Consider the following 72,089-nt stretch of genomic DNA (forward strand, 5'->3'; position numbering starts at 1 on the left):
ATTGATATCGGAGAGGCTGAGCCCACAGTCACACTTGTATTTTTTTCAAGTTATTTTAATCAATTTATTTTTGTTCTTAGTTATTATATATTCCTGGATCAAATTAATTCACGTGTCTATAAATCACATTACAAATTCAATTGTAATTAAAATGTACCGTTTTACGGATAAACAATATTGTGTCACTTTAATAAATGTTATGTCCAAATGAGAGGGATATATTGTTTGTGGAAACTCCTTTAAGGGACAGCTTTCTCTTCTGCTTGCTTCTTCAGGCCACGATATAATTGCTTGTGTCGAGTTCCCAAACATACACCAGGGTGGTTGGGGTACGAGTCAGACGAGACCAATGGTCTTTTTCCCCTTTTAAATCTTACGAAATTTGTTCATTTTTAACGTAACAAGTCATACTAGAATCTAAATCTAAAAACACTTATTCAGTTATAAAACCACGCTTGAGTAGCACTCGGATTTGACAAGAATCACATTTTTCGGTAGTACAAAGCGAGTTGAAGCGAGATGCTATCAAACGTTTAATATGTAGTTTTATAATTAGATTATTGAAAGAAAGTAAAAGAGGAAGATCACAAGTATGATAAAAGAACAATTTTGTAAAAAAGTTCAACTTGCCTCACAAATGGATTTACCACAAACGCGTTTTTCCCTTGTCCAAGTTGCATCGAAAAAGACCACTTTGTCATTTTACTAAGGTGTGACATGAGAAAGAAAAAAGTGCAAAAAGAGAACAAAAAAGCACCAACTCATGGTTGGAAAATGAAAGCTAGAGAGATATTTGCCAATACAAATGGATTAACTTCAAAAAGTGCTATGCACCATTTAACAAAAACTCATCCAATTTGACCCATTTTGCAAATTATGAGCGGAGATGAATTGAATACCTAACAATGCTAATGATCGGGACTAGTCTTTTTTTGTTGAAGTTGATTCTTCCCTACATTGCTTTTGTTGTACATGTCATGTCTGGGAGGGGCCATATTTTCCCCACATTTTGTCCTCATTATAATTTTGATGCAACGTTTCTTGCACACGTGGTGAGACTGTATTTATTTGGAGAATTTATTTTCCCATTTTTAAAAGAAGGCGATCAAAAATTACTTATTTACAGGTCACCAATTCTTATCTCAAATCTCCAACAAGCTAGCGTTTGGATATAGATTTCCAAATTTGTTTTGAAAAATCTGATCTGGGTGAAATTTGGTTTGAAGATGAAAATGTGTTTGGACATGATTTTTCAAAATATATTTCACTTTTTATTTGAAAAAACATGAAATATGACTTATACTCACAAGTTCTAAAAATTATTACAAATACCCAATAGTACCATTATCACAAACCATAGTCCTGAACATAAATAAGTTTGGTACAAAATTATCATTTTTATAATGAACTATATAAATAATTAATTACGGTGAAATCCCATTAGAGAATTACGGCTCCTAATTAAAAAGAAAAAGTTAACTGATATGAGTGTTCAGAGAGCCATTTAGCCTACAAATCATAAGCAAAAGTAAGATGCACAAAGGATTGAGCTGATAAGGGAGCATATTCATCAAATATTTAGTTGGTCGTAATAAATGTGGGCTCTTTTACAAACTATAAAAGTTTGGGATAATATTTAAAAATTTTAAAAAATATAACGGTCATGTTTTGGCCCAAAATAAGCAATTGAGGCGATTTTGAGATTTAAAATTTTGCCAAATTGTGAGCAAAATCTATGGCCAAATATGTGTTTGCCAAATAAATCCCAAATTTATTTTAACAAAACTCGTGGCGTATCGGGTCCCAAGTATACTCGTGCAAATTGTGAAAAAGGTGTACAAGTTTGTAACTTGCTTTTAAATTTGACAGGTTGTTGCGACGTGGAAAATTCTAAAGTTAGACCCTTACCCTTTTCCTTCCTTAATTTTGACAGTTTGTTTTCTAAAGCCATACCACTAAATTGAGAATAGAGAAATAGTGTATGCGGTTCACTTTTTCTTTTTCTTTCTAATAAATAATATATAATAATGAGGATTTCATTTGCATTATATCATTAAAGAGAGATGAATTAACTCCGCTAAACTGATACAAAACAATTTGAAAAAGAAAAATTGATATAAAGCAAGAAAATAAATTTTATCGTTTGAAATCATAGCTTTCGTCTAAATTGAATGTTCTAACTTTCTTTTTGAAACATGAATTAATTCTTTAGTAGCAAAAAAGTGGAAGTTGATTAGTTCGTTAGTCTGCAAGGTTTAAATTTTCCATATTTATATACAACCATTTCTGAGAAATTAATAAAGTAATATAGGTTCTTGCTAGCTCTACAAGTATAAATCTAGGAAGTAGATCTAACATGCCTTTTTGTCTTTCTTTCTTTCTTTCTTTTTATGGGATTGCCAATGCTTTGTTAGTTCACATATATGTGTACGAATTATAAATTCTGGAAAATGACATAGGCACATAGCCAAGTGCTTCACGACATCTGATTGTATCAGAATATAAATGAATGTTTGGACTAAACCATGTTTCTTATGTTTTCTACCAGTAAAAACATATGTTTTTATTAATCTTAGGGATGATTTTTTGGCCTTCCTTCTCCAAAACTAGCAAGAATTAATACAAAAAAAATGAATATCTTCACCTTATTATTGCTATTATCTATACAACATGCACCAAAAAATTAAACAATCTTAGGCAATATTGCATTTCATAAAGAATGACTCTTTTTCTCGTATGAACAATAATAATATAACCCGTATAATTTTACAATTATGATCTGGTAAAGGTACGTGTAACCCGAGGTTTTCTCGTACAAACAGAAATATTTTTTTTTCTTTTGTTCTATATGTTGCTTTTTAAAACCGTTTTTCTAGTGGACGAAAACGAAAAATAGAAAATATCAGTTCTTCCGTCACAAGGCAGGCGTCTGTCTATAAATATCGCTGTGCATCAGAATCAGAAATAGCCATTCCCACTTTCCATAGATCTTCAAGCTTCACAAACTAATTATTGCATTTACCTATTTTTCTGTTTTATCTTGTCCCAAAATTTTCTCATTTCCCTATATGTGTGCAGATCCAAATATTACTATTCATCACAAGAATCTATTCATCCCACATTCCATTACATCCTCAACAAACTTTTTACCTACTTTTTATTTACCAAATTTTGGATAATTTTTGCTATGAAATCAATGAATTTGATAACTATGAAGCCTTGTTGTCGAATTCTAATCGCAAGTAAGAGCAATTCCTTTCTGGGTCTTCCATTCAAGGAGGCCAGCACAAATTTGTCGAATTTTCGTTTGAATTTGAGGCAAAAATCTGATTTTGACAGCTACCCACGTCGAATTATCAATCGGACCCAGAAGCTATATTGTGTCCCAAATTTAAGTTGGGGTCAATCTAGGGTTTTCTCGAGCCCTATTGGTAGAGGTCTCCATGTTATTGCTAGTGTTGCATCTGACTTTAGGAATTATTCAACTTCTGTTGAAACTCGTGTTAATGACAAGAACTTTGAGAGGATTTATGTGCAAGGAGGTTTGAATGTGAAGCCATTGGTAGTGGAAAAGATTGATTTAGATGAACATGCTGCTGGAGCTGGTGGTGAACATGTGAAAAATGATGAGAGCTTGAAAGAGGAGGGCGAGGGGCAAGTGGAGGTTCGGGGCGGGGAGGAGTCAGAGGCGGTGAAAGAGGCATGGAAGTTGTTGGAGAATGCTGTGGTTACATATTGTGGGAGCCCTATAGGGACTCTTGCTGCTAATGATCCTAATGATAAGTTGCCATTGAATTATGATCAAGTCTTTATTAGGGATTTTATCCCATCTGCCCTTGCTTTTTTGCTCAAGGGGGATAAAGACATTGTTAAGAATTTCCTACTTCACACCCTGCAACTGCAGGTAATCTTTGCTTTTAAGTATTTCGCAATATCATTTGCTTTGAAAATTTATTGCTTGTGGTCTTATGATTGCCTTTTGTCTGTCTGAAAAATGAGCTGCTTCTACCAATTGGAATGTTAAATTTTTAATGATGGAAACATTTTGCAAATGGCTTCATTTGGAAAAATAGAATGCCTATTGGATAGGCTAGTTGTGGTAGCTTTAGATTCACATAATTGTGGTTGCTTAAAACGCCTTTGCCTACTTCCAAGAATAAAACACAAGAAAGGTCTCACCTGCACCAGTGGTATTTAATTAGTACTTAGAAATGATAATGCTTTCTGTTTTTTTGGAGAGAGGGTTGGGAGCCTGGCTGAACTTTTTTTTTTTTCCAAATACTCAATGCAATTGTGAGCTAGGGACCAGATAGGATTTGCTTTTCTGATATTTTTCTATGACTCCTTATTTGGTGGAGAATTGATCTTTTAGGAAGGAGTCTCATGATTATTTTTATGTCCTTCATTTGGTAGCGTCAGCATGAGATGATAACCTTTTTCTTGACTTCTTAGAGACAGGTCCTTTTTAAGCCTCCAAAGAAATTAGTTTCTTAGATTGTTGTTATTCAATCGCATGATTAACTACATACTTTCATAATGAGATCTTTCGATGATGCATTCATCTTTAGATTTAGTCAAAAACAAATGATTGAAGAAACTTTGTTTGGTTGCATTCATGTTTTTCCTTCTTACTTTCTGTGTGTATTAATAGATCTTGGTCTAGGTTATTGATTTACCGTAAAATAATTGACTGCTGTCGGTTTCTGTAATCTAGAGTTGGGAGAAAACTGTGGACTGTTACAGTCCAGGGCAAGGGTTGATGCCTGCAAGTTTTAAAGTTAGAACAGTGCCCCTTGATGATAACAAATATGAAGAAGTTCTAGACCCAGATTTTGGGGAGTCAGCTATTGGCCGCGTAGCACCTGTTGATTCAGGTAAGTGTTTATTTTTGTTTAATACTAAGTCCCTTAATGGCTGGTTATTCAGGGGAGAATTCAAACTTATTGTTTATTAACCAGTGATCGAACATTTGGGAACTGTTAATTACTTTTTGATCAGTTGAAGAAAAAGTAGCCTTAACAAGAGGAAAACTTTTCTCACATTTTCGCTTACCATAGAAAATACGTACAACTTTTTCCAATTAGACCAATATACTGTTCTGTTTGTACATATTTACAAAAATGGAAAGTGGATGCCAATATGGACTGGACCAAAATAGTAAATTGTTCGTTGAATGTAAGAAGAGAGTATTAATTCTTACCTTTCTTAAAAGAAAATGTAAGAAGATAGTATCTAGATTCTATTCACCATAGGTGTTTATCACTAGTGAAGAGGAAGTATTTCACGGTTATAGTAAATTGTTTTATTTCCTTTTAGACATCCTCTAGAAAAACTAAATGCTCAAAGAATATCAAGAGAGGAGTGTAAGGGAAGAAATGCATCAGTAAAGGGACCAGCTCAGAAGTTTTGTCACTTTATTTCACTTTATTTCCATCCAGTAAATGGACATTGAAAGATCTAAAATTGTGACTTTTTCAGGCTTGTGGTGGATTATCTTGTTGAGAGCTTATGGGAAGATCACCGGTGACTATGGATTACAAGAAAGAGTGGATGTACAGACTGGCATAAAGCTGATATTGAACCTGTGTCTGTCTGATGGTTTTGATATGTTCCCTTCTTTGCTAGTCACTGATGGTTCCTGCATGATAGATAGGCGTATGGGTATTCATGGACATCCGCTTGAGATTCAAGTAAGTTGAATTTGCTAAAATTTTCTTTGAAATTCTTCTTTGAATGTTACAAGTGGCAGTCAGTTCCTTTTTTTAGTTTAATATACATTTCAAGTTCATCTTGTGAGTCTTTCCTTAACCTGGTATGCTGACATTGGTGAATACTTTTATGATAGAAGCTGCTTACGGTAGGATATTACAGTGAATTAGATTGGTTATAGATGAGGTCTATGAACTTTTGGAGGGATACTTGGAACTTGATCTGTCCTTAATTTACATTGTAGAGAGGATGACATAAGCTTAATATTTTTACTTTATATTGAGAAGTGTAGGATTACTAGTGCAAAGGACCCTCCACCTGCAGCAATGAGGTTAGAGGTTTAGGGGAGTGGCTTTACCAAATCACAGATAATAATTTATTCTATATATTTGTGTTGCACATGTTAAGGAAGTGATCTGAGATGCTATCGTTGTTTCCTTCTGTGATTCTCTCTTTGATCTTTTCTGGGCTTGACATGTTTGATGTTGCAGGCTTTATTTTACTCAGCACTTAGGTGTTCCCGCGAGATGCTTTCTCTGGATGAAGGATCCAAGAATTTGGTGAATGCCATAAACAACCGACTTAGTGCATTGTCATTTCACATTAGAGAATATTATTGGGTTGATATGAAGAAGATCAATGAAATATACCGATATAAGACAGAGGAGTATTCCACTGACGCCACTAACAAATTTAACATCTACCCTGAACAAATCCCTCATTGGTTGATGGACTGGATCCCTGAGGAAGGTGGTTATCTTATTGGCAATTTACAGCCTGCCCACATGGACTTTAGATTCTTCACACTTGGAAATCTGTGGTCCATTGTGTCATCTTTGGGTACCCCAAAACAGAATGAGGCGATCCTGAATCTGATTGAAGCAAAATGGGACGATATTGTGGGTTCCATGCCCCTTAAAATATGTTACCCTGCTCTGGAGAATGAAGAGTGGCGTATAATCACTGGTAGTGACCCTAAGAACACGTGAGTTTTCCATTAATCTCTCTCTCTCTCTCTCTCTCTCTCTCTATATATATATATATATATATATATATATATATATGTGTGTGTGTGTGTGTGTGTGTGTGTGTGTGTGTTATCTACGGGTTACTAAGCTGTCCAGTTTGACTGTTGCAGACCTTGGTCATATCATAATGGGGGTTCTTGGCCAACTCTTCTCTGGCAGGTAAGGCCACATCCTGTACTTTTGGTCGATTGATGGTTTTCTCTTCCTTAATGATCCTTCTTTCTTCCCGACATCAGAATTTGAAATGATTTTATGTATTATATTCAATCAATTTGACAAGTTTCTTTGGATACAAGTTCCACTGACGTCACTTGGCTGCTTTCCCTGAAATACTGTGATTATAACCCCCCCTTCCCCCCCCCCAAAAAAAAGAAGGAACTGTGACTGTAGTGCACGAGTTTATCTCTTTCTGCATGTATTTATTTTGTCTTTGGGGTGCTAGGAGGCTGAGCAATTTTTCAACAACCGTTATACATGTTTTTTATCTTTTAGTTAAAATTGCGGTGTCCTGGATAAATTGGTAAGTAAAACAGTGATCTTAGTGTTTGTCCAGTAAATTGAACCACTGAATTATATAGAAAGCCCAAAATTTCCATAACACAGACTGAAGAACCAGATTATATTTATTGAAAGAAAAGAAAGACCCAGATTAAGAGTTTTCTATCCCTCCTTTTGATTTAATTAAAGATGATGTAGCCGCTGAATGCTGAATTTAAAATGACTGAAATCTATAACGATTATTCGTAAATGCATGTGGGACTAGTGCAGAATTCCATAATGCTTTACCCGTTAATTTTCTCCTTACGGTACGTTGGTTTTCTTGAATTGATGCTTAAGATGATAAACTAATGTTGGCTAAAAGCTATTCTAATAAAAGTCGCTACTTGCTCTCAGCTTTACTGTTTTATGATGTTGCTCTTTCTATTCTTTCAGTTCACGCTGGCATGTATCAAGATGAATAGGACTGATCTGGCTAAGAAGGCAGTTGATTTAGCTGAGAAAAGGCTTCGGGTGGATCAGTGGCCTGAATATTACGATACAAGGTACGGCAAGTTTACGGGAAAACAAGCCCGGCTTTACCAAACATGGACTATAGCTGGTTTTCTGACATCGAAAATGCTATTGGAAAATCCAGAGATGGCTTCATTGCTATTCTGGGAAGAAGATTATGATCTTCTTGAGATTTGTGTTTGTGCTCTTAAGAAATCTGGAAGGAAAAAGTGCTCACGCGGTGCTGCCAAGTCTCAGATCCTTGTATGAGTTAACCATCATTCTTTCAGAGGTTAACACATTCTACATGTACAGGAAATATAGTTAGGATTAGGGTATCACACCCCTTGGGTGCAGTTCTTCCCCGGACCCGGACCCTGCGTGAATGCGGGATACTTCGTGCACCGGTCTGCCCTTTTAAGGGTATGTCTAGAGGGTTTTTCAACCTCAAGACTTATACAGCAGGATGTTTTATTTTTTCACACAGCATTATGGAATTACCATTGATTTGTAAGCCAGTTTATTGTAATAGTTATCAACTTAGGAAATGAAACCAAATTTCCTTTAAGGCCTTCATAACAGGCATCTGCCGGAATTAATCTGTATATATACTATACAATGCAATGATGATTATGGGAGTGAATTATTATCTTTTGTCTTTATGAATGATATTTGGTCACTTTTTTTTTGCTTTATACGAGGGGTCTGGTCTTAACTCTTAATAGTAGCTTATTATTTATCTTTAGTATGTATGGTTATAATGTGGTTCGATGTTGGGAGTAAAACAAAGACGACTACATTGACGTCTAATGTAAATGGGTGGAAAAAGAAAAAAGAGAGTTTGCATTTTACAGCCCTGATTTGTTTTTGTGATTTGAATCATATCTTAATATTTTTAATAATTTACACTCTAATCTCTTTATTTCCTTACAAAATAATAAAATCATTCTTTATCTCAAGAAAATATGAAGAAATGAAAGATATGCTGCAAATGAAAAAGAGGTCAAGTGTTAAACAAGTAGCGTGCTAATTATAATTAATTTTCAAATTAGCATCCACCTCACTATCTTTCGACAAAAGTCACAAAATTAACTCTTGTCATTTTAAAATCACTGAACTTAGAATTGATTACTTAAAACTTAAAATCAATCTAATCCGAAAATCCATTAACTCTCATAGGAAGCCAAGTAGGCATGCCAAATAATCTAAAATATCGAGGTAAGAACTTATCTGTCAAATTTATTTTCTTAGCAACTAGTCATAAATTCATTAGCATTTGAAAAATTAACTCTGCTGATCACTAATTTGAATAAATAATCAAAACAAGAGAAGGAAAAAGAGGAAGGGAAAAAAAAAGGAGTTCTTGGGACCCGGTGAAGGAGAGAATACCAGTTGCGACTGGAACAAATGAATCTTCAAAACAAATCTCTATACATTTATGCATAATGAATCAAAGATTCCTACCTTCTTTAATATTAGGCACATTCATTAAACCGATTTGTTTAGTTTTAAGTTTATGTTTCAGTTTAAGCAATGAATGCAAGAAAACTAGTGTCCCAAACTCATTATACTCAAATTCCTCAAACTATCCGAAACTCTCTTCTCTGTGCTGGAATCTGCCCGCCCTATTCAAACTCACCATTTTTACCAAAGCCTCCTTCTATCTTAGCCACTGGCCTTCTCAAATTGTATTTTGAAAGGGGTCTCGTTAGAGAAGCACGTACACTGTTCGATGAAATGCCCGAAAGAGACGTTGTTGCTTGGACGACCATGATTTCTGGGTACACTTCATGTAATCACCATGCACGTGCTTGGGTGGTTTTCTGTGAGATGATGAGGTATACGGATGTGCGCCCCAATGAGTTCACCTTTTCTAGCACGTTGAAGGCTTGTAAAGGGATCAATTCGTCCTCTCGTGGAGCTTTGATTCATGGTTTGGTTCTTAAGCAAGGCATGAGTGTAAGTATTTATGTTGCGAATGCGCTCTTGGATGTCTATGCTACGTGTTGTGTTAATATGGATGAAGCATCTGCGGTTTTTCATGAAATTAGAGTGAAAAATGATGTGTCTTGGACTACCTTAATCGCGGGATATACTCATCGTGGTGACGGCAATATGGGGCTTAAAGTTTTTAGAAGAATGTTACTGGTACGTATTTAGATATTTTCTTGTAAAAGGCCAGTTAATGCGCATACGAAATGGTGTTTATTTGTTATCGCTTGAAAGCTAGACTGTATCATATTCAATGAAGTGCTACTTGCAGCAAGTCCTTTGTGACTCGAAAATGTAGTGGATCTAGTACTGCATGTAGTTTAATTTGAAAGCTACTTCAAGTTTGAATAAGCGATACTCAAAAACATGTAAATCATTGCTTGGACTGTATGTACGTTTTGTTGCATGATCAGTGAAAGCCTTACCTAGTTGCTTCAATAAAAATAAGTTGCTAACATAATACAAATGGAAATTTTGATTCTAACCTTTCATGCTTTTTTTTGTGTGTGTTTGGATGGACAGGAAGAGGGTGAATCAAACCCATTTAGCTTTTCAATCGCGGTTAGAGCTTGTGCCTCGGTCCATTCATGTATATACGGGAAGCAACTTCATGCTGCAATCATCAAGCATGGCTTGGACTTTAATCTACCCGTAATGAATTCTATTTTAGATATGTATTGTAGGTCTAGCAGCTTAACTGATGCAAAGCAATGCTTCCGTGAAATGACTCAAAGGGATTCAATTACGTGGAACACTTTGATTGCTGGGTACGAGAAGTCTGATCCATATGAGTCTATCAGCATATACTCGAGTATGGAGTCTGAAGGTCTTAGCCCCAACTGCTTCACATTTTCCAGCGTTGTAGCAGCTGTGGCCAATTTGGCAGTTTTGAGTTGTGGAGAGCAGATTCATGGAAGAATCATAAAGAGAGGCCTTGGCGGGAACTTGGAGTTGGACAATGCCTTAATAGATATGTATGCAAAGTCTGGAAACATTGCAAGTGCACGTAGAATTTTTGATGAAATGCCCAAGAAAAATCTGGTTTCATGGACCTCAATGATGATTGGTTATGGAAACCATGGTTACGGAAATGAAGCTGTTGACTTTTTTGAAGAGATGGTTAAATTTAGAGTCAGGCCAGATAGAATAGCTTTTGTGGCAGTTTTAAATGCATGTAGCCATGCTGGGCTTGTAGATAAAGGTTTAAGGTATTTTATCTCAATGGTTGGTGATTACAACATAGCTCCAGATCAGGAGATTTTTGGGTGTTTAGTAGATTTGCTAGGACGTGCTGGAAGAGTTGAGGAGGCTTTTAAGTTGATAGAGAGTATGCCATTTGATCCTGATGAATCTGTTTGGGGAGCATTCCTGGGAGCATGTAAAGCACACAATCTTCCAGATTTGGGCAAACTGGCCATGAAAAAGGTGTTGGCTTTTAAGCCGAAAATTGCAGGAACCTATGTGATTTTGTCAAATATCTATGCAGCTGACGGTAAATGGGGTGACTCTGCGAAAATGAGGAAGTTGATGAGAAGGGTGGCTACTAAGAAAGAGGCTGGGAGAAGTTCAGTAGAGATAAAGAATCAGAACTATAGTTTTGTTGCTGGAGATAAGATGGGTTCACATATGGACTGCGTTTATGAAGTTGTAAATATCCTGGTTGAACACATGAGCGGCGTACGATATATTCCTGATTTTGACTTCTTTATACATGATTTTGAAGATGAACTTGAAAAGTAACCGCACTGAGGTTCAACGGGACTTCATTGTTGTATCTGTTAATGTATTTATTCTTTGGGGGCAGTGGAATTCAGTTAGATGCAAAGTAAGATAGATTCGTTTTTCCCGGAAGGCACATCACATTTTGTGCAAGAAGAGATTTTTTAAGAAAGTTGAGGAAGGGAGGATAACCAATCCCCTTTGTTCAATAGTTAATACTCTGAGAGAAGGAACTAGCAAACGATTGTATACTCGTGTAATTTACATAAAATATCACCCCTTCTGTATTTTCAAGATAATGAACTGACTTTTGAGTCGAATGCATTGGCCTGATGCAATATATTGGAAGTTTAGAAAAAGCACGATCTTGATTATACCCAACTTGGAGTCTAGTGGATTTTCAGTCTTCTAAAATGCTCTTGGAACCAGCGAGGGCACATTGTTATCATGGGAAGAACCCTGTGATCTTCTTGAAATTCATTTCTGTGCTCTTTACCTTGTCTGGAAGGAAAAATAGCTCAGTACCAAACATGACTAGAGTGGATATGATACAAGACATTTTCGTGGGAAAGTAAGCTCGATTGCACAAGTAAATCCAGTAGATCTTCTGACTTATAAAAGGCTCTTGGAAGATCCAGCGATGAGTACATTGTTATTGTGGGAAGAACAATATGATCCTTTAGAGGCTTGTCTTCGCTCTCTTTGAGATTTCTGGAAGGAAAAATTGCTCAAGTGGTTGCTAAGTCTCAGATTCGTTTACTAAATGACCGTTCTTTAGGAGGTGAAACACATTCTACTTACATGTCAAACTGGTTAAGATTGGTTAAATATTTGTCTGGAGGGTATTGTCGAATTTCTATTGTTTGAGCTAGTCAGTTGCAATAGCTCATTGACTTGGGGGAAAATGTTGTAACGTCATGCACGACATAATTTCAAGCACCAGTGAACGTAGTAATAAAATGTGGCTGATCCCAGATTGGTGCCCACTGGTGACAGTCATTGTGAAATCAGAGGCTGCGCTGAAACAACAAATGCAGAACAGATGATTCTATGCTAGATAGCTAGTGCTCAAGCGGAGTTAACAGAGATTTGGTTGATTAAGCAGGCAGATACGTACTATTTGACCGCCATTCTCCAAATTAATAGAATACATCATATCACTACAAAAATGGAGCAAATATCAAAATTACAAGCCTACGGCCATGGAAAACCTTCGTGTTGCTTTGCCGATGAGATGCTACTTTATCTAGAACACAAGTTGTGGTTCTGAGTTTAAGAATATCATGGTACATGGCAGTATTACAAGATTGCTGGTACATTGGGTCCATATTTCTCCACCAAGAGCCCCAACCCATTTGCTTCCCCCATATAGCATAAATTTCTTCGCTGATTCATCAACCACTACAAAAATTCTTCAACGTACTGCAAGAATAGCACAGAGATGTCACCCTAATTCTGTATGCTGAATATATGAACTGCCTCTGGTTGTCTCTCCCATCGTGTCTAAGGAAATATTCCTTTTGTCAATCAACTGTAAAGATACCAGGAAAACAAAAAGGGTCAATTCTTTTCTGTTACTGACAACCTTAAATTGTTAGTTGCACCAAAAATTGCACCGCAAGAACTATATGAGTGGAAGGCGGAAAAGTTACTCCTGGTTCAAGAACTTGAGTAACCAAAAAGAACTTGCGTTATTATATAAAACAGACTACTTACCCCAACTCTTCTGTGAAGGAAGTGCTAGTAAATTATGCTAGCATTGATTATCCAAAATTGATATAGACATGTATATAGTAATGTTGTATAGGTTTAAAACCAATATAACAGTAGCATCCAAAATCTTATTCACCTATTCAGCTTCAATAGATGTTCAAGAACGAGGTAGATGCTGATTAAATACGTAGAGAAGCTCCTCCTAGAGCCTGTAATGGCTAAGCTCCCAATGCGCTCAGGGTGGCAGCCTTTGGAACCTACATCTGAATTGGTGCCAAATCTGAGTTCGAGTGCATAATTAGATACTTCAGACTTAATTCAACTACTGCAATGCAAGCAGTTGTGACTACAACATAGCAACAATGTACAAATACCTGGTAGACTGAGTGACCAAAAATTTCAATTTTGACTACGAGCTCCTTCTGTGCTACAGATCAAAATGCAGTCAACAAAGATGTTCAAGGAGCACAATCTGAAATATGTGAAGGAGATCTTGATAAGAGATGACAAGAACTCGAGCAGAGTGAAAAACTTAAGAAGCTTTAAATCCAAAAGTAGCATCAGAGCACTTGCCTTACTGTCCATATCCATGCTAAAAGTCAGTTTGCCCAGAATGTAGATTGAAATGCAATGCATGTATTCCCATTTGGGAGACGATGGCCTAATTGGAGCCTCACACAGTTCATACATGAACGGCAGCCAGTTAATGTTGCAAAGGAAGATTTAGGCATTCAAGTTGAACAACCTCCATAGTTCCTTATGGCCCAACAACCGAGTATTAGTTACCAAAATTCCTTACAGGAACAAGACCCATCCTTAAAATAGTGAAAGCGATGCCGATCCCTAACCACAATTTCGCGATTAAAAGCTTTTGATATTAGCTTTGCTGCCGTATGACAATCATTACATATTCGTAAGTTCTTTATAATTCTTATTGGAGTTGAAGGAGTGATAGAAATGAGCCCATAAGCAATTGCTAGCTTTTCACTATGTCTAAACAGGGTACTTTCTTTTTCTTCCTCATCAATATCAAGTAAAACCTCATCTGTGCCTGGAGCATAGCCCATTACTTTCAACCGATTTTCCATTTCAGCCAACATTGTTTCGATTTCATTCATCTGCGGATGAGACTTGTCCCCTGCCAAGAATTCATGAACAGCACCATTTGCTTCAATCATACTGCAGCCGGGAACTTTAACGACTCCCTGCCGCGTCATTGCTCCTCTAATATCCAGAACACTATCCCAATTACCTTTTGAGGCAAATATGTTGGACAATAACACATGAAACCCATCATGATCTGGCTGAAGTTCAATGAGCTTCCTTCCAACCCTCTCCCCCATTTCACTATTACCGTGTTTTCTGCAAGCTCCAAGAAGAGCACCCCAAGTGGCAACATCAGGAGCCATAGGCATACTGTCAATAAGCGTCTCAGCTTCTTTCAACAACCCTGCACGTCCAAGTAGATCAACCATGCATCCGTAGTGCTTGATATTAGGTTCAACATTGTAATATCTGGTCATACTATCAAAGTAGGAACGGCCCTCATCTACTAGGCCCATATGTCGACAGGCACCAAGAACTGCCACGAAAGTAACCTCATTAGGGGTTACACCACATTCCTTCATTTCCTGAAATATTGCTAGTGACTTTTCCACCTGCCCATTCATGGCCAACCCAAGAATTAAAGCATTCCAAGAAGAAACCCCTTTTTCTTCCATTCCATTGAAGACTTCCAATGCATTCTCCACACAACCACATTTCAAGTACATGTCAGTAAGAGTTGTACCGAGAATGATATTCACTTTGAGCCCCTTTTTTCTTATGTAAGCATGGATCCATTTTCCTTGATCAAGGGCAGACAAATGGGTGCAAGCCGAAAGAACACTAACCAAAGTAGTTTCGTCGGGCTTATTGTCCTCATGCAGCATCTCCTGAAACAGGGCTAAAGTTTCCGAGAAATTATCATGTTGCGCATAACCAGATATCATTGTAGTCCATGACACAACATCCTTCTCAGGCATGGAATTGAATAATTCTCTAGCCTTCTCCACACAACCACATTTCAAGTGGCCAGAGATCATTGAGTTCCAAGATATCTGGTCCAAATGACTACTCGTATCAAACAATCTTTGTGCAGCCATTACATCTCCACAGGTGGAGTACATATGAATGAAAGCATTTTGAAGGTTGACATGAGATTCAAAACCAACTCTGATAACCAATCCATGTATTGATTCTCCTGTCTGAACAACCAACAAGTGTGTACATGCAGATAGCACACTTATCACAACAACCTCATCTATGGAAATGCCATTAGCACACATTTGCATAAATAAATCCAAAGCTTGTTTGTACATCCCATGTTGCTCATAGCAAGAAATCAAAGCAGTCCAAGAAACCACATCTTTTTCCTTCATCTTATTGAATAATTGACAAGCCTCGGTCATCCAACCACATCTACCCAACAGTACAATCATAGAATTGGATGCAATAACATTCTTCATAGGCATCTTATCAAAAATTACTGTTGCCTCTTCAACTTTTCCAACCTGTACATAACCTGCCAGTATCGAATTCCACGAGACCAAGTCCAGCACAGGACTTTCATCAAACAGCTTTCTTGCATCAATCATGTTTTCACAAACAGCATACATGTTAATCAAAGTGTTATTGACATAAACATCCGATCTGTATCCCGTTTTAATAACATGATTATGAAACTCTTTTCCTTCTATTTCCGATAATCTAACTGTGCTGGCTTGAACCAGAAGAGGAAACGTATAATTATCAATACATACATTATTCTTCAACATTGATTTATACAAAAAGATTGTATTTTGAGGCTGGTTTTGCTGTAAATAAGCTCTCATCATGGTATTACAAATAAAACCATTTGGGTTTTCGATGTAATCAAAGATTTTATGAGAGTAATTAACGTGAATGAAAAGGGAGTCAGTAGAAAATTTGAGAATCCTGCTTGCAGCATATGTATCTTTGATGAACCCAGTGGAGATCATCTGAGAAAGAATTTTCCCAAAATGCTTGAAAGTTCGGCATTTTAGCAGAAGATCCTCCAATATTGAGAGGTTTATGGTTGTTTTTGAGGTGGGTTTTTGAACAGGATTTGACTTGAAGGGTGAAAAGGCACATACCTTTGTCAAATTCATGTACTTATGTCCTTGTTTGCAGATGTAAATAAGGTAATGAAGGAGCTAAGAGATGTCGCCGGAGCACCGGATTCCGATAATCGGGGAATTCTGTTTGTTTTTTCTGGTTTGTTTTCGCGCCTTTCTTGTTTTGTTGTTGTGGAGAAAAGGGGTTATAGTGTATTTAAATTATGCATCAGTTTTTAATGGTGATATTTCAATCCCCTCAATTTCTCCTATGTTTGAAACAAATTACACCTCAAGGTCTTTGCTCGTTTTTTCCCTCCTCCTTTTCATCATTTGAAGTTAGATAATTTATCTTTATTTAAAAGCTAATAAACATAGAATTCAAATAAATTACTAATAAATTGTTATAAAATAAAGACAGTAAAGTAAAGACAAGTATAGAGAGAAACTGATATATTATTCAAACTTAAAATTTATGTACATAATGAATTGAATTCTGAAGAAAGGAAGATGCTGTGTAAGCTGTTGCTGCAAGCTACTGTGTAAGCTGCTACTCTAAGTTGTTGTGCCAGATATAGATAATCTTCTACCATGGGCAATATTTATCCATAACGGAGTACCGAAAGGATAAGCTTCTTCAGGAGGCTTATTTCCAATAGAGTACTAAATAGATAAATATATTTACGGTGGAGTCTCATATGGATAAGCTTCTTCAGGAAGCTTATTTACAACGGAGTACTAAATGAATATTCATAATATAATATATTTATAACACTCCCCCTTGGATATTCATTAAAAGATAATGTGCCTCATTAAAACTTTACTAGGAAAAAACCCCGTGAAAAAAAATCCTAATGAAGAAAAAAGAGTACATATATTTAGTAATACGCATTGCTAGCTGCCTCATTAAAAACCTTATAAGGAAAACCATGTGGGAAAAAAACCTTAGTAAGGAAAAAAGAGTACATCGCGTATTTTACTCCCCCTGATGAAAATCTTGTTTTAAATATTTAAGTCTCCGCATTCCAATATTGTATATCATCTTCTCAAAAGTTAAAGTTGGTAAAGATTTAGTGAATAAATCTGCCGGATTGTCACTTGAACGAATTTGTTGCACATCAATGTCACCATTTTTCTGAAGATCGTGTGTGTAGAATAATTTTGGTGAAATGTGCTTCGTTCTATCTCCTTTTATAAATCCCCCCTTCAATTGGGCTATGCATGCAGCATTATCTTCGTATAAAATTGTGGGTCTTTTCTCACATTCCAAACTATATTTTTCTCGAATAAAATGAATTATTGATCTCAACCATACGCATTCCCTACTTGCTTCATGAATAGCTATTATTTCAGCATGATTTGAAGAAGTAGCAACAATAGATTATTTTGTGGAGCGTCATGATATGATAGTACCTCCACATGTAAAAACGTACCCGGTTTGAGATCTAGCTTTATGGGGATCAGATAAATAACATGCATCTGCATAACCAACAAGATCTGCACTATCTTTGTTAGCATAAAACAAACTCATATCAAGAGTTTCCTTTAAATATCACAATATATGCTTAATCCCATTCCAATGTCTCCGTGTAGGAGAAGAACTATATCTTGCTAGTAAATTAACAGAAAATGCTATGTCAGGCCTTATAGCATTAGCAAGATACATTAGTACACCAATTGCACTGAGATAGGGTACTTCGGAACCAAGGAGTTCTTCATCCTCTTCTGGAAGTCGGAACAATTTTTTATTCACTTCAAGTGATCGAACAACCATTGGTGTACTTAATGGGTGCACTTTTTCCATGTAAAAGCGTTTTAAGGCCCTTTCTGTATAGGCAGATTGATGGATAAAGATCTCGTCTCCTAAATGTTCAATTTGCAGACCAAGACAAAGTTTTGTCTTTCCAAGATCTTTCATCTCAAATTCTTTCTTAAGATATTCAATTGCCTTTTGGAGCTCTTCTGAAGTTCCAACAAGATTTATGTCATCAACATAAACAGCAAGTATAACAAATTCTGAAGCCATTTTCTTTATAAAAATACATGGACAAATAACATCATTTATGTAACCCTCTTTCAGCAAATATTCATTGAGGCGATTATACCACATGCGCCCAGATTGCTTTAAACCGTATAAAGATTTTTATAATCTGATTGAGTACATTTCTCGAGATTTTGAATATGCTTCAGGCATTTTAAATCCTTCAGGGATTTTCATGTAAATTTCATTATCAAGTGACCCGTACAGATAAGCTGTAAGTGCATCCATTAGATATATTTCAAGCCTTTCACGTAAGGCTAAACTGATGAGATATCGAAATGTTATGACATCCATAACGGGAGAATATGTTTCTTCATAATCGACTCCAGGTCGTTATGAGAATCCTTGTGCAACAAGGCGAGCCTTGTATCTTTCAACTTTATTTTTATCATTCCTTTTTCGCACAAAAACTTATTTATGACCAACTGGCTTTATACCAGTAGGTGTTTGGACTACTGGTCCAAAGACCTCTCTTTTAGCAAGTGACTTCAATTCCGATTGAATTAACTCTTGCCATTTTGGCCAATCAGATCTTTGTCGACATTCTTCGACAGATCGGGATTCAAGATTCTCTATATCTTGCATAATGTTAAGTGCAACACTATATGAAAAAATATTATCCACCACTATTTCAGATCGATTTAAATTAATCCCATCACCAGTAGAACTTATTAAAAGTTCCTCACTCACTTGAGTCTCGGGTTCATTGATTTCTTCAGGAATCTCAAAACTAATCAGATCTCGGGTCTCTTCAGGAGATCCCTTCATAATATCATTTTGATCATTTGTTATTTTTCTTTTTCTAGGATTTTGACCCTTAGAACCTAAAGGTCTACCACGCTTCAGGCGTGCTTTAGGTTCACTAGCTCTCATGCTAGTAGATGGTCCTGCTGGAACATCAATTCGGATAGGCACATTCTCTGCAGGGATATGCGACTTAGTTATCCTTTTCAAATCAGTAAATACGTCTGGCATTTGATTTGCTATATTCTGTAAATGGATGATCTTCTGGACCTCCTGATTACATATAGGGGTACATGGATCAAAGTGAGATAATGATGAAACTTTTCACACAATTTCTCTTTTGATTTCCTTTTTCTCTCCCCCCTAATTGTGGGAAATTTGTTTCATCAAATCGACAATCTGCAAATCGAGGAGTAAATAAATCTCTCGTCAATGGTTCAAGATAGCGAATAATGGAGTGTGATTCAAACCCAATATATATTCCTAACCTTCTTTGTGGGGCCATCTTACTGCGCTGTAGTGGTGCTACTAGCACATATACAACACATCCAAAAATTCGTAGATGGGCAATATTTGGTTCATGACCAAAAACTAATTGTGACGGAGAATATTTATTATAATGTGTTGGTCTGAGACAGATAAGTGATGCTACGTGCAAGATAGCATGGCCCCAAACAATAGTGGGCAATTTTGTTTTCATAAGTAGTGGTCTTGCTATCAATTACAGTCGTTTAATAAATGACTCTGCAAGGCCATTTTGAGTATGAACATAAGCTACAGGATGTTCAACTTTTATCCCAACTGATAGACAGTAATCATCAAAATCTTGAGATGAGAATTCTCCAGCATTATCAAGGCGAATAGCCTTTATAGGACTGGAAATTGTGCCCTTAATCGAATTATTTGGGCTAATAACTTTACAAACACCAGGTTGCGAGATGATAGTAGGCACACATGAGACCATCTTGAAAATGCATCTATTAGGACCATAAAATATCTAAACAACCCACTTGGTGGGTGAATAGGTCCACATATATCCCCATGTATACGTTCTAAAAAGGCAGGGGACTCAATGCCAACCTTCATTGGTGATGGTCTAGTGATCATTTTGCCTTGATAACAAGCATCACAAGAAAATTCATCATTTATAAGAATCTCCAGGTTGTTTAATGGATGCCCACTCAAATTTTCAGTAATTCGTCTCATCATTATTAATCCAGGATGGCCCAAACGGCCATGCCAAAGCACTAAAAGTATTTGAATCAGTAAACTTCTGATTTACGATAGAGTGTGCTTCAACTGTACTAATCTTTGAATAGTATAAGCCAGAAGATAAAGTTGGTAACTTTTCTACAATGCATTTCTGGCCAGAAATATTCTTTGTAATAAAAAGATATTCCATGATCATTTCATCTATTGTCTCAACATGATACCCATTTCAGTGGATATCTATAAAACTCAACAAGTTTCTTCGGGACTTGGAGGAGAACAATGCATTATCGATAATAAGTTTTGTTCCCTTAGACAGAAATACCGTAGCTCTTCCGGAGCCTTCAATCAAACTTATATTACCATAAATTGTTGAAACATTTGCTTTTTCCTTACGCAAATAAGAAAAGTATTTCTGATCTTTGAATATGGCATGAGTTGTTCCACTATCAATTACACAAATATCTTCATGATTGGTCTTTGATCCAAACACAATTTGAGGATTATCCATATTCTTTAAAATGACATAAACAAAATAAATATGATAGTAAACATCATTTTCAAAGCGTAACTTTTATTTATGTACAAAAATTACATAACCATACTATCTACTACAAACAACAAAAATTAAAATATTTACATTTCTACAGATTCACTACTGATCACATGACTTGTTTCTCCTTCTGGGAGTGCAAAATAATCAGCTACATCTAAATGCATGAAGTCTAAATTATCTTCAGAAATAAAATTTACTTCAGCATTTTTCTCTGTCTTCTTCGGGGAGGCTTGATACAGCTCAACCAGGTGCTTTGGCGTACGACATGTACGTGACCGGTGCCATTTTCCTCCACATCTATAGCATGCATTTTCTGGCTTTGCTGCTTGCATCGCTTCATGCTTTTGTTCCTTCCTTTTCCACTGCTAGTGGTGATGAGGGTTCTTTGGTGCATTGTTATTACCACGATTAGAGTTTCCTCCCCGACCACGGCCATGACCACGACTGGGGCCGCGTCCTCTTCCACACTTAGCTTGGTGGAAGTTCGTCTTATTCACTTCAGGGAATGGACAAGAACCAGTAGGTCGGCTTTCATGGTTTTTCATTAATAGCCCATTATGTTGCTCGGCTACAAGAAGATGTGAGATAAGTTCATAATATTTTTTGAATCCCATCTCTCGATATTGCTGCTGCAGGAGCATATTCAAGGCATGAAAAGTGGTGAAAGTTTTCTCCAACATATCATGATCAGTAATATTATCACCACATAGAAGAATTATACTCACTGATAGATTTAAAATCTTGTAGCCTTAGATGAGTCCAATCATAACGTGCCTGTGGAAGAATGACCATCTTCAGGTGGTCATATCTATCTTTCAAATTATTCCACAGTATGACTGGATCTTTAACAGTAAGATATTCCATTTTCAGGCCCTCATCAAGGTGATGGCGTAGGAATATCATTGCTTTGGCACGGTCTTGGTTTGATGCCTGATTTTTATCTTTGATGGTGTCTACCAGACCCATCGCATCAAGATAAATTTCGGCATCAAGCACCCAAGGCATGTAGCTTTTGCATGATATATCCAGGGCTACAAACTCAAGTTTAGAAAGATTTGACATTATTTAAAAAAAGAAAGTCCGTACCTCTGATACTTTCAAAGTATTTTCTCGAGATGGCAGAGTCTCGTGCTGATAACATATTATAAAATAAAGACAGTAAAGTAAAGACAAGTATAGAGAGAAACTGATATATTATTCAAACTTCAAACTTATGTACATAATGAACTGAATTCTTCTCTATTTATAGAAGAAAGGAAGCTGATGTGTAAGATGCTTGTAAGCTGCTACTCTAAGTTGTTGTGCCAGATATAGATAATCTTCTACCATGGGCAATATTTATCCATAACGGAGTACCGAAAGGATAAGCTTCTTCAGGAGGCTTATTTCCAATAGAGTACTAAATAAATAAACATATTTACGGCGGAGTCTCATATGGATAAGCTTCTTCAGGAAGCTTATTTACAACGGAGTACTAAATGAACATCCATAATATAATATATTTATAACATAAATATTATATTTTCAAGATATTAGAGTAATAATATTAATTCAAATGGTATGTATAAATTATTTTTACTGATGAAAAGCTAGCGATTACGGCTGTTAAATTCGGTCCAAGCCCAAATGACCCGTCCAACCAGACCAAGATTAGGCTGGTTACTGATAGTGGTGCCAATGGTTTGGTTCGACCGGTTATTTTATAAAATTTATACCATACCAATTTTTCGTTTATTCTATTATGTATAACCAAAATTAGACTTTTTGAAACCGACTCAATCATGTCGGTTTCTCTTCGGTATCAGTATGGTTCGGTTAATTTTTGGTATTTTTTTAAATATCATATAAAATTCACCAGTAGAAGTAGAATACAATAACATATGTTCTTTTATAGGACTTAGCAATACTCTCTAGATATTTTTACTGTTTAAAAGGTGATGAATTAAAAAAAATGAAAGATGGATAGAGTATAGATCCATCAACTATTCTACAATAACGTAAAAGAAACTAAGCAAAGGCAAAAAAAAATATAAATCACACGAGTAGAAAGATATTAACCAAACTGGGACTCAAGAATAAAGTCTATAGAAGATTAAATATTCAAAAAAATAAAACTTAAATTATATGAAAGGAAACATATTCAATACATTGTAGTTTGCTACTCATAATCGCTAGAATACTTTGTGTCTTGCTAATGAAGATACTTGAAATAACTTAGTTTAAGTAGAAGTAGCATAATAGGTTTTAGGAATTAGTATTTTGAGTTTAATTACTTGTTGTCTTGTAACAATTTTCATATTCCAAGGCCCAAAGAAAACTTTAATCCATTATTATTTTTAAACTTACTATATAAATATATTTTTTACATGTAAAATTTATTCGGTACGGTTCGGTATATTTTCGGTTTATTTTTATAAAATAAAAAACCTACCCTAATTATCGGTGTGGTTATAGCTTTATATAAAAACCTACGGTTTCTGTAATAGAAACCTAAAAATCGGTTCGGTGCGGTACTGTTCGGTCGGTTTAGTCGGTTTTCGAATATCAATTAACACCCCTAGTTACTGACCCGGCTATTTATTGAACTCAACTCATCTTGACCCAACATATCTCAACCCATTTAAAGTTGGTATCTTTACACAAATAGCTGCAATTTTTATTGTTTACTTTTTCTAGCCATATACATAATTTATATATTGATTATACATAATTATACATACATAATACATATATTATGCATATATTATACCTCCACTAGCTATTTTTAGTTTAAATAGTTGGGTTGGCGACTATTTGGGTTAATTTGTTTTTTAAGTTGTGGTGATTTTTAGCCCAAATTGATTCATGAATAACTTTGCCAAAATAGCTTAGAAATAATTCTTTTATGTTTGATATGTTATATATGACTATAGCAAAAGAAAAAAAGTTTTATTTAGTAATTATAAATTCATAAGAAAATAATACATTATTAATTAAAGTTTGGCCTTTTTTTATTTTTTGCCCGCGCCAGAAACTATTTACATTTGGTAGTCGAAAGTGTATAAAATTTGTATAATTTTTGTATATAACATGCAGAATGTGTGTGTGTGTGTGTGTGTGTATATATATATATATATATATATATATACAAAAAATATATAAATTTTAGCCCATCTTGACCCAGCTCATCTCAGCCCAAGCAATATTTGGTCGGGTCAATGACCTGCCCATTTATCGACTCAGCCTATTTTTACTGGCCCAAAATGGGTCCAACCCGCCCATTTTCTATAACGACCCGACCGGTCGTTTTAAGCATTTACGCTCCTTTCAACTATTTGAAGTCTGTAGTAACTTCCTACGAGGTATTATGACTTGTATGAATTATCGATTTTGGTTTTAAGGTATTTCGGAGTTAGCTTGGAAGAATAAATGTCATAATTGAAAATTTAAGTTAGAAAAGTTGATCGTATGTGGATTTATGTGTAAGCGACCTCGGATTCGAATTCTGATAATTTCAATAGCTCCGTATGGTAATTTTGAACTAAGGAGCGTGTCCGAAAAATTATTTGGAGGTCCGTAGTGAATTAGGCTTAAAATGGCGAAAGTCAAAATTTTAAGAAGTTTGACCAGGAGGTTGACTTTTTGATATCGGGGTCTAAATCCGATTCTGAAAATTTTAATAGGTATGTTATGTCATTATGACTTGTGTGCAAAATTTGAGGTCAATCGGACATGATTTGATAGGTTTCGGCGTTGTTTATGGAAACTTGAAATTTCAAAGTTCATTAGGCTTGAATTGGGGTATGATTCATGATTTTAGCGTTGTTTGAGGTGATTTGAGGGTTCGACTAAGTTTGTATGATGTTTTAGGACTCGTTGGTATATTTGGTTGAGGTCCCGGGGGGTTCGGGCGTGTTTTGGATGGTATTCAGATTATTTTCCTTCATTTTTACACTGCTGGTAGCTGCTGATTTCTAGTGTTTCAAGCCTTCTTCGCGATCGCGGAGATTGGGACGCGATCGCGTAAGCTTAGTTGTGCAGTGGAGTTTTGTTCTATGTGATCGCATGGGGATATACGCAATCGCATAGGGTTAACTGGGGGACTGCTGAGTTTGTTCTTCGCGATCGCGTGAATAGGGATGCGATCGCGTAGCTCTGGGAGCTTGTGCTTTGCGATCACGTGAATATGTCTGCGATCGCATAGGTCTGTGAAGTTGTGCATCACAATCGCATGGCATTATTTGCGATCGCGTAGGGTTAAATCCGGGCAGTGGAAAACTGTTCTTCGTGATCGTGTGGGGGATGTTCGCGATAGCGTAGAGCAAATGCCTAGGCAAAGAGTTTAAGTTCTGAAAATGGAATTCGTCCCATTTTCCATTTTTGACGAATTGGAGATCGGGAAGAGGCAATTTTTGGGAGATTTTCAGAGAAAATAACGGGTAAGTGTTCTTAACTCAATATTGGTTAAATTACCTGAATCCATGGTTGTTTTTAACATTTAATTGGTGAATTAAGTTTGAAAATTATGAAAACCCTCTTAGTTTGATTTGGAGATTTGAGGGCCGAGTTGATGTCGGATTTGAGTAAAATTTATATGGTTGGACTCGTGGTTGAATGAGCGTTCATATTTTATAACTTTCGCTGGATTCCGAGATATGGGCCCCACAGGCGATTTTTAAGCTAAAATTCGATTTTTTGTGGAAAATTAGCATTTTCTTATGGAATTAATTCCAATAAATTTTATTGACTCAATCAAATTAATTGTGACTAGATTTTAGGCATTCGTAGGCCGATTTGATAGGCAAAGTCATAGTAGAGTAAAGAATTGCACGGTTTGAGGTAAGTAACACTTCTAAACTTGGTTCTAAGGGTATGAATCCCTGAATTTGTGTTATACAAACTGTTTGGAGGCGACGCACATGATAGTTGACGAACGTGTGGACGTGCACCATAGAAATTTTGACTTGAATAAATCCTGTGAAGTTGTAAAGATTAAAGAATCATGTTATTATCTGAACATGTTAGAGAAATTAAGCTGAGGCTTTTATTAAAGATTATGTGTAGGCTACATGCCGAGATTTTGGGACCCATGGGGTTGTGTTGCTGTTGAATTAATTGTTTTAAAAATGTACATTTCTCACTCAGTCATATACGTCCATTGTGAGGATATTTATGGGATCGAAATGCGCGCAGCAACAGGCCATATTGATTTTATATATGTTATTATTAAATAGATCGGGGTTGCCCGCCTGCAGCAGGACAGAATGGCTTTATACATTATTATTATTCTGGATCGGGGCTGCCCGCCTGCAGCAGGACTTATTGGCTTTACTATTTTATGGATCGGGGCTGCCCGCCTGCAGCAGGCCTTATAGGCTTTATTATTATACGGATTGGGACTGTTTGCATGCAGTAGGCCATAAAGACTTTATATCACGCTTGGGCTGAAGGAGCCCCTCCGGAGTCTGTACACACCCCCAGTGAGCGTAGATGATTATATATATTCGGGATGGACTTTCCAGGGCATGGACTTACCTTACTTACGATGATTATATATATTCGGGATGGATTTTCCCAGGACATGAACTTGCCTTACTTATTTGTATTGTAATGAATTTACCTGGACATGGATCTTATCCGTATCATTTACATTTAGGGATAAATTACCCCTGGGCTGGATTGGCCATAAACTGTACCGAGTGACCGAATAATTTGTTACCAGTATTTACATGAGGTCTTTCTACTAGATGTCATATTCCTCATATCATGTAGTATTGATCTATTTCACTTATACTGAGTTTAACTGTTGAACTTGAAAGCATGCCTACATTTTGTACCATTATTTATATTGGACTATACTTGTGGAGCTCGTCACTACTTTCAGCCCAGAGGTTAGTCTTGTTACTTATTGAGTTGGTTGTACTCATACTACACTCTGCACCTTGTGTGCAGATCCAGGTGCTTCTGGACACCGCGGCTGTTAGACCTCAGTGTGTTACCAGCTGGACACTATTAGGGTAGTTGCCTGGCGTCTGCTGACCTTGTCTCTCTTTCCTTCAGTTATTGTACTGTTCTATACTTTCAGATGATGGTTTTTATCAGTCAAACATTGTATTCATATTAGATACTCATGTACTCAGTGACTCCGGTTTTTGGGAGTGTTATATTTGTATTTGTGAGATTTCTTCCGCTGAATTTAATTATTTTGTTTTCAAATTTAAAAGATATGGTGGTTTATTAAGATTTTGGACTTGCCTGGTATTAAAATAGGCGCCATCACGACTGGTGAGATTTTGGGTTGTGACAAGTTGGTATCAGAGCTCTAGGTTACATAGGTCTCACGAGTCATGATCAAGTTTAGTAGAGTCTTACGGATCGGTACAGAGACGTATGTACTTATCTTCGAGAGGCTGCCGAACCCTTAGGAAAATTTTAATTTCTTGTACTCTGTCATGAGAATTTGTTGATTACGAAAGCTAAATTTCTGTTATTCTATTCTCTCACAGATGGTGAGAACACGTACTACCGGATCGGACGGTCAGCCACCAGTGCCACCAGTTAGGGCCGCGAGAGGCCGAGGCCGTGGTAGAGGCTGGGGCCGAGGTAGAGGTCGAGGTATAGATCATACCACAGTTGGACCAGCACTTGTACTACCACCAGTTGCTCCAGTTCAGGAGCAGATTCCAGATATAGCTGAGCCGACAGGATTAGCTCAGGCACCAGTTATGCCCATTGAGATTCCAGGCCTTTAGGAGGCTCTGGCCCAGATATTGATAGTATGTAGTAGCCTTACTCAGGTAGTTTCGGCTCAGGCCACACCTGCCACTTCTCAGGCCGGGGGAGGTACTCATACCCCTGTTGCCCGTACTCCAGATCAAGTAGTACATGGACTTCAGATACTGGGGGCATTACCAATCCAGCCAGTTGTAGCTACTCAGGCCCCGGTAGTCCCCGTTATGGTAGATGATGAGCAGAGGAGACTTGAGATATTTGGGAGGCTTAGACCTCCATCATTTAGCGGTGCTGAGTCATAGGATGCTCAGGGTTTTCTGGATAAGTGCCAGCGGATGCTTCGGACAGCAGTTATTCTGGAGACCAGTGGGGTTTCGTTCACTACTTTTCAGTTTTCTAGGGCTGCCTTCAGATGGTGGGAGGCTTATGAGAGGCGCAACCCGGTTGGTGCAGTACCACTTACATGGCGGGAGTTCTCCGTTCTCTTTTTGGAGAAGTTTGTACCGCAGTTTCGCAGAGAAGAGCTGTGCAGACAGTTTGAGCAGTTACTATGGCATGTCCGTGATGCAGTACGAGATGAGATTTTCTTAGTTGGATCGTCACGCAGTTTGGTTGGTTCCCACTGATAGGGAGAGGATTATAAGGTTCATTGATGGCCTCACGTATCAGTTGCGGTTGCTTATGTCTAGGGAGAGGGTATCTGGTGCCACTTTTGACGAGGTGGTTGACATTGCTCGACAGATAGAGGTGGTCTGTAGCCGGGAGTGGGGTGACAGGGAGGCTAAGAGGCCTCGAGGTTCGGGCGGTTTTGGTGGGGTACCTTCTGGAGGGCAGTTCTACCACAACAAGGGTCGTCCAGTTCACCGTGGTGCATCATCCAGCCATGGTTCATACAGTTTTCATTAGGGTCAATCATCTCTGAGTGCACTTCCAGCCCCGCGTACGCCCAGTGCAGCATCAGTTCAGGGATCATATGTACCGGGTCCTTCAGGTAGTTATTTTGGTTCCCGAGGTCCGCCTCAGACTCGCCACCATTCTTTGATATAGAGTGCTATGAGTATGGAGAGCTGGGTCATGTGAGGAAATATTGTCCCCGCCATATGCGAGGTCCAGTTCAGCAGAGGAGTCAGGATACTACTTATGCACCAGTTGCTCTACTATCCGCTCAGCCAGCTCAGGGTGGGGCTCAGTCAGCTAAGGGTCGCCCAAGAGGGGGAGGCCGATTAGGTGGCGGTCATGCCCGATTCTATGCTTTTTCTGCTAGACCAGATGGTGTTGCTTCAGATGCAGTGATCATAGGTATTGTCTCAGTATGCCATAGGGAGGCATCTATATTATTTGGCCCTGGTTCCACATATTTGTATGTTTTACCATATTTTTGTTCATTTTCTGAATATGCCACATGAGTCCTTAGTTTCACATGTTCATGTATCTACGCCGGTGGGTGATACTATAATTACGTACCATGTGTATCGGTCGTGTGTGGAAAGTATTGGGGGACGAGACCAGAGTTGATCTTTTATTGCTTAGTATGGTCAATTTAGATATTATCTAGGTATGGTGAGATATCATATGTTTTGTTATATGGCTTTGGGCCAAGTGGGAGAGTCTGCTATCTACGATTTGATTGCGCGATTATGTGCGATGTTGGTTTCGGTCCGAGGTACACTTGTGGATTAGTTATGACTTGCAGAGATTGAGATCGGGGATGACTCGAGTAAGAAAATTTCTTGAATGCAAGTTATATTGCACTTTATGAAAATATGAAAAATCATGAAATGATTAAATGGTTATTTTGAAGGATGTAGAGCGCACGAAGTATGGATTTGATCATTGGTGTTAAGGCAGGGTTATTTCTTTGGGGGTCGTTGTGCTAATGGGGCTTGTGTCTTTTGACCCGTTTGGGCGGAGCCATTTAGATTTGAGCATAGTGGGTGATTTTCAAAAGGGTTCTAATGGATTCAAAATGTATATGTGTCGATTCAAATTTGTTTCTGAATTTGCACATCGCCAGAATCGGTTATTTACACTGGATGGTGTCGGGACTTGCGGTAATTCTGTATGACTATGGATTCTACATTTTAGTGCAATAAAGGTAAAAAGGAACAATTTTAAGTCCACATAAGGTCTTTTCAGTGTGGGGGTCTCGGTTGTGGTACTTTTGTGGTGCTTAAGAAGAATACAGTGGCTTATGAGCCTAAGGGTGGTATGGTTTTATGTTAGAATGTCTTATAGTGAGCTTTGGGTAAGGATCGTAGTGTTCTGACAAGGAGAAGTGACAACTGGAGGGTAATTCAGAAGAAAAATCGGAGAAAATAGGACAATCGGGTATGTAATTTGTTGGTGACCCAGAGTTTATAATGAGATTCTTGTACTGGTCATATGATGGTATGATAGATGTGCTGTGTTGTGCGGGATTTAGATTTATATGTACGAGGTGGAAGTTCATTCTTGAAAGGAAGATCACGAATTCTGGACAGAATGGTCAGTGATATATATTTAGATGAATGTTATAATTTCTTGGCAATCCTTGAGAAGGGTTCGCGGTTGAAAGGGGCATTGTGTTTTGATTTACGGGTGTTCATTGGTATTGCGGTACTCTCCTGGTTAATAGACTGTTGATATTCAAATTATTAATATGTGGCACAGAAGAATTATGAAAATATTCCTGGTGGGATGATCGTGCATGAAGGATGTGATAGTCATTCGAATGCTGGAGTTGTGATCAGTTATGATGGTTCATGTGTACTTATTTGATTGCTCCTTTATGATATGCTTGGATAAGAGGCCTGTGACCATGCCAGGAGGATTAGGTTATTGGCACGTGAGTTGTCCGTGCGGGTCCAGATAGTTATATTATTGGCACGTGAGTTGTCCGTGCGGGTCCAGATATTGATATTATAGCATGTGAGTTATCCGTGCGAGTGATGTTAATGTGAGCTCTAGAAGAGTTGGTTACTGTTATTAAATTTGTGTGTCTTGGTTCTACTATATATAATGATCTTATAGCGTTACAGTTGTGGTGATACTTGTTCAACTTACAATATGGTTCTCTACTTTGAGACATCTTCCATTTTGGGTACAAGGTTGTGCAGTTGTGGCTTGAGTTATATTGATGTGGCGTGTCTGTGGGATAGTTGTGTTTAATAATATAAGGTCATTGGACCTAGAATGGGTACTATCAGGTTTGATTACGGTATATTCGGGAGGATAATATTGAAAGTCGACTTAGAAAGTGATTATGGTTCTGGTTGGGGCGAGAGAGCTCCATGACTTGTTGCTCTGATAAGGGGTCATGAGATTTCTGCATGTTTCTTTTATTATCAGCAGTGTACGAAGGTTTTGGAATGAGGTTTGGCTTGATATGAGGTTTAATACTTGTAATTGGTTGGTTTGGAGTAATTACTGTGATTGTGATCGGGAATGGTGCTGCGGGCATATGAGTTGTGTAGTATGTAATGTGATTATATCTGGGATTATAGCTATGGCTTGATACAGCTTGTTCAGACTTATACCGTGTGTGAGATTTAGATCTTGGAAAGAATTCTGGGTGTTAGAAATTGGGCTCCAAGTTTTGGGCTAAGGTTAAATTAACGATTTCCAGTTATGTTATATGGTCAGGCCTATATAGAATAGGGTGATGTGGGATCACCCCCAGGTATGTGCATGGTAAGGAGGAACAATGATTTAAAGGCTTAGGAACAACTCTCGGCACGTTCGAGAACGAACGTATGTTTAAGTGGGGGAGATTGTAACGACCCGACCGGTCGTTTTGAGCATTTATGCTCCTTTCAACTATTTGAAGTCTGTAGTAACTTCCTACGAGGTATTATGACTTGTGTGAATTGTCAGTTTTGGTTTTAAGGTATTTCGCAGTTAGCTTGGAAGAATAAATTTCATGATTGAAAATTTAAGTTAGAAAAGTTGATCGGATGTGGACTTATGTGTAAACGACCTCAGATTCGAATTCTAATAATTTGAATAGCTTCGTATGGCGATTTTGGACTTAGGAACGTGTTCAGAAAATTATTTGGAGGTCCGTAGTGGAATTAGGCTTAAAATGGCGAAAGTCAAAATTTTGGAAAGTTTGACCGGGAGGTTGACTTTTTGATATCGGGGTTGAAATTCGATTCTAAAAATTTTAATAGGTTTGTTATGTCATTTATGACTTGTGTGCAACATTTGAGGTTAATCGGACGTGATTTGATAGGTTTTGGCATTGTTTGTTGAAACTTGAAATTTCAAAGTTCATTAGGCTTGAATTGGGGTATGATTCGTGGTTTTAGCATTGTTTGAGATGATTTGAGGGTTCGACTAAGTTCGTATGATATTTTAGGACTCGTTGGTATATTTGGTTGAGGTCCCGAGGGGCTCGGGAGCGTTTCAGATGGTATGCAGATTATTTTCCTTCATTTTTGCACTGCTGGTAGCTGCTGATTTCTGGTGTTTCAAGCCTTCTTCGCGATCGCGAAGATTGGGACGCGATCGCGTAGGCTTAGTTGGGCAGTGGAGTTTTATTCTATGCGATCACGTGGGGATATACGTGATCGCGTAGGGTTAATTGGGGGGCTGATGAGTTTGTTCTTCGCGATCGCGTGAATAGGGATGCGATCGCGTAGCTCTAGGAGCTTGTGCTTCGCGATCGCGTAGGTCTGTGAAGTTGTGCATCACGATCGCGTGGCATTATTTGAGATCGCGTAGGGTTAAATCCGGGCAGTGGAAAACTGTTCTTCGCGATCGCGTGGGGATGTTCGCGATCGTGTAGAGCAAATGTCTGGGCAGAGAGTTTAAGTTCTGAAAATGGACTTCGTCTCATTTTCTATTTTTGACGGATTGGAGCTCGGAAAGAGGCGATTTTTGGGAGATTTTCATAGGAAATAATGGGATAAGTGTTCTTAACTCAATATTGGTTAAATTACCCGAATCCATGGTTGTTTTTAATATTTAATTGGTGAATTAAGTTTGAAAACTATGAAAATCCTCTTAGCTTGATTTGAAGATTTGAGGGTCGAGTTGATGTCGGATTTGAGTAAAATTTATATGGTTGGACTCGTGGTTGAATGGGCGTTCAGATTTTGTAACTTTCGCTGGATATCGAGATGTGGACCCCACGAGCAAATTTTAAGCTAAAATTCGGGTTTTTATGAAAAATTAGCATTTACTTATGGAAATAATTTTAATAAATTTTATTGACTAAATCGAATTAATTGTGACTAGATTCTAGGCATTCGGAGGCCGATTTGCAAGGCAAAGGCATAGCAGAATAAAGAATTGTACGGTTTGAGGTAAGTAACACTTCTAAACTTGATTATGAGGGTATGAATCCTTGAATTTGTGTTATACAAACTGTTTGGAGGCGACGCACATGATAGTTGACGAATGTGTAGATGTGCACCATAGAAATTGTGACTTGAATAAATTCTGTAAAGTTGTAAAGATTAAAGAATCATATTATTATCTGAACATGTTAGAGAAATTAAGTTGAGGCTTTTATTAAAGATCATGTGTAGGCTACATGCCGAGATTTTAGGACCCATGGGGTCGTGTTGCTGTTGAATTAATTATTTTTAAAATGCACATTTCTCACTCAGTCATATACGTCCATTGTGAGGATATTTATGGGATCGAATTGCACGCTGCAGCAGGCCATATTGGCTTTATATATGTTATTATTAAATGGATCGGGGTTGCTCGCCTGCAGCACGCCAGAATGGCTTTATACATTATTATTATTATTATTATTATTATTATTATTATTATTATTATTATTATTATTATTATTATTATTATTCTGGATCGGGGCTGCACGCCTGCAGCAGACCTTATTGGCTTTACTATTTTATGGATCGGGATTACCCGCCTGCAGCAGGCCTTATAGGCTTTATTATTATACGGACCGGGACTGCCCGCCTGCAGTAGGCCATAAAGGCTTTATATCACGCTTGGGCTGAAGGAGCCCCTCCGAAGTTTGTACACACCCCTAGTGAGCGTAGATGATTATATATATTCGGGATGGACTTCCTAGGGCATGGACTTGCCTTACTTACGATGATTATATATATTCGAGATGGATTTTCCCAGGGCATGAACTTGCCTTACTTATTTGTATTGTAATGAATTTTTCTAGACATGGATCTCATCCGTATCATTTATATTTGGGGATAAATTACCCCAGGGCTGGACTGGTCTTATACGATATTGAGTGACTGACTGTCAGTTGATGTGTATATATATATATACGGGTTGGAACACCCCTGGGCTGGATTGGCCATAAACTGTACCGAGTGACTGAATAATTTGTGATCAGTATTTACATGAGGTCTTTCTACTAGATGTCATATTTCTCATATCATGCAGTATTGATCTATTTCACTTATACTGTATTTTAACTGTTGAATTTGAAAGCATGCCTACATTTATGTACCATTATTTATATTGGACTGTACTTGCAGAGCTCGTCACTACTTTCAGCCCAGAGGTTAGTCTTGTTAATTATTGAGTTGGTTGTACTCATACTACACTCTGCACCTTGTGTGCAGATCCAGGTACTTCCGCACATGGCGGCTGTTAGACCTCAGTGTGTTACCAGTTGGAGACTTTCAGGGTAGTTGCCTGGCGTCCGCTGACCTTGTCTCTCTTTCCTTTAGTTATTGTACTGTTCTATACTTTCAGATAATGGTTTTTATCAGTTAGATATTGTATTCATATTAGATGCTCATGTACTCAGTGACACCAAGTTTTGGGAGTGTTATATTTATATTTGTGAGATTTCTTCCGCTGAATTTAATTTTTTTATTTTCAAATTTAAAAGATATGGTGGTTTATTAAGATTTTGGATTTGCCTAGTATTGAGATAGGCGCCATCACGACTGGTAAGATTTTGGGTCGTGATATTTTTACCCGCCCAAAATTGATCCAACCCGCTCATTTGACTCCCCTACTAGCGAATATGGCTGGCCTTGGTGATGGTGGGGATTATTTTAGAAGGTAGTTGTTGTTGGGGATCGTGGTGGTAAAGAGGAGGTTGGTGATAGTGATAGCGTAGTTGTGGTCCGTGATGGTTGTTTTAAGGTAGTGGATGAATGCATCGCATTGGCTGATAGTGGTGGCTAGTGGTATAGGTGGTGGTTGTACGACAATAGTTAGCTAAAGGTGGTTGGTTGTGATGAATAAGGTGAGTTGTGAAGGCTAGAGGTGGAGCCGGTTGGTGGTGTTGTCTGGTGGTGAGGTGGTTGGTGGGTAAGGCCAAGCTTCTCCAAGGCCAAAAGTACTTTTTTTATTTCTAAAAAAATATTTTTTCTCAAAGTTGAGGTGTGGCCAAGCTTTTTAGGATGGAAAGGGGTATTTTTGAGTAAAAGCAGAAAGTTTTTTTAGGCTAAAAAAAGTAACTTCTTCTCAAAAGTAAAAACATAAGCTATTTTTAATTTCCTCTTGCCTTTTTTTTTGTTTTTTTCACTATACTATACAATTAATCTTCTAGTTGTCTAGAATGAGACCATGATGAACGAAATAATTGATGTTGTCAAGGTTTATTATAATATTAATTAATATCTGAAAAGATATTCATATTTTATTAATTATTTTTAAAAAAAAATCAATACAATATTATTATAATTAGTTTTTTTTAAAAGGTAAAATGGAGATTATATTACTAAACAAAAGATTACACAGATATTACATAGTCCATAAGGATATTACTATTGCCTAAAGTGACATAGGAAGATACTTAGTACTTTTACTAATTCCTTACTTGTTCCTGTTCAATTCAAGATCAACAAAAGGAGGAGGAGGAGCAAGGTAACGACATTTAGCTGGTGTGAAGTGTCTAACAACTTCCTTTGCTAGGAGGTGTGCCACTCTATTTCCTTCTCTGAAGTTATGTCTGAGAATTGGAGCTTCAGCTTGTGCATTAACAACTTGCAGTCAAGAATAGTGTTAGATAAATATTGGTTGTCTTCATATATGAGTTTGATGATTTCCGTGGAGTCTGTTTCAATTTTCATCTTGACAAAATTCATCTCTCCTACAAGCTTTAGTCCTTCCTGTAAAGCCATTAATTCAGCTTGCATGGCGGATAATGCATATCATGATTTATGAAACCCACGGATCCAGTCTTCATTGCTATTTCTGAACACTCCTCCTAGTCCAGTTTCTAGAGAGGTTTTTGAAAAGGCTCCATCTATGTTTAATTTAACAGTACCAATAGGAGATTTTTCCCACTTAATCCCAATCTTGATCTTTTGAACTTTAAAAAGGTTTTTATCCAGTAAGGAAGTTAAATTCCCAAGCTTGTTGAAGAACTTTTGAAGCATGTAGATCAAGGTCTAAGTTGTTGAAATTGTTGTTATTTTTATTCTTTCAAAGATTCCAGATAGAAAATGAAAAAATGGTTTCCCAACTAGTAGAATGACTTGTGTTCTGAATGAAAATATCCTTTAAGTTAATCAGCCAATGAAAGTTATTGTCCATAGATTGAGTCGGAATGCCCATATTGTTCCAAAAGCGAGAAGCTATTAGGCAGAGTAGAAAAATATGGTGAATGTCTTCCACACTTTCCTTACAAATCGTGCAAGTGGCATCAATGTTTATTCCAATATGAGATAACAAAGCTCGACAAGAAATACGATTATGCATGCATTGCCATGGGAAATATTTTATTTTGTTAGGGCAGGGAGGTCCCAAATCCAGTTAAAATTAAACATACAAAAAGTAAACTCTAAAGCACCTATTTCAAAATGAAATCGAAATTCTTTCAAACAGTAAGACTTCATCATTGACACTTATAAAATTTATTAAAATTACGTGGTTAGTAAGATATAATTAATGGATTACTATTTTATTATTATAAATAATAAATACATAACTATTTGAGTAAGAAAGCTATATAGGGGTAATTTTACAAAAAAAAACTTGATTTTGGGGAGTGATTGTCAGTTCATTCCTTATTGTTCTTTGCTAATCGTATCCATTATTTTTTTCTATTCTTCTTAAAATTATTGGGAAAATGAAGTAATTCTTGGTTATCAGTAACCCGTTTTCTTCTAAATATTGACTTTGACCGAGAAATCTATTTTTGGTTAAACAAATTGGTTCCATTACCGGGAATTTGATAATCTTTTCACTTCCCAAATTCTATTCTTTGACAACCAACTATGTCAGCGATTAACGAAAATGATCAGTTGAACCAACAAGATGGAACTCCACCACTCCACTCTCCAACGGGATCCCCTCAGCAATCCCGTGGAGGTTCACCTGAAAGGTCTACATCATGCATTGATGATCAACAAGGGGACGAACAAACCGTAGAGCAAGACACTCTGAAGTAATTAAATGCAGAACATGTGAATAATGCACTATAAGCTTTTGTTAGAGGATTACCCAATGTGCCACAAACTCCTCCACTGGTCAATACAGCAACCATGGAAGACCCACATTCAGGGCTTGACAATTCTGGAAGTGGAGGAATTCCTAACGAATCTCGTGAGGGAGGGTCAGGTACACCACATAATTCTAATTTACAAAGTTTGGTACTAACTTTGCAGAAACAATTGAAGGAGCAAAACGAACGCATAGAGCAAATACCTGGCGTGTAGCCCGTGATCAAAGGGGTGGATATTGACAAGTATTCACAACAACCCCGGTAGCCAAGTGCAACACATTTGCCAATTCCTAAAAAGTTTAAAATGTCTGATATTCCAAAATATGATGGAACAACTGACCCTCGAGATCACATGACTGCGTTCACAACTGGCGTGAAAGGCAACGATTTAACCAAGCAAGAAATCGAATCGGTTTTGGTTAAAAAGTTTGATGAAACACTCACAAAAGAAGCGTTAAATGGCATTCTCTTTCACCTGAAAACTCTATTGATTCTTTTGCTGAGCTTATAAATTCATATTTAAAAGCACATTTGTGAGCTCAGAAAGTTAAAAAAAGGATGGAAGACATCTTTAAGGTAAAATAAGGGAATAGAGAATTACTTAGGGAATTCGTAGATAGATTGCAGCGGGAGAGGATGATGTTAACTCGGGTACCTGATAACTGGGAATCTATGGCATTCGCGAGCAATTTAAATGAGAAAAGTTCAGAAGCCACGAGAAGGTTGAAGGAAAGTTTGCGAGAATTCCCAGAAACAACTTGGAATAATGTGTATAACAGATACAGTACAAAGTTGCGGATAGAGGAAGATTCGGTCGCACAACTAAGGGATGATCAAAGAACAGGATCGAGACGTTCAGAATCAGAAAAAAGGATCGAAAAAAATAGGTATGAGACGTACATGGGACCTGTAGGGCGAGACTCTCGATCTAAACAAGAGAACGCATGATTCGACTCAAGACCAAGGCAAAAAAATACGGGTTCTTCATCTAGGTTCATAAAGGAACGGGATGCACGAGACAACTATTCAAATACACACGCGAGGATAGGAGATCACAACTTTAATGCCAGCACCTCCGAGTTAGTAGTTGTTTTAAGAGGTATGGGAGATAAGGTGCAGTGGCCTAAAGAAATGAGATCAGATCCAAGTAAAAGGAATCCAGATTTCTGGTGCGAGTTTCACAATGATCATGGTCATAGAACAACAGATTATAGACTTCTGCAGGGAGAAGTCGAGCATTTGTTGAAGCAAGGTTATCTTACTCATCTGTTTAGTGAGAAAGGAAGACAATCATATATGAAGAACAGACAGGAACCCCCGAAACCTCCTTCACCAAAAGGAACAGTCAATGTAATAACTGGGGGATATGAGGTCAATGGGATAACATATACAGCTGCAAAAAAAAGACGTCAAAACTCACGGTAACTCACGGGAAGCCAGTTTGCCAGGTCTTGGATGGAGACAATATAACATTTGATGATGAAGATGCGGACGGCTTGATGATTCCTCACAACGATGCACTGGTAATATCTCTACTTGTACATAATACTAATGTAAAATGAGTTTTGATTGATCCAGGTAGTTCAATGAACATCATTTTATTAAGGGTGGTGAACGAAATGCAAGCTAATGACACGGTGATACCAAAGGCACGGTCTTTGTTCGGGTTTAATAATTCAAGCGTTATCACAAAAGGGGAAGTTGTGCTTACCACGTTCACGGAAGGAGTTGTCAAGGATACAAAGTTTCAAGTGATAGACGCGGACATGGCATATAATATAATTCTGGGAAGACCGTGGATTCACTATATGGATGTCGTCCCATCCACACTGCATCAAGTTATCAAATTTCCTTCACAATAGGGAATCCGTCAAATCCGTGGAGATCAGCAAGCTTCAAGACGTATCAATTCATTGATGATTACAAGCACGATAACCAATAATGCATACGCGAAATAGAAACTACAGAACTCGGTTGAGGATGTTGGTGCAAAGACCTCAACTGAAGGCATACCAGGACAGACTGATGTTGATTCGAGAACTGATGTTATTCAAGAAAAAAAATGAAAATATTAAGACAACTACTGAATAACTCGATGCAATAGTGCTATTTACAGACTGGCCAGACATAAAAGTTTACGTCAGAGCAAATTTAGCCCAAAAATGAAAGGTAAATTAATTGAATTTTTACAAGCTAATGTAGATTGCTTTGCTTGGTCGCATTCAGATATGACAGGTATACCACCGAAGGTGATGACCCAAAAACTGAATGAGGACCCATCATACCCACCTGTCAAGCAGAAGAAGAGGAAGCAAGGATCCTTCAAAAATCCAGTAATGCAAGATGAGGTACAAAAGCTTATAAAAATTGGGAGAGGTAAAGTACCCTAACTTGTTAGCTAATACCGCCGTAGTTCCCAAAAAGAATGGAAAATGACGAGTTTGTGTACATTATACTGATTTAAATAAGGCTTGCTCTAAAGATTCATTTTCTTTGTCGCATATAGATAAACTAATTGATTCTACCGCGGGACCTGAGCTTTTGATTTTTTTAGATGCATATTCAGGATATAACCAAATAAAAATGGACCCTTTAGATGAAGAAAAAACTTCGTTTATCACAGACAGGGGGACTTACTGTTATAAAGTCATGTCGTTTGGTTTAAAAAATGCCGGAGCAACGTATCAAAGATTGGTGACTAAAATATTTCAAGAACATCTGGGAAAAACTATGGAAGTTTACATTGACGATATGCTAGTCAAGTCAGCATAGGCGGGAGATCATTTTCAACACTTGTCACACATTTTCGAGATTCTCCGAAAATATAATATGAAGCTAAATCCAGAAAAATGCGCTTTTGGCGTGGCTTCAAGTAAGTTTTTAGGCTTTCTTGTTTCTAACGGGGGTATTGAAGTGAATCATGCGCATATCAAAGTTATCAAGGAAATACTGGATATACTCACGAGCAAAAAAGAAGTATAGAGATTAACAGGCAGGATAGCAGCCCTGCGGAGGTTTATATCAAAATCGCCAGAAAAGAGTTTTAAATTCTTTTCAGTATTAAAAAAACAAAATCAGTTTGAATGGACTGATGAATGCCAACAAGCCCTCAAGGACCTAAAATTGTATCTGTCAAAAACCGCCTTTGCTAGCCAAACCAAAAGACGATGAAAGGCTTCTCATCTATCTCGTTGTGTTAGAAGTGGAGGTAAGTGCGGTGTTGGCCCGAGAGGATAAAGGTAAACAATCCCCAATTTATTGTGTTAGTAAATATTTGGTAGATGCCGAGACATGGTATCCCCATTTGGAAAAAGCTTGCTTTAGCGTTAATTATGGCATCTCAGAAGTTAAGAACTTATTTCCAATGTCATCCTGTTTCTGTAATAACTATTTTCACCCTGAGGAATATACTACATAAATAGGAACTATCATGTAGATTAGCTAAATGGGCAATAGAACTCAGTGAGTATGATATCATATATCAACCCAGAACTGCAATAAAATCGTAGGTTTTAGCAGATTTTGTAGCGAATTTTAGCACGAATTTAGTTCCTGAAGCAGAAAAAGAACTACAGGTATTTTTCGGAGCTAATCTGGGGACTTGGACTCTATTTACCGATGGTTCTTCAAATGTTAAAGGAGCGGGTATAGTAATAATTCTAATTTCACCTTCACGGGAAGTCATAAGACAAGCAATAAAATGTTATCCAATCACTAACAATGAGGCAGAATACGAAGCTGTGATTGCAGGCTTGAAACTAGCACGGGAACTTGGTATAGAGTAGATTGTGATCAAAAGTGACTCACAGTTGATAGTTAACCAGATGCAGGGGACTTACGTGGCAAGAGAAACGCGAATGCAACAATACCTGGAAAAGGTACGAGAATTGCTTAGACAATTTTAGACATGGAAGGTCGTGCATATACACAGGGAAGAGAATGTAGAAGCATATGTGTTGGCAAATCTCACGTCTATCGCGGATGTAACAAATGCAGAAAATGCTATCGTGATACATTTGTTTTATTCGGCACTTGACCAAGACAAGAGAGGTAAATTTTAATAGTCTAACTTGGGATTGGAGAAACGAATTTGTGAACTTTTTGCAGTATGGTATTTTTCCTGAGGACAAGAAGAAGTCACAATTGCTTCGACAAAAAGCCGCTTGGTATTGCTTAATTCATGGAAATTTATATCGAAACAGGCGGACCTTTAGCACGGTGCCTCAGTCCATCGCAAATGGAGTATGTGATGAGAGAAGTACATGAGGGGCACTGCGACAATCAAGGCGAGGGAAGATCATTGGTAAATACATTAATAAGAGCAATATATTATTGGCCAAAAATGGAAGAAGAAGCAGAGAACTTTGTAGCCAGGTGCGTTAAGTGTCAACGATATGCCAATAACATGTACCGTCCAGCAGAACTGTTGCATTCGGTTATTTCACCACGGCCCTTCATGAAATGGGGTATGGATATTGTACGCCCGTTGCCTCAAGCTAAAGGAGAGGTACGGTTTCTGTTAGTTTTAACAGATATTTTTCAAAATGGGTAGAAGTAGGTGCTTTCAAACAGGTGCGAGAAAAAGAAGTCAGGGACTTTATTTGGCGAAACATTACATGTCGATTTGGGGTTCCAAAGGAAATCGTGTGTGACAATGGCCCGCAGTTCATATGCACAAAAATCACAGAATTCTTTCAAAGTTGGCAGATTAGACGGATTATCTACGCACCTTACCACCATGCGGCCAACAAAACAAGTTGAATCGACAAATAAAGTTATTATCAATAGCTTGAAGAAAAGATTAGAAGAATCAAAGGGCAAATGGCCAGAAGTATTGTCGGGGGCATTATGGCTTATCGGATGATAGTAAAAACGAGTACGGGTGAGACTACATTTTCATTTGTATATGGTGCAGAAGCTTTGATTCCGGTAGAGATAGGTGAACCAAGTACGAGATACACATATGCTACTGAGGAAGCTAATAAGAAGGAGATGCGAGTAAACTTGGATCTATTAGAATAAAGGAGAGAAGAAGCATTAGTTCAAATGGCAGTTCAAAACAGATGATTGAACGATATTACAATAGGAAAGCTAATTTGAGATATTTCAAGATTGGGGACTTCGTCCTCAAAAAGGTGTTTCGATCGACAAAAGCGGCCAATGCAGGAAAATTGAGTCCAAATTGGGAAGGCCCCTTATAGGGTTCGAGGCATCGCTGGAAAGGGAGCATACGAGTTGGAAACTATGGATGGCAAGGTACTACCATCAAACTGGAACGCAATTTATTTGAAGAAGTATTACTTCTAGATGAGGAAAGTACCCATGATCAGGTATCACGCAAGTTTAATTTTATTTTGTTCTTTTGAATTTTACTAACCATTTTAGATGATAGACAAAAATTTAGTTCGTACCAAATGATGATATTAAACCCGAAAGGCACGCGGAATACTGAATTATTCCCTGTCTAGGTTGTAACCTTTCTGATGGAAAAGGGGTTATGCAGTCATCATCTAAATAATTATCTCCAAGTCTCGTTCATATTTTCCTTTTCAGGGAATGGACCAAAAGGCCGGAGTAATGCAGTGTTCGAGATTTCATACTTCAAAGCTCCAACACTGGGGGACTATGCATATAGAAGGAAGCAAAAGGGCCAAAAAGGCATAGTTCAGTTCAGCCTGAATCAAAAACCTTGATGTAACCTTGAATTTTTCAAAGGAGTGTGAACTCGCGAAAAGGATGCAAGATATTCCATATTCCCATGAGTTTTATGTTAAGGCCAAAATTTAGTCACGGGATAATAGACCCGATTTTGTATTTTAAAATCTGCTACAGTGAAAGCAGTTATGAAAGTGTTGTACGAAGAGTTATGGAAATGATGTACGAATTTATTTGAAAGTTTAAAACATAAAACTTTCTCAAATTATTTATTTTTTCATGTCTACTTCATGTTTCATATATTTGCACCAACATGAAGATGAGACGTCATCTTCATCAGTGTCATTAACATAAAAGGGCCCTCTTTTATAAAAACCCGTATTTATCAAAGTCATGGATTGTTAAGGCATTTTTAAATGCAAGAAAAAGCTAAAATATCAAAAAGGCAAAGAGCATAATATGCGGCAAAAGCAACCGAAACATTTATATATATTAACCTTGAAAAACAAAGGTGCTAATTTGTCATTAAACCCCAAAAAGAAGACAGGGGCAGCCAAAAACAAACCTTCCAAAAAAGTTGTTAAACTATGGGAAAAACAACATAAGGAAGTTCCAAATAAAAGCTAACAAAAAGTAAGGGAAAGAAAAAGCTAAGGAGTATCATCAACGGGAGAAGAAGGATTAATTTGAGAAAAAGAGGCTTGAACATCAACCCTTCCAGGAACAAGTCCATCTCCATCGCCCTTGGAACATTCGTCTTCAGGTGAGGAAAAGCTTTGACGTTGCTGAGTTTTATCAATTGCTTCTTTAGCCCTAGAAATCTCAGTATTAATGTCAAAACCCTTCTGGTTGGCTTCAATTAGAGTCTCGAGGTGAGTGTTCAAGAAAGCCCAGCTCACATCTAACGATAACTTATCCTCGAGAGCCTCATAATCCTTGCCTCATAATCCTTCTCCCACTGATCAATCTCAGCTCTCAACTCTTCTTTTTCTGCTTCTGAGGCTTCATAGGTTGTCTTCAAAGGAGCGAGAGAACTTTTCAAGAACTGAATCTTATCTATAGAGGTGCAGAGATCAACCTGAGCTTGGGTAAGTGTCTGAACCAATTCTCCCGCGTAAATCTCTTTTTGATTGAGGAGTTCTTTCAAACTCCTTATCTCTTTAGTAGCCTTGGAAAATTGTTCAACAAAAGAGGATCCACTACATCCTTGTCCTTCCCAACCTTACTAGAAGAAGCTTTCTGAATTGCTAACTCAGCATAAACCATCCTCATTTGTTGCTCCAAAGCATTTTTCTCTTCTGCAAGAACTTCCTTTTCCAGTTGAAGACCTTAGAATTGTTCCTTCTAGTTGTCAGCCTTGGTGCGCAGTTCAATAACTTGATGGTCCATCTGAGAAACTCTTTTCATAAGCTCTGTGCCAATCAAATTAATCTACAAAAAAGAAAGGGGAGGAAGAGTTATGAATGAGAAAGAAATAAGGAAGGAAGTATAATTAAACTTATACCTTCAAAGAAGAACGAACAATGTCATTCATTAAAGTCAATGAGTTATGGCCTTCTAACTACTTCTTCTCTACGGGGCCTAGCAGTGGCTTCAACCACACATAAGCTTGACCACATTTTCTCAATAAGTTCCCGCCTTCAGGGACCTCAATTACAACTCTTTTCTTCACCCTTCTACTGCTAGAAGGTTCGGCTTCTACATGAGAAGCATCCATGAGAGTAACAACCGGACTAACGTCAGGTAAATACACTGGGGGTTAATGGCAGATGGAATTGGAAGGGAAGCAAGAGGCAATTCTTCATAAACAGGCCCGAAAGCTTCTTCATCCTCGAAGCCTTGAGCAAACAGTCTATCAACGAAACTTGATGGAGGATTAACAATATCTTCATCAGAAATCACTAAAGGAGCGTTCTCTGGCTCATCTATGAGTCTGAAAGGAATTGAACTTGATGGAAGTTCATGAGAGGGAGGGGTTTCATCATCAGAAACCATGCTTCTCCTGACGCGCGGCCTTCTCACCAAAGATCCTTCTTCTATCTCCTCTTCATCATTAGAGCAACGAGCTACGCCAGTTTTCCTTTTGGAGGAAGGAACACTCAAAATCCGCTCTTGGGCAAGACTCACAGAAAGCCTGGTTGATGGAACAGACGAGGGACTAATGCCACGAATAGCAAACCCTAAAAAAAAAAGGGCGGATGATAAATTTTCATATAAACAAGTAAGAGAAGAAGGGGAATTATGAAGGAAAAAGAATACCGTGCGTTTTCACTTTCCAGCCAAATTTTGAGAAAAGAATTTCCAAGATCTTTTGTCCATAGGGGCAGTAGTTAACATCTTTTCTACCCCAGCACGGAAGTCGAGAATCTCATCAAAGGCTTCCATGGTTGCTGAAAAATGGGTATTTGATTACATGAAATAATTCGAGATATATAAATAATAATAAAAAAAAAACCTTACGTGCAAAGTTCCATTTTTCTTGGAAAGGCATATTTTCTTCACCCATTAATCCACTAGCGGGGGCAACAACAAACCGGGCATACCAGCTACGGTCTCGATCATCCTCGAGGCTAACCAACACTCTATTACTTCTAGCCACAAGAGAGAAAACTCCTGTCACACCTCCTTTTTCCCTAGGGATAGGGAGTTTTTCCAATTTAAGTGACATTACTGAAATAAGATTATTTTATTTTTATTTTTTAAAGAGTCGCTGCTCGGAATTATTGAATTACGGTATTCCGAGTCACTATTTATTTTAAAATCCCAAATCGAGAAAATTGACTCTTATTTATGGTCTGCGAATACAGAAGTCCTGGAAAGGAATTCTGGTAACCCGGGAGAAGATGTTAGGCATCCCCGAATTCTGTGATTTTAGCACGGTCGCTTCAATCATACATGGCTTAATTGTTAATTACGTGCTTAAGAAACTATGTGCGTTTTGTCTTTTACCGCTTTTAAATATGGCGTTATGGATTTATGTTTGAAACGGATCACGTGTGCGTGAATTCATTTTATTTGGGAAGCTAAAATCATGTCACGCGTACGTGTACACGATTAATCATGCTTTATTATTCTTAAGGATTGTTTGGCCAAAGTCGCGCGAACGTGTACCTTGATTTATTTTGGGAATCATAATTATGACACGTGAACGTGTATACAATCACGTTAGTAAATTAAAATCCCGCCTAAGTATTCTACGAATGTTTCATGAGTTCATTATTTTCCTAAGATTTTAGATTATTGGGAAAGTCCAAGAATTATGGAATTATTTATGGAAAATATAGTTAATTAGTTATGAAAAGGCGGGCTAGATTATTCAATTATTTAAGGAAAAGGGCTAGAATTGTTATATTGGATCGAATGAAGTTCAGCTTATTGAGGCTCAAATTTTTCTCTTTCATTATAGTCCAAAACTAAACTATCATATGTCAACCAATTCTAACTAATTGCCAAATCTTCACGGCCCAAGACACATTTATAAACAAATCACATGGCCCAACTTATTAACTAATTAACCAAATATAAACTCTAAAATTTAACCAGCAAAACAATCAAAACTCATGGCGAATCGGGATATGAACCAATGAAAATTGTTCAACAAATACCACAAGCAAACACATAAATAGAGATTCATGAACAAACATAATGAAAAGATCGACCAAAAAATATAAATCGAAAGAGGCGAGAACGGACCTCAATCAGCCACATTTTTCATTTAAAATGGGAACTCTCAAATCCAAAGTACAATGAAGAGATTCGACTTAATACTTCTGCTAGAGATCTGAACCAAGATCGGAGGCTTCTAAAGGTGCCATCGCCAAAACCTCGAACCGGCGAACTCGAACATCACCTCACTTTAATGATGGTTTCAGAACTGATTTTAAAGTTGTTTTCGAGCTACTTCGCAGCTGGTTTTGCTGCTCCTTTTTGGCTGGATTTTTCGAAAGAAAGAGGAAGAAAGAATGACACGAGTAGAAATTCCCTTAGCGTAGAAGAAAAAATAATTTCTCTCAATTCCCTCCCCTCTTCTTTTCTCTCACATTTTCTCTTCTATTTATAGAAAAAAATAATTCGGAATTTTTCAGATTTCTTTAATTATTTAATTATTTTTTTAATTAAACAATTCCCACATCCCATTTTTCTTTTTAAAAAAAAATAAATTTCCCACTTTCCTTTACTTTTATTTTTTAATTTCCCACTTTTTTTACTTTTTTTTATTTTTTATTTTTTATTTTCCACTTATTTTACTTTTTTTAAAAATTTCCACTTTTTTTACTTTTTTTAAAAATTTCTACTTTCTTTTACTTTTTTAAAAAAAATTCACCTACCTTTACTTTTATTTTTTTAATTAAAACTTTCTTTTACTTTTCATTTTTTAAATTTTCACATTCTTTTACTTTTATTTTTTTCATTTTCCACTTTCTTTTACTTTTTTCTTAAATAATTTCTACCTACTTTTACTTTTACTTTTTAATTCCATACTTCTACTTTTCCTATATATATATAAAAAAAAATATTAATTGTAATAATTGACCTTTTAAAATATTTTTAATGTTTTACCCTATATATAAAAAAAAGTGTAACATATTTAAAAATTTATATATTAAATTTCTAAAAATATTTACATAGTAGAAGGTGATAAAAATTTAAATATAGTCAAAAATTAGGTGCTCACAGTTGCCCCTCTTTGCTTGGAAACATGAAGAGTTTTCAAGCAAAGACTAGGTGAGCCAAGTGACTAATTTGTTACCAAACCGTTATTCAAAAGAAAAAGAAATAAAAGATAGGTTGCAATCGAGTCCTGGTTTTGGACAGCCTATATATCCCGGGTTATAGGGGAATCAGGTCGCGTGTTGTTCAAGGAGAATGGTAGAATGATGAGTTGAGGAGTCGAGTGAGGTTCCGTCGAGGCTCCGGCCTGCGGTACTGCTATTATATCAAAATAAAAATAAAAACTAAAGAAGCCTATTAGTTATGAGTTACAAGATTCATATCTATGAGTCTTCTGAAACTTGATCTTGAGTCTTGACTGGTTCTTCATGCAGAGTCTGATCTAAACCTTGATGCTCGCTAGTTATAGGTGCTAGTTCATTGTTCTATAACTTCTTCTAATCAAAACAGTAAATGTAAAGCTCGTAACTTCAGTCGTCTTGAGTAACCCACATCTTTTCATCTGCTTCTGTATTTTGGATTCACTTCTCTTATTTTCTTTTCTTTATTGTGTATTGAGAATTCTTCTTTTGGTCATCTTGAACCATGTACCTCGAGGTAAAACCTGCTCAAACACCAAAATAAACAAACGAACGAAATGTTTTTGCCCCAGTTTTCACTAGGACAATCTCGTGAGTTATTATAACAAAAACTCTATACTACTTCATTATTAAAAACAATAAAAGGTCGGGATTTGTGTTCCCTGGGAAAACATGATTCTTTGGGAATGGTGTAACCTTATTGTCTAAATGGTATCTCAGCTAAGGATTGGTGTACCTTATGTTGGAGAAAATATGGCTAGGGAATGGTGTACCATGCATTTAAGCTCAAATCAACTAGGGAGCGGTGTACTATTTGTTATTAAAATGAAATGTAACAAGGGGTTGGTACCCTGTATTACTGATATGAAATGTAACCAGGGGTTGTCACCCTATATTACTGAAAAGATATGTAACCAGAGGTTGGTATCCTGTATTACTGATGTGAAATGTAACCAAGGGTTGGTGCCCTGTCTTACTGAAAAAGGAAATGTAACCAGGGGTTGGCACCCTGTATTACTGAAAAGGGATGTAACCAGGGGTTGGTGCCCTATATTACTGAAAAGGAAATGTAACCATGGTTTGGTGCCCCTAGGCGAAAATGTTCTACCTGGGTTAAGCTACGTAAAACAACCTAGGCGAAGAGTACTTCTACCCGGAAATATGAGCTGGATCCCCCTAGGCGAAAATGTTCTACCTGGGTTAAACTAAGTAAAATAACTTGAGCGAAGAGTACTTCTATCCAAAACTATGAGCCGGATACCCCTAGGCGAAAAGGTTCTACCTGGGTTAAGCTACGAAAAACAAGCTTGGGCGAAGAGTACTTCTACCCAGAAATATGAGCTAGATCCCCATAGGCAAAAAAGGTTCTACCTGGGTTAAGCTATGTAAAACAACCTGAGTGAAGAGTACTTCTACTCAAAACTATGAGCTGGATCCCCTAGGCAAAAAAGTTCTACCTGGGTTAAGCTACGAAAAATAAGCCTGGGCGAAGACTACTTCTACCCGCAAATATGAGCTAGATCCCCCTAGGTGAAAAAGGTTCTACCTGGGTTAAGCTATGAAAAACAAGCCTGGGCGAAGAGTACTGCTACCCGAAAATATGAGCTAGATCCCCCTAGGTGAAAAAGGTTCTACCTGGGTTAAGCTACGTAAAACAACTTGAGTGAAGAGTACTTCTACCTGGAACTATGAGCTGGATCCCCCTAGGTGAAAAGGTTCTACCTGAGTTAAGCTACGAAAAACAAGCTTGGGCGAAGAGTACTTTTACCCGGAAATATGAGTTGAATCTCCCTAGGCGAAAAGGTTCTACCTGGGTTAAGCTACGTAAATTAGCCTGGGCGAAGAGTACTTCTAACTGAAAATATGAGCTGGATCCCCCTAGGTGAAAAGGTTCTACCTGGGTTAAGCTACGAAAATGAGAGGTATGAACAGTAGTGATGCATGCTAAAAATAAAGGAAAGTAGAGATTTTGAGGAAACTTACCTTTGATGACATTCGTCCTTTAGGAATCGCCATTCTGCACGGCTTTGTTCCTGCTGCAAACAAAGAAAAATTGTGAGTTTTAAAAGTGGTGGTCGGTTTGTGGCCTTGAGTCTTAGGCAACTTGGCTTTGTGCCCATCTTCTTTTGATGATGATTTCAACCTGCCACTAGATGTTTCGTGAATACCAATTGCATTTCTGGCCCCGGGGAGCCTTTGACTTTTCAAACTTTTACATGACAGTCGGTCGCGTGGGACTTAACCTTTTCAACTTTATTTTGCCTTTGTGGCATTTCATTTTCAACTTCTTTCCTCCAAAACTTTCAATTTCTGAGCATTGGGGAACCTTTAGCTTTTCAAACTTTGCCAAAACGGTTAGCCACTTGGGACTTAACCTTTTCAACTTCATTTTTCCCTTGTAGGCACTTTCAATTTAATTTCCTCCTTTCGAGAGTTATTGATTTCAAAACATCAGCCACCATGGCCAGTCGGGGTTGACTTGATGCCCCTGCCGAGGCTGGGTGCCTCTTGAATATTAGCTTGTATCAAACAAAAGCCCTGTAAATCAGTCTTGCCATCCCTTCTTTGCCTTAGTTTTGGAAAAGAGTTAGACCGAAAGGGATTCAAAGAACAACAAATAATGGAATGGAAAATGAGTTTAAACAAGAGGTGTCCCTTTCGGGGAAAGGAAAGAAGGACTTATCTAGAGTACATGCGGACTTCAATGAATATGACATGCCTTTTGGGCTGGATGCCTGATCTGTGTGAACTGTCCGGCTCTCAGAAATTCATTACAACTTTTGCCTCGAAACCGAAAACCTTGCCTAAGACTATGTCGGTTCCAATGAATGTGAGGAACCTTGTTTTTGATCAGTGACACCCTTTGCGGGTTTTCACCAACTAGCCTCTCTCATTTCTCTTCTCACCACCGCCTTATAGTGCTCTTTGCGAGTTTTCATTAACAAGACTCTCTCGGTTTAAATTTCTCTACTTGCCATCGCGTTACGATGCCCGTGAGGGTTTTCACCAACAAGACACTCTCATTTTATTTCTCTCATTTGAATGTATCGAATCCAAGTGATTGTATCCTCCAATTCTTGATCATCTTCGTTAATTGATCGGGAGGACTTGAAAAGGATTTGGGTAAAAAGGATTTGGATTGAATTACAACTTTGGAACCTTTCAGGAGAAACCTTCGCCGACCCATTGTAACATCTGTCCCAGTTTCAACTTTTGAGGGAATGTGGATTTTTATTTTGGTGTGACTGAACCTTAGAGAGAGGCTGCCTACGTATCCTTTCGGAATCAAGTCAAACGTAGTTCAATGCATGAACTTGTTTGGATTCTTTTTTCTTTTTTCTTTTTTCTTTTTTTTTCTTTTCCCTCTTTTTTTTCTTTTTTTTTTCTTATTTGTTTTGTTTTTCTTCTCTTTTTTCTTTCTTGTTTCTTATTCTTCTTTTTTTTAATAACAACTTCAGGTTCCAAAGAGGGTAATCAAAGAAAGGTAGCCGGCTCAAAAAAGGGTTAGCAAAGGGTTGATGGTGTTTAGATAGCGAGAATGAAAGCCTTCATCTTCCCAATCAGAGAACATTAATGCTACATAGAGGGTCAAACATAGTACCTTTTGACTGCATCCGCGTTGACGATTTTTTCAGGGACATTTCCTTCGATGCTTCCCAGGTACAACGCTCTCTTTTTTCGTACTCTCGTTACAATATATGGACCTTTTCAATTTGGAGCCAATTTTCCTTAGCTTCTTCATGAAGTGTGAGGATACGTCTCACAATAAGTTGTTCTATTTCAAATTTCATGGGCCGTACTTTCTTGTTGTAGACACAAGCCATTCTTTGTTGGTACATCTGCCTGTGGCAAATTGCGGCCAATCGTTTTTCATCAATCAGTGTCAATTGTTCCAGTCGGTTCTTGACCCAATCTTTATCCTCAATCTCGGCTTTAATAATGATCCGAAGAGAGGGAATATCAACTTCATTCCCATTTCTATTTATTTTCTTACAAGTCTTGTCTTCAAAACATTCTGTTTCTTGATTCATTATTTCGGGGTCTGACAGCATTTTAGGATCTTGGCATGAAGTCCGCAAGTATGTCATGTCATTAGAATTTGCATTAACAGAACTGAAAAGAGAATAAGAAAGGTGACAAGATTAAGAAAAGAGACATTCCCGGACAATGAAATATTAATTTCATTTGATTTGATTTTATTTTATTTTTTAATTTTTAAAGAAAGAAGGGTTTACATCAGAAAGCAAAACAGTGGAGTAAAACATCCGGATTACACTCTGAAATAATCCAGACGTAGAAAAAATAGCAAGACTGGCTACCGAGACTCCCATTTGACAGAGAACTTTTCAGGTTTGGTGCCCATTTTTAGGTTTCTCTTTTGTCGCGACAATGACTACTGTGGCTTTCAATGCTGGATCATCAATTCTTCAACTGCCCTTTTGAGGGTCTAACAGTCCTTTGTATCATGTCCCATTGCTCAGAGTGGTATTCACATCTAGCATCAGCTTGGTGCGAGAGGGACTTGGGGTTTGGCTGGTTCGGGGCCACTGGCTGCAGCAGACCTAGCATGATTAGCCTTTGGAACAAGCTTGAGTATGATTCTCCAATAGGGGTGAACTGATTCCTTCTGGAAGGCACTCCTGGGCGAGGAATATTTTGTTGGAGCTTGGTATGGATGGGCATTTCTGGGAGGTGGAGCTCGATTTTGTGGATAATATTGTGGTTGTGGGTAAAGTTGCGTGTTCATCACCGCATAGGGAGGCGGTGCCACGGCATAAGCAGCATGTTGATGGGGATAATAGTGCAGTGGGACCTTATGAAGCATATATGATTGGTTAAATGACCTGCGTCCCCCCCTCGAGCCCCAGCTCGAAACCATCCTGGCACCCTTTTTTCTCCCGTTTCTGTTCATCAAAACCCCCGAACCATTATGAACGGCCTGTGATGTGGCCTTAAAGGTAGCGTGACTCGAGATTCGGCCCGTTTTAAAACCATTTTCTACCATCTCCCCAATTTTGATAGCCTCGGCGAACGGATTACCGATAGTGGACATCATGTTCTGGAAGTAATCCGCCTTTTGGACTTGTAGGAAAACCGTAACCATTTCTGCTTCGTCCATTGGAGGCTTTACCCCGGCGACTTGCTCGCGCCATTTGACAGCATGTCCACGGAAACTTTCCTCGATTTTATTTTTCAAATTGGACATAGTTCTCTTTGTGGATTTTTTTCACTCTTGCTTTTTTCTCTCTTTTTTTATTTTTTTTAATTTTTCGCTCTTTCTTTTTCTCTGTTATTTTAATCACTTTTTTTCTCACTCAATTTATTTAGTGGCAATGATCGAATCCGATGGGGATTGCCTACGTATCATGACGCCGCATAAATCAGATCATTATGTAGTTGAGGAAGATCGGGATTATACTGAACCATTTTTCTTTTTTTCTTTTTTTTTTGTATAAAGACTTTTAAATATTATTTTTTTCTGAGTTTTTTTTTCTTTTTATGGAATTTTGAATTTTTTTATTTTTTTTAAAAATAAGGAATTCTAAAGAAGGAAAAAAATATTTTGGATTTTGATTTGAAATTTTTTTTCTTTTTTTTTCGAATGAAAGACTTCGGAAAAGAAGAAAAATATTTTTGGATTTAGTTTTTTTATTTTTATTTTTTATTTTTGAAGGAAAGAATTCTAAAGAGGGAATTAAGGAAAGGAAAAATATTTTTGAATTTTGTTTTGAAAATTGGGGCTAAAACCGATGAGGTTTGCCTACGTATCTCACATTCGGTGAGAATCAGACCCGCGTAGTTCGGTGAGTTTTGACACAACCGGGAAAACATGCTTTTGAAGATATTGACTCATTTTGAAATGACTTTCTTTTCTTTTCTTTTTTCGAAAAATTCAGCAGAGTTTCGGGACTTTTCCAAATATCGGGATTTTTCAGAACCGGGCAAATTTATCTCTCCTCTCTCACTCTTGGTTTTTCTCTTGATTTTCTTTCCCTAGCCGATCAACATGCAAGCCGAAATAAATAAATACATAAATAGCACGTAGGATGCATGAGGATGGTCTTTTATTTCAGGTACACCTGTCCTAGACGGACCCAACTCTTGTGTTGAGTCCCCAAAGTCAAATGCACGTGATGCAAACAAACGTTCCTACTAGGGATCCGACATGAGGCTATGTTATTCTAGGTTTAAAAACTTGGGGGTGTATTTTAGACATGGCTTACCCAAGCGGACAACTCGAGCCAAGGTGGGGGCAATGTACCGGGAGCACGAAATTCTGCCCGGCCTAGTTGCTCATCCAGCCTCGTTCTATTTGGTATTACCTCTAACAGAAAAGTGGGCCACACGCACGTGTGCATCATAGTTTCAGAAGACTCAGAAGGGAGGCGTAAGAATGCAGTTTATGCAGTTCAAATAATATCAAAGCGATAAATGAACAGCAATTAGCACATTAGGTCTACAAATACGGTAATATCAACAATAAAGAAGGCCAAGTATAGATTACATTACAAGCTCGAATTCTGAACCCTGAACTAGAAGTTCTAGGTTCTTTTCCCCAGCAAAGTCACCAGAGCTGTCACACCTCCTTTTCCCCTAGGGATAGGGAATTTTTCCAATTTAAGTGACATTACTGAAATAAGATTATTTTATTTTTATTTTTTAAAGAGTCGCCACTCGGAATTATTGAATTACGGTGTTCCGAGTCACCATTTATTTTAAAATTCCAAATCGAGAAATTGACTCTTATTTATGGTCTGCGAACACAGAAGACCGGGTAAGGAATTCTGTTAACCCGGGAGAAGGTATTAGGCATTCCCGGATTCCGTGGTTTTAGCACGGTCGCTTCAATCATACATGGCTTAATTCTCTTCTATATATAGAAAAAAAATTTCAGAATGTTTTAGATTTTGTTTTTAATTATTTTATTATTTTATTAATTTTTAATTAAACAATTCCCACTTTCCATTTTTCTTTTTTTTAAAAAGAAATAAATTCTCCACTTTTCTTTACTTTTATTTTTTAATTTCCCACTTTTTTTTTACTTTTTTCTATTTTTTTTATTTTTCACTTATTTTACTTTTCTTTTTTTAATTTCCACTTATTTTACTTTTCTTTTTTTTAAATTTCCACATTCTTTTACTTTTTTAAAAAAAATTCTCACCTACTTTTACTTTTATTTTTTTAATTCCAACTTTCTTTTACTTTTAATTTTTTTTACCTACTTTTACTTTTCCTATTTTTTATTCCCATCCGAATTTTTTTTTAAAAAATATTTAATCAATTATTTTCGGTTTTTTAAATTTATTTTATTTTTAAATAAGAATAAAAAATAAAAAATAATATTAATAGTAATAATTGACCTTTTAAAATATTTTTAATCTTTTACCCTATATATAAAAAAAGTGTAACAAAGCTAAAAAAATATATATTAAATTTTTAAAAATATTTAATAGTAGAAGGTGATAAAAATTCAAATATAGTCAAAACATAGGTGCTCACAACTCCTTCACGAAATAACTTGGGGAAATAAAGATGAAGCAAGTGCCGAAAGGTAAAAGGAACGGAAACCAAATCCGACAAATAATGAAGGCACGCAACAACCCTTCATACGGTGGGGCCAATCTGGCCAAGACACACATTGAAGTAACGACAAAATTAAATGATTACTAGATCAATAGGAGGCTTAAACCCTAAAGTAAAAGGGTAGGGATAAACAAAAGAGAAACAAGCATGGTAAGAGGTGATTCTTTGGTTAGCACCAGGAACAAAAACCGGGAAATCTGGTTTCTAGTGACACTCTTGTCGAACTAAGGAAAGAAGACCGGTGGTTATTAAACTCAGGTACAGTTCAACAGGGACTTGATTTCTCATGGTCTCACGGTCTGTTACAAAAGAAAACTGTTGAGGTACAATCTCTGCAACTGTAGGTTCACGCACATGTTCATTTAAATCCCTATTTCTAGAAGAAGATCTAGGGGTTAGAGGAGCCCTAGGTCTAGAAGAAGATGGCTTAGCATAACCACTTTGAGAAGAGGAATCACGATTAGATGTAACAACCCGACATGTCGTTTTAAGAATTTACGTTCCATTCGGTGGCTTAAGATCTCGAGCAGCTTAAAAATGTGTATTACGATTTGCGAGGGTGGTCAAGTTTGGTTTTCGGATGATTCAGGATTTAATTGAAAGAACAATTCTTGTTGTGGAAATTTAAGTTGAAATAATTGACCGGATGGTGCTCCGTATGGCGATTTTGGACTTAGGAGCGTGTCCGAAAATTTATTTGGAAGTCCGTAGTAAAATTTTGCTTGAAATGGTAAAAGTTGAATATTTGAAAAGTTTGACCGGGGAGTTAACTTTTTGATATCGTAGTCGGAATCCAGTTCTAAAAATTTTTATAGATCTGTTATGTCATTTATGACTTGTGTGCAAAATTTGAAGTCAATCGGAATTGATTTGATAGGTTTCAACATCAAATGTAGAAGTTGGAAATTCTTAAGTTCTTTAAGCTTGAATTGGGGTATGATTCGTGGTTTTAGCGTTGTTCTATGTGATTTGAGGTTTCAACTAAGTTTGTATGATATTTTAAGACTTATCAGTGTATTGGGTTGAGGTCCCGAGTGGCCTCAGGTAAGTTTCGGAGTGGTTTCGGATTATTCTTTTTTACTGCTTTTTTTGTTTTACAACAATGTGCGAAATTTCTAATACGCAAAGCTGACTTTGGAAGCTTATATCTCGAAATTTATAAGGAATCTGGAAATTTTAAAAACATGAAAGTTATAGTCCTTTGATTCTAGTTTCCATAATGATAAACCATTCATCATCTAGATATTTGTACAGAAAGTTATGATTGATTGACTGATATTGGTACTGCAGATTTTGGCTACAGCAGTGTGCATTGCCAGAAATTTCTGCTGCACAGGGCTAAATTTGAAAGCTTATATCTCGCAATCTATAAGGAGTTGGGTGATGAGCAAAACATGAAAGTTGCAGCCCTTTGTATCTAGTTTGCATAAATTTAAATGGAAATTTTAGATTTGGAGGCCGAGTCTTTATCGAAATTTGATAAAATTGGTATGGTTAAACTCGTAATTCAATGGGTTATCGGATTTTGTGAGTTTCGTCGGATTCCGAGATATGGGCCCCACGAGCGATTTTTGAGTTAAATTTCGAATTTTGTTGGAAAATTAGTATTTTCATATGGAATTAATTCCTATAATTGATATTGACTGAATTGAATTAATTTGGTTAGATTTGAGCTGTCCGGAGGTCAATTCAAGCAAGAAAGCAATTTTGGAATATCGGCCTAACTTCAAAAAGGTAAGTATCTTGCATAACCTTGAGTGGGGGAATTACCCCTTAGGCATCGAGTCTTATGTGCCATTTGTGAAATGTGAAAATCCGTGTACGTGAGGTGACGAGTACGTACTCAGGCTTATATGTGCAAAATTTATTGGGTTAAAGTCTTAGGCATGTCGTATAGTAAATTGGATAATTGTTGGCATTTATTAAATCATTTATTTGCCATGCCTCAATTCGCATTTGTTGAATTTGTTTTTATATGACAATTTGATGTGGTTATTGCTTGTATATTTATGTAAATTTCATGAGTTTGGTGATTTGATATTTTCTGAAAATAATTATATTATGGATTTTCCACCTGTAAATAATTAATGAAATAAGTTTAAACTAAGGCGTTATATAATTATCAAGAATTTGGATTAATGATGGCGTTGCCCTATACTGAGTATTTTTCATCTCTGTTGTTGTTTTGAGGTTTTATACATATTGTGTGGAGCCTCGGGTTATTTGTTGTGAAATTAATTGATTTTGTTATATCTTTGGAATTGGTTGTGGCCATTGGGCAAATTGTGATATGAATTGATTTTGTTATGTTGCCGTGATAATATTCCGTGTAAATTGCTATGTTATTTGAGTTATTATTTGAGGATATAAGGGTGGCATTTCACTGTTGATATTATGTGGGTATAAGGGTGGCATTTCACTGTTGTTATGTGTGTTGGGATGTTGTCTGGGCGGAGTGATAAGGGTGGCTATAGGAGAGATAAAGGTAGCTATAAGAGCGATAAGGGTGGCTATTGATATTGTTAGGGTGGAAGAATAAGGGAGGCTATTATAAGAGTGATAAGGGTGGCTATATGAGAGATAAGGGTGGCTATTGTCAGGGATGATATGTGATGATGTAGGGTTATTGCGTTGGTAATTTTCATGTGATGTTGTGATTTTCCTTGTGTTTATTTTTATACCTTGTGCAATTTGTCTTGTTGTTGGTAAATTGATAATAGTCTGATCTATGTTGAAATTGGGAGCCTGTGATTATTGCCAGGCGGATTATGAAATGAAATGTGGACACGAGGTGTCGTGAGTAAATAATGATGATATTGGTAAGTGAAATATCCGTGTAGTTGTGATATGAAATATGGGCACGAAGTGCCGTAAGTAAATAATGATAATATTGGCACGTGAATTGTCCGTGCAGTTGTGATATGAAATATGGGCACGAGGTGCCGTGGTTAAATGATGATGATATTTGGCACGTGAGTTGTCCGTGCGGTTGTGATAGACAAATTGGCATGAGGTGCCGTGGAAATATGAAAGTGGGCTAAGACCCGTATTTTTATGGCTTTGAAATGCTGTGTCACAGAGAGACTTTTATTCGAAAGAGATTTATTTGAAAGAATTTTATTTGAAATATATTTATTTGAAGGAATTATATTTGAAAGAGTTTTGAAAGAGATTTATTTGTATCCCGAAGATTTCTATTTGAAAAACATATAGGCGAAAGATTTATATTGGAAGGACTTGATTAATTGGTTGTACTTGTATTCATTATTTGTTGCGTAATATTTATGATGTTTTTGTCACCATGCTATGTATATCACTGATTGATTATTATTGTCATTGTTGTTATTTATTTTCTATTATTTTTGTATACTATATTGTACAGGTTATTAGACTAGTGAGTGTCTCGATTGTACCTCATCACTACTCCACTGAGGTTAGTCTTGATACTTACTGGGTACCAACCGTGGTGTACTCATACTACACTTCTGCACATTTTTGTGCAGAGCCAGGTATTGGAGCTATCGGACTCAGATAGAGTTAAAGTGTGATCGCAGGGATTCAAGGTAGAGCTGCTTGGTCATCGCAATGCCTTGAAGTCTTTCCATTTTATTGTACTGTTAATTATTAATCAAATAGTATTGAGTATTCGATCCTTGAGATCATTTCATATATTCAATTAGAGTTCGTGACTCAGTATTACCCGTCTTGGGAGTTTGTTTGATTATTTCCGCTGTTGGTTTCGATACTTGGTTTCGATTATCTATGTGAAAAAAATGGCTTGAATCGTTGTTATGATCGACTTACTTAGTCTTAGAGACTAAGTGCCATCACGACGCCTGTGGTGGGATTTTGGGTCGTGACAAGTTGGTATCAGAACTCTAGGTTGATAGGTTCTACGAGTCATGAACCAGTCTAGTAGAGTCTTACAGATCGGTATGGAGACGTCTGCACTTATCTTCGAGAGGCTACAGAACTGTTAGGAAATTTCCACTCCTTTTCATTCTTGTCGTGCATAATTTATTGATTTTGGAATTTGAGCCTTTGTATCTCTATTCTCTCACAAATTATGAGGACACGTGCTACGGGGTCAGCTGAGCAAACACCCGCGCATACTGCTAGAGCCGCAAGAGGCCGGGGCCGAGGCTGAGGTAGAGGCCGTGTAAGGGCACGTGTCACAGTTAGAGCACCTGCCAGAGTAACAATTGAGGAGCCGCCAGTAGCTTCGGTTGGGGGACATGTACCGGAAGCACCAGTTGCTACCCTCGGACTTCAGGAGACTTTAGCACAGTTCCTGAACATGTTTGGTATATTAACTCATGCAGGATTGATCTCCGTTGCACCAAATATTTCACAGATTGGGGGGAGGAGCTCAGACTCCTACCGCTCGTACTCCAGAGCAGCAGGTCTACATTGGTCAGGTTCTGGGTGTGGTGCCGGTACAACCTGTTATTCCGGTTCAGCTTGAGTTTAGGCTAGGGACATTAGAAGAAGAACAAAAGAGACTTGAAATATTAAAGAGGTATAGTCCACCTACTTTCAATGGCACAGATACAAAAGATGCCCAAGGATTTCTAGAAAAGTATCAATGTATTCTCAGAACCATGGGTATTGTGGAAGTGAGCGGAGTTGCCTTTACTACATTTCAGGTTTGAGGCGCAGCGTATCCGTGGTGTCAAGTTTATGAAGAAGGTAGACCAACCGATGCAATACCACCAACTTGGGCTCAATTTTCGAATTTGTTTTTGAAAGAGTTTGTTCCCCAGACTCTCCGAGATGCGTGGCGTACAAAGTTTGAATGGTTGCATCATGGCACTATGATTGTGTCAGAATATGCTATTAGGTTCAGTGAGTTATCCCGTCATGCACCTATCTTGGTTCCTACAGTCAGAGAGCGAGTCCGCATATTCATTGAGAGGCTCGATTATGATCTTAAAATATGCATGGCTCGAGAGTTGCAAACTGATACTCTATTTCATCAAGTAGTGGAGATTGCAAGGAGGATTGAGGGTGTTCTAGGTGAGGAAAGGGAGTCTAAGGAGGCCAAAAGGTCTCGAAGCTTTGGAGGGTTCAGTGGATTTTACTCTTCAGTTATGACCCACTATAGTGGAGGCTCGAGCAGTCGGCCAGCTCAGTCCGCATATCAGATTACTCGGGGTATTCCAGTAAGTCCTTATAGTGAACCGCCGACACGAGATTCTTACAATGGTTATTCCAGTTATCCGGCACAGACTCAGTACGAGCAGTCGCGATCTCAAAGGGATTATTATGAGTGTGGTGATACTAGGCACATCATAAGAGATTGTTCAGACTTGGGAGGGGTAGATTTTATCAGAACACTCAGGCTATGGGCCCCAATGCAGTTACTACCCCACGTACACAGCCAGTTAGGGGTGGAGGACATGCGGGTAGAGGGCGCCCTAGAGGGGGAGGCCCAGCCCGTTGATATATTTGCTATGGTGTGGCTGAGGCCACTACACCGGATGGTGTCGTTATAGGTATGATCTTAATCTGTTATAAAAGAATATTTTTTCTTAATTTAATTCGGTTCTGAATATTGAGGCGAGTCCTCCTATTATGCTCCGCTTATGGGTGAGCTTCGTAATTTTGTGAATCTCTTATATGTTATCCTTGTTGGGAGATTCGATGAGGTTAGCCCGTGTCTATCAATTTTATTTTGTACACCATTGAGGACTATAAGTCCAAAAGTGACTTTCTAATACTCTCTACAATGGGTTTTGATGTGATTTCGAAATAATTGAGTTCAATTTTATGAATTACATGCCCTATTGATATGGGGGTTCATTATGTGTTGTGAAAATTATTTACAGAATTGATTAAAAAGAAGAAAGAAAGGAAATGGAAAATTTTCAGTTGGCACAATGTGCAAAGTACTTGTGATTCAGAGTTGAGACGAGATCCTCACATTTTTATATGATGTAAAATATTTAAACTGGGCTACAAGCCGCGGTGGAATTTATATAAGGACGAGGTCCTTGTGGTGAAAATTGTATGAGTTTAAATTCTCCTTTTGTGAAATTAAATTTGAACTATAGTATTAACGGGGAGTCATGCCTATTAGGCTTATTTGATAATTCTTTTATATGTTTCTGTGCATACTTAGCCATATTCGTGTTGTAAACATTGCGTTTTAGCCTATAAGGTAAGTGCCCAGGTGGTGTTAAATGTGACTCCTTAATTCGGATAAATAATTATGAGGTCTTCATGCCTCGCGTGTTGCTGTCAGTGTTGCGAATATTTGAAATGAGATTTTAGTTAATATGAGATTAATTGAGGATGCTGGAATTAATTATAAATGACTAGAGATGTGGTTATGGACATACGTTGATGTGTGCGTAGGCACGAGTTTCTATAGTTGGTTGAAACTAATACCGTGTGTTGATGTGATAATAAGGCCTTTTGAAATTTATTGGAGTGTAAGAAGTTGGCTTTTAACTTTATAAATGAGGATAAAAGAAACAATCTCAACTAAGATGGTGTTGTCGGACCCATGCTAAATTATGGTGACGTAGAATCAACCGCGAGTATTTGTGTAATAATACACTCAGAAATTTAATGTCCTCAAAATAATTCTTGGCACGTTCGAGGACGAACGCATGTTTTAAGAGGGGGAGGATGTAATGACCCGACATGTTATTTTAAGAATTTACGTTCCGTTCGGTGGCTTAAGGTCTCGAGCAGCTTTGAAATGTGTATTATGACTTGCGAGGGTGGTCAAGTTTGATTTTCGAATGATTCAAGATTTAATTAAAAGAATAATTCTTGTTTTGGAAGCTTAAGTTGAAATAATTGACTGGATGATGAATTATGTGTAAACGACCCCGAAATAGAGTTTTGATGATTCCAATAGCTGCGTATGGCAATTTTGGACTTAGGAGCGTGTCCGGAAAATTATTTGGAAGTCCGTAGTGAACTTTTGCTTGAAATGGTAAAAGTTGAATTTTTGGGAAGTTTGACCGTGGAGTTGACTTTTTGATATCGGAGTCAGAATTCAGTTCTGAAATTTTTTATAGATCCGTTATATCATTTATGACTTGTGTGCAAAATTTGAGGTCAATCGGAATTGATTTGATAGGTTTCGACATCGAATGTAGAAGTTGGAAATTCTTAAGTTCCTTAAGCTTGAATTGGGGTATGATTCGTGGTTTTAGCGTTGTTCTATGTGATTTGAGGTTTCAACTAAGTTTGTATGATGTTTTAAGACTTATCGGTGTATTGGGTTGAGGTCTCGAGGGCCTCGGGTGAGTTTCGGAGTGGTTTCAGATCTTTTTTTTACTGCTGTGTTTTTTTTTACAACAATGCGCGAAATTTCTGATGCGCAAAGCTGACTTTGGTAGCTTATATCTCAAAATTTATAAGGAATCTGGAAATTTTAAAAACATGAAAGTTATAGTCCTTTGATTCTAGTTTCCAGAATGATAAACCATTCATCATCTAGATATTTGTACAGAAAGTTATGATTGATTAACTGATATTGGTACTGCAGATTTTGGCTACAGCAGTGTACATCACCAGAAATTTCTGCTGCATAGGGCTGACTTTGGAAGCTTATATCCCGCAATCTATAAGGAGTTGGGTGATGATCAAAACATGAAAGTTGTAGTCCTTTGTATCTAGTTTGCATAAATTTAAACCGTTTGGCATTTGGAGTTGAGTACAAGAAATTATGGTTGATATGCTACAGTATGCCGGGGAAGAGTTTTGGAAGAGTTTGATGTTTTCAGCATAAGCATGCAATGATCCAAAGGTCCATTTTTAGTTCTAAAGATCTAAATTCGATTTCAAGACATCCAGAATTTTGATAATGAATTATAGGAGTGATCTGGAAAGTTTGGTCTAATTTCATCAAGTCGCGATTGGGTTTTTAGCGTGAAACATGAGTTAATTGTTTAACGAGCGAAATTGGTATCGCATTAAGCAAATGAGCTCCGAATTGAGTTTTTATTGAACGAGTAGGTTTGTATTATTATTTGTGATTCATAGGAACATGAATCGTCGAATTCCGAGTTCGTATGATAGAGTTAGAGCCTTTTTAGTGAAAATAAAACTGCTGGTGTAAACAGTTCTGGTGCGCACCTTTAGCAACCAGATTTGACACTTTTAGCGACATGATTGGACTTTTAGCGATTAGAATAGTGTTTATTGGGCAGAAACTTAAGGACCAAAAATGGTCATTTTCTTCATTTCGTTTTGAATTTTGGGAGCACGGTTCTCGGGCGATTTTGAGGATTTCTTCAAGAGTTCAACTTGGGTAAATGTCCTATATACAAAAGTGATTATATTTCATAAATCCATGGTAAGTGTCCTATATACAAAAGTGATTATATTTCATAAATTCATGGTTATATTTATTATTTAATTCAGATTTAAATGGAAGAAATTGGGTTTTTTGTAAAATCTTTCAAAAAATGGAAATTTTTTATTTGGAGGCCGAGTCGTTATCGGAATTTAATAAAATTGGTATGGTTAGACTCATAATTCAATGGGTTGTCAAATTTTGTGAGTTTCATCGGATTCCGAGATATGGGCCCCACGAGCGATTTTTGAGTTAAATTTCGAATTTTGTTGGAAAATAGTATTTTCATATGGAATTAATTCCTATAATTAGTATTGACTGAATTGAATTAATTTGGTTAGATTTGAGCTGTCCGGAGGTCAATTCAAGAAAGAAAATAATTTTGAAATATCGGCCTAACTTCAAAAAGGTAAGTATCTTGCATAACCTTGAGTGGGGGAATTACCCCTTAGGCATCGAGTCTTATGTGCCATTTGTGAAATGTGAAAATCCGTGTGCGCGAGGTGACGAGTACGTACTCGGGCTTATATGTGCAAAATTGATTGGGTTAAAGTCTTAGGTATATCGTGTAGTAAATTGGATAATTGTTGGCATTTATTAAATCATCTATTTGCCATGCCTCAATTCGCATTTGTTGAATTTATTTTTATATGATAATTTGATGTGGTTATTGCTTGTATATTTATGTAAATTTCATCAGTTTGGTGATTTGATATTTACTGAAAATAATTATATTATGAATTTTTCACTGCAAATAATTAATGAAATAAGTTTAAACCGAGGCGTTATATAATTATCAAAAATTTGGATTAATGAAGGCGTTGCACTATACTGAGTATTTTTCATCTCAGATGTTGTTTTGAGGTTTTATACACATTCTGGAACCTTGGGCTATTTTTTGTAAAATTAATTGATTTTATTATATATTTAGAATTGGTTGTGGCCATTGGGCTAATTGTGATATGAATTGATTTTGTTATGTTGCCGTGATAATATTCCATGTAAATTGCTATGTTATTTGAGTTATTATTTTGAGGATATAAGGGTGTCAGTTCACTGTTGATATTATGTGGGTATAAGGGTGGCATTTCACTGTTGTTATGTGTGTTGGGATATTGTCCGGGCAGAGCGATAAGGGTGGCTATAGGAGAGAGAAGGGTGGTTATAGAAGCGATAAGGGTGGCTATTGATATTGTTAGGGCGGAGATATAAGGGAGGCTATTATAGGAGTGATAAAGGTGGCTATAGGAGAGATAAAAGTGACTATTGTCAGAGATGATATGTGATGATGTGGGGTTATTGCGTTGGTAATTTTCATGTGATATTGTGATTTTTTTGTGTTTATTTTTATACCTTGTGCAATTTTTCTTGCTGTTGGCAAATTGATAATCGTCTTATCTATGTTGAAATTGGAAGCATGTGGTTATTGCCAGGCGGATTATGAAATGAAATGTGGGCACGAGGTGCCGTGAGTAAATAATGATGATATTGGTACGTGAACTGTCTGTGCAGTTGTGATATAAAATATGGGTACGAAGTGCCGTGAGTAAATAATGACGATATTGGCACGTGAATTGTCTGTGTAGTTGTGATATGAAATGTGGGCACGAGGTGTCGTGGTTAAATGATGATGATATTTGGCACGTGAGTTATCCGTGCGATTGTGATAGAGAAATTGGCATGAGGTGTCGTGGAAATATGAAAGTGGGCCGAGACCCATATTTTTATGATTTTGAAATGCTGTGTCACAGGGAGACTTTTATTCGAAAGAGATTTATTTGAAAGAATTTTATTTGAAAGATATTTATTTGAAGGAATTATATTTGAAAGAGATTTATTTGAAAGAGGTTTATTTGCATCCCGAAGATTTCTATTTGAAAAACATATAGGCGAAAGATTTATATTGGAAAGACTTGATTAATAGGTTGTACTTGTATTCATTATTTGTTGTGCAATATTTATGGTGTTCTTGTCGCCCTTCTGTGTATATCACTGATTGATTATTATTGCCATCATTGTTATTTATTTCCTATTATTTTTGTATACTATATTGCACAGGTTATTAGACTAGTGAGTGTCTCGACTGTACCTCTTCACTACTCCACTAAGGTTAGTCTTTATACTTTCTGGGTACCGACCGTGGTGTACTCATACTATACTTCTGCACATTTTTATGCAGAGCGAGGTATTGGAGCTATCGGACTCAGACAGAGTTAAAGTGTGATCGTAAGGATTCAAGGTAGAGCTGCTTGATCGTCGCAATCCCTTGAAGTCTTTTCATTTTATTGTACTGTTAATTATTAATCAAACAGTATTGAGTATTCGATCCTTGAGATCATTTCATGTATTCAGTTAGAGTTCGTGACTCGGTATTACCAGTCTTGGGAGTTTGTTTGAATATTTTCGCTGTTGGTTTCGACACTTGGTTTCGATTATCTATGTAAAAAAATGGCTTGAATCGTTGTTATGATTGGCTTACTTAGGCTTAGAGACTAAATGCCATCATGACGCATGTGGTAAGATTTTGGGTCGTGATAGATAATGAAGCGAAACTACAAAGTCTACCACCTCTCCTATTTCTCGTAGGGGCAGTAGAAGGAGCGAGTTCATCAATAATCAGAACTTTGTGAGGATCTGGTGTTGACGAAGACAAATTACCAAAGGAAATACAGAAGAGAGGATGCATAAATACAAAGAGGGAGTAAAGTAATGGATAATGAAGAAGGAAGACTCAAGAAATTAGAAAGAATGAAGTATTTATAGGAAGATATAACCATCGTTAAAATTGGTCATTATGATGTGTCATAATGGCAATGTCACTTCGTGTCTAACGCAGCCGCAGAAAAAACCCTAAAAAACGCTTAGGAACTGTAGATCTAATAGTAAAAAGCCATGTGGCACGGGCATTAAATAGATGTGACATTCGTCGCATTGATTTTGAAGGAGACATGAAGATACTCGAGAAACAGCGGCAAGGAATTCCCGCCATAAAAACTTACCACTTCCCAGATATTCAATTGAGAATGTTGGACCGGCGAAGATACTACTTGTCACGCCCCGAACTTGGGGGCGAGACCGGCACCCGGTGCCTCACCTATCCTTGCCTCACCTATCTGAACATATAATGTCATACTTTGGCCATGAGCCACATTGCAAGACAAATTCGAATGCTGACTAAACATCAATATAATGCTGGGCCGACAAGGCCGTCATAACTACTACAGCTGGCAGACCAACAAAATATACATAAAAGGCCTACAATCCCAAAATACTGCACTAACTGACAGGATATGTCTACAAGCCTCTACTGATGGATATACTGTGATCGGAACAGGGGCCCAACCTACTCATATCATATATACATATATACACAAGATGTACATAAAGCTCTAGACCCGGCAACTCTGAAGGGCATGGAGCTTACCGATCAAGCTGAACTCGATCAACATCTAATGAGGAGGTCTACCCGTCTGTCTGTCTGAACCTGCTGATACTGACTCAACTCTCTCAATATAGTAAGTAAAATAGTTGTCTGGTCCTATAAGGCTCGATATATATATACAACTGCTCTGCCATAGTAGGCTCGCTCATAAGCTCTCGGCCATACTAGGCTTTGTATCTCAGCCAACTGGGCTCGCTCATAGTCGCTCAGCCACAGTGGGCTCGGTATATAACTTACCATCTGATCATAGGTTGCCCAATAGGGGCCTGCCCATCGATTATAGCTCAATGGTAATGAAAATACTGTAATACTTTAAATATAGTCTTTCTGCTCTCTTGACTGGAAGAAGACAATACTCAATTGAATATGAAGTCCCGATAAGGGAGAATACTGTAACTTATGAGACTAAGAAAATGTACATAAATTCCGAACTATGAATTTCTCTTTATGCCTCGTTATCAAACACATGTAATTATGAGATCATGCCAAAATGAAGGAAGGGCTTAGCCTTAACATACCTGGAGTAGGGAAAACTCCGTATGATATTCTTGGAAAAGGTTGCACCGTACTTCCTTAGAATCGCAAAATCTCACGTTGCTAAGGTGCTAAGAAATCTCGTTGGAATTTTTGTAGGAATTAGTTGAAGATGTTATGAATTCTCTTTGAAGATGTTATGAATCCTTGTAGGAGTTGCTAATGTCTGTTTTGCAATGTTTGAAAATAGGAAGAAAATGATAAGATTACTTACTTGGTTATCTTAAGGCTAAATGAAGCCAAAATGCCAAACTTCCCATTATGTCTTTACACGTAAGTGTCATGTGTATAACTTTTAGTTGGCCACCTTCAATCTAGATTATGAGTCACTTAATCTGAATGGGGGGCTGCCACATAATGCCACATAATGTCATTTTAATTCGTATCCAATATATCCCCAATTAATTAGGTAATATCCTATTATCCAATAATTAACCAATTATCCACATAATTAATAATTATCTCAACTTACTTAAAATATTAATCACTTTTAACACACTTCATACATCTTACTATTATGGTCATGCGGTACCTTGTATGGCACTAGTCCATAAATACGGGGTATTGTAACTTGGACCGTATTTTATTTCATAATGTCAAACTTCGACGAAAACTCATTTTCTTCGATTCGCTTACCTTTTTACCTTCGCGAATTTACTTATCACTTGTTTTAAATAGCATAATACTTATAATCTCCAAATAATCTTGTCCCTGAACTGAGGTCAATTATCTTACGATAATTTTTCAACGTACAATACTACAGGGTGTAACATTGTCGTAATATAATACTGTGGAGCGTAACATCGATGTAATACTGCGGGGCGTAACATCATTCCCCCCTTTGGAACATTCGTCCTCAAATGTTGACTGATGCACTTATTATTCTCATAACCCATAACTCTTACGAATACTTTAATATTCTCCTTGCCATTTAGGCAATTATTCTTTGAATAAATCCAAAGGCTAGGGCATTCCCCCCTCTAGGCCTCTTTCTCATACCACGACTTGTAGTCGGAATCCTTCTAATCTCGTAACTGTTGCTACCTTCTATCATGTAGCCTGTACGGCTCTAACTTTGTATATGCGACTTTTCTCTCCTCTTTCCTCCAGCTTTTAGCCAATCTCTAGGTCTCACTTTGTGAGCATATACAAAATTATGTCAAGCTGTCCATCTGGGCGTCATTGGCTTTACTACATCTAAGTAGGCCATACTATACCATAACTTTTACTTCAATTTATCGTTACTGAGGTCTGCTACCAAACTCCAGGTTACTCTCGTTGCTTATCCTATGCATAAAGCTAAGTCTTTTAACGCTTCTTCATTACTGTTCATCTTAAGACTGATGGCCTAATCTCATCTCGTACTTTTTAACTTTTATCCATCCATTGTTGATTCACCTCAATGTTGATCTACAATCTTCCATTGATAACTTGAAACTTCTTACGTAATACATTGCCACTTGGGCTTATGTTGCATCGTGAAACATTTGAAGTGATTTTCCTTATCCACATGGGGCGATACTGTACTTCCATAATCCTATTTCATATCATAGTCATCCCAATGTGATTCGCCTTACGTGTGTATTTTAATCCTGTATAATTCATGAAATCATTACTCAATCGAAGGCCCAAACATCATCTTTTATCTATCATAATTACACCCTTATTCTACTACCAGGGCATCATTCCATATCTTCTAAATGCTACTAGGCTTAGACTCTTTTGAGTTCATTCAGGCTATACTGAGCTTTCTATAACTTAGAGAAACCATCAGCTCCCTTGTTTTCACGAGCTTAATCCCGAGGAATTTATCCATTTTCTCATCTTCTCACTTGCCCTTTCTTATCCTTACTCCTGTCTTTCTAAAACCTTGTCATTCTATCATACTTTAGCTTGCGACCGATTTCCTTATGCTTTTCTGGAACATTAAGCGAGACATCACATCATCTCTAACTCTTCTTTTACTCTCTTAACTAGACCTCTCGATACCTAGAAACCATAGGCTGGATGATATGCTACTGACAATGCCGCTATTATTCCTGGATACTGAATCCCAGCGCTTCTAGTCTTCTATCCGAAGTATGGACTATTCACAACCTTCTGCACTTGAGTATCTCGTACGTTGCTCACCTTTACCTTACTTGACTTAAAATCTCGCATCACATCTTTGTTTCTTTCACGACCTCCCTTCCACATAGGTATAATTTACATCCACAACTTGAAGCTCTATTATAATACTTGTACCTCTAGTGCATACACAATCATGTGGGAGCTTCATACTGACTTCTTATGAGCATGGTACTCTTCTAACTGGATTTCTCGTAGAGCCGTTATAGAATATGATTATTGTACTATCTCTCTTGTACCTCTGATATTAAGAGTGACTCTACTATGTTCTCAATCAAGGTTTCTATAAGTTTCTGGGTCCAATAATCAGACTCCCGATTTACTTCGTTGAGGTAACTCTTTAGTTTCCTCTTCCTTCTAATCAGGCTTTATGCAGACTTAAGCTATCTTTCGATCTGCGGCTCATGGTATTAGTTATTATTTTAGCCTTTCATGGACGCTTTGGAATATTCATGATACAATCTTCTAACAATTCAATCTGTTGTCTATGTCCTGGACTCAATTCTTTCTTTTAACTTATACTGGAGTCTTCTATGGCTGTATGGTTGTCAACATATATGCTACATGGACAATACTCCGAACTCTTAAGTGCGTTCATCACATAACTAACTCTGGATTATTAATCGAATAATTCCTTTCGTCCCTTCTAAACTTTCTTTAATGTAACCAATTGCTTTTCCTAGTCGTCCTGCCACTTGTTGCATGAATACTTGGCTTATCTTAGTGCCCACACATATTGGAATTCCATACAACCCAAATAATCTTGAATATCACCTTTTGACTTTTTTTCTTCTTCCCTTTCATTAGCCACGATAGGTGCCACTTTCTTATGGAGTGAGTACAATGTTTTTATGAGACTTGTTGTTACAAGACCATTTCCTCTTTGGGTCACTGTGCTTAGGTTGAAGGCTCCTTCCTTACTTCCTCAGCTAGTCTTTCATTGTAGTACTTAAGGAGGACCCTCTGATTCTTGCAGGGCTGTGAGATTATCACATCGTATTTTTTTTATGTACGTACTCACCTATAATTATCCTTAGTTACTTACCTCCACACTTATGTGCTCGTACGGATGCTTCTGAACTGAAATTTTGACTGTCTTCCCAGTGGGACTCTCTTTTATTTCCATAATACTCATACGGTGCCTTTAACTACCACAACTCCTATCTGAATATTTCTCAAGGATCACGATGTCATATCTGCGAGACTGAATTTCCCATGTTGGGGTTCACTATGTTTATCTTGCATGATCTGTTGATTTGCCTGTAACCTCTTGTCTAGCCATGACTAGGCTCTTCCTGAATCAACTACTAACCACTCGTTGGCCCATTCTCATATTAATATTCCGCATTATCTTTCTTGGGTTATTTCCTTTGTCTTAACTTACGTCTCGCACTGGCTCCTTATTTATCAAAAATATCCCTGGCCGGAACCCTTACTTTCTCTCCTTGACGTCGTGCTTGCATAATGTTCTGAAATTGTATCATATCAGTAGGATTTGAGTAAGTGCAATCTCATCCCTTTCTAATTTTTATCGCATTCTTCTTTTACCATTCCATAGTTACTAGAACCACTTAATTCTGACCTAATGCCATATTACTCCATATTCCCCCCTTAGGGGAGTACTAAGAGTTGGAGCCACGGCAATCTACCTATAGATGTTTTACCTTTTCATCTTTGGCATTTTTTCACATCATTGATGACCCTTACTCTCCTTGCGGTAATCCTTATGTACCAAGGATGACAAAATTCCTTACTCGCGAGGGTGACACTTAGTATAACTGGCACATACAGTCCCTTAAGCTTAACTTTACTCACATTGCTTACTTTGGGGAAGCGTTTTCCTAAATGACCATTTTTTGAATTTCTCATGAATCTTCTTCTGTTGTCCATTCTATTATCGCCGGAACGCAATCTAAAATTCTCATGATGTCGACCATTATCAAACCACTCAGTCCCTAATTCATGTTTAGTTTATCTTGTTCACCAATCCATACTTATTACTATTACTCTGGGGTCTAACTTTTCCTTGTGGTAATCACGTTAGAGTCACATGCTTATTTCTCAAAATTAGGACATGACTTTATGGCCTATACTTTTTTGTTGTCTCAAGGCCTATCACCTCTCGTTTCTTCCTTCACCTGACTATAGACTCTGTAATACTGTTATTCTTTTTGATCTACCATTGTCATCCATGTATCACACCTTACTCATAATGTTTCCTTATCTCTCTCCTTATTTCCCCGCTAATATTTCTATCACTTTCTTTTGAAAACTTCAACAACACATCCTTTTGCTTTTAGCTCCCCTTGCTTCATCCATTGGCTCTCCGGATTGCCTAGCATTCTCGCTCTACTAGGGACGGGATCCATACTAAGGTAATATTTATTCCTTCCAGGATTCCAGTGCCTGTCTTTGAACATTCTAGTATTCATATCTAGCTGTACTATTCTAGAGTGCACCATTTGGGTGTCTCACAAGGAGATCTATTAGCACATTTGCTATATCCTTTGGAAATGTCAACTAACGCAAATAATCCATTCACCATTTTGGGTTACTCTAACCCAAGCCGGATCCTGATATCCCGTCTTTCCCTTAAACTACACCTATTAGCCCCCATAGGGCATAACTGAAATGAGTGTGGCCAATTGTACATACCTCTGTTACTGTTGAAGGTAACTCAAAATGCTTATATCTCGCTTCCTGAATTGTAGATAATGTTCATCTTTACTAACTGGGTACCTCGTACCCTTCTTCACCTTGCTTCTTTTACTTGTT

The 72,089-nt window shown here is 37.4% G+C and overlaps 4 protein-coding genes across 5 annotated transcripts; 3 read left to right on the forward strand and 1 right to left on the reverse strand.

The window, feature by feature from the left end:
- Positions 1-2,882: 2,882 nt before the first annotated feature.
- On the forward strand, positions 2,883-8,393 carry LOC104085585 (alkaline/neutral invertase A, mitochondrial). Its single transcript, XM_009589657.4, has 6 exons — positions 2,883-3,904; positions 4,715-4,874; positions 5,479-5,690; positions 6,201-6,694; positions 6,848-6,896; positions 7,671-8,393. The coding sequence occupies exons 1-6, from the start codon at positions 3,188-3,190 to the stop codon at positions 7,995-7,997; spliced, it is 1,959 nt and encodes a 652-aa protein (XP_009587952.1). The 5' UTR covers positions 2,883-3,187; the 3' UTR covers positions 7,998-8,393.
- A 497-nt stretch (positions 8,394-8,890) lies between these two features.
- LOC104085583 (putative pentatricopeptide repeat-containing protein At1g56570) lies at positions 8,891-11,797 on the forward strand. The gene is made up of 2 exons (XM_009589653.4): positions 8,891-9,875; positions 10,242-11,797. The coding sequence occupies exons 1-2, from the start codon at positions 9,261-9,263 to the stop codon at positions 11,457-11,459; spliced, it is 1,833 nt and encodes a 610-aa protein (XP_009587948.1). The 5' UTR covers positions 8,891-9,260; the 3' UTR covers positions 11,460-11,797.
- Positions 11,798-12,557: 760 nt separating this feature from the next.
- Positions 12,558-16,503, reverse strand: LOC104085584 (pentatricopeptide repeat-containing protein At3g62890-like). Of its 2 annotated transcripts, none has more exons than XM_070179738.1 (4): positions 13,725-16,503; positions 13,526-13,623; positions 13,288-13,414; positions 12,558-12,969 (listed from the first exon to the last, which is right to left on the reverse strand). In XM_070179738.1, the coding sequence occupies exon 1, from the start codon at positions 16,319-16,321 to the stop codon at positions 13,934-13,936; it is 2,388 nt and encodes a 795-aa protein (XP_070035839.1). In that variant the 5' UTR covers positions 16,322-16,503; the 3' UTR covers positions 12,558-12,969; positions 13,288-13,414; positions 13,526-13,623; positions 13,725-13,933. The 2 variants fall into 2 exon arrangements, with proteins under 2 accessions (XP_070035839.1, XP_070035837.1); XM_070179736.1 differs by having other exon boundaries at positions 13,288-13,431.
- A 21,505-nt stretch (positions 16,504-38,008) lies between these two features.
- LOC138904883 (uncharacterized) lies at positions 38,009-38,769 on the forward strand. Its single transcript, XM_070193383.1, has 2 exons — positions 38,009-38,315; positions 38,486-38,769. The coding sequence occupies exons 1-2, from the start codon at positions 38,009-38,011 to the stop codon at positions 38,767-38,769; spliced, it is 591 nt and encodes a 196-aa protein (XP_070049484.1).
- The last annotated feature ends 33,320 nt before the right edge of the window (positions 38,770-72,089 follow it).

The sequence above is a fragment of the Nicotiana tomentosiformis genome, chromosome 1 (genome assembly GCF_000390325.3).
Source record: "Nicotiana tomentosiformis chromosome 1, ASM39032v3, whole genome shotgun sequence".
Lineage (NCBI taxonomy): Eukaryota > Viridiplantae > Streptophyta > Magnoliopsida > Solanales > Solanaceae > Nicotiana > Nicotiana tomentosiformis.

Bases quoted from the DNA above. Each gene is read 5' to 3' on its own strand.
- LOC104085583 (XM_009589653.4), top strand. From the start codon at position 9,261: ATGAATGCAAGAAAACTAGTGTCCCAAACTCATTATACTCAAATTCCT. The intron at 9,876-10,241 runs GTACGTATTTAG...TTGGATGGACAG, and splicing joins TTTTTAGAAGAATGTTACTG to GAAGAGGGTGAATCAAACCC.
- LOC138904883 (XM_070193383.1), top strand. From the start codon at position 38,009: ATGGGAGATAAGGTGCAGTGGCCTAAAGAAATGAGATCAGATCCAAGT. The intron at 38,316-38,485 runs GTCAAAACTCAC...TGATTGATCCAG, and splicing joins TACAGCTGCAAAAAAAAGAC to GTAGTTCAATGAACATCATT.
- LOC104085585 (XM_009589657.4), top strand. From the start codon at position 3,188: ATGAAATCAATGAATTTGATAACTATGAAGCCTTGTTGTCGAATTCTA. The intron at 4,875-5,478 runs GTAAGTGTTTAT...TGACTTTTTCAG, and splicing joins CGTAGCACCTGTTGATTCAG to GCTTGTGGTGGATTATCTTG. The intron at 6,695-6,847 runs GTGAGTTTTCCA...TGACTGTTGCAG, and splicing joins GGTAGTGACCCTAAGAACAC to ACCTTGGTCATATCATAATG.
- LOC104085584 (XM_070179738.1), bottom strand. From the start codon at position 16,321: ATGAATTTGACAAAGGTATGTGCCTTTTCACCCTTCAAGTCAAATCCT.